Source organism: Lagopus leucura, unplaced genomic scaffold (assembly GCF_019238085.1).
Source record: "Lagopus leucura isolate 7727_CA_CO unplaced genomic scaffold, USGS_WTPT01 Super-Scaffold_806, whole genome shotgun sequence".
Taxonomy (NCBI): Eukaryota; Metazoa; Chordata; class Aves; order Galliformes; family Phasianidae; genus Lagopus; species Lagopus leucura.
Window position 1 is genome coordinate 997,923 of NW_024962260.1, and position 71,646 is coordinate 1,069,568.

The 71,646-nt window shown below is 41.4% G+C and overlaps 2 protein-coding genes across 2 annotated transcripts in view; both read left to right on the forward strand.

Annotated features, from left to right (window-relative positions):
* Positions 1-10,638: 10,638 nt before the first annotated feature.
* On the forward strand, positions 10,639-18,696 carry YWHAH (tyrosine 3-monooxygenase/tryptophan 5-monooxygenase activation protein eta). The gene is made up of 2 exons (XM_042865916.1): positions 10,639-10,813; positions 17,259-18,696. Exons 1-2 carry the CDS (start codon positions 10,727-10,729, stop codon positions 17,913-17,915), a joined length of 744 nt encoding a protein of 247 aa, XP_042721850.1. The 5' UTR covers positions 10,639-10,726; the 3' UTR covers positions 17,916-18,696.
* A 28,731-nt stretch (positions 18,697-47,427) lies between these two features.
* SLC5A1 (solute carrier family 5 member 1) overlaps positions 47,428-71,646 on the forward strand; it is a 26,852-nt gene continuing 2,633 nt past the window's right edge. Inside the window, exons 1-14 of the mRNA XM_042865982.1 lie at positions 47,428-47,900; positions 50,177-50,248; positions 56,739-56,843; positions 59,139-59,198; positions 59,570-59,674; positions 64,946-65,051; positions 65,274-65,354; positions 65,885-66,105; positions 67,100-67,235; positions 67,703-67,810; positions 68,844-68,994; positions 69,561-69,729; positions 70,834-71,049; positions 71,308-71,410. Coding sequence (XP_042721916.1) covers positions 47,814-47,900; positions 50,177-50,248; positions 56,739-56,843; positions 59,139-59,198; positions 59,570-59,674; positions 64,946-65,051; positions 65,274-65,354; positions 65,885-66,105; positions 67,100-67,235; positions 67,703-67,810; positions 68,844-68,994; positions 69,561-69,729; positions 70,834-71,049; positions 71,308-71,410 — 1,720 coding nt within the window. The 5' untranslated portion in view covers positions 47,428-47,813. The remainder of the gene's footprint in view (positions 47,901-50,176; positions 50,249-56,738; positions 56,844-59,138; positions 59,199-59,569; positions 59,675-64,945; positions 65,052-65,273; positions 65,355-65,884; positions 66,106-67,099; positions 67,236-67,702; positions 67,811-68,843; positions 68,995-69,560; positions 69,730-70,833; positions 71,050-71,307; positions 71,411-71,646) is intronic.

A 71,646-nucleotide genomic window follows, 5' to 3' on the forward strand; every position in this document is an offset into this window, starting at 1 on the left:
TAGCTCTCCTGTGCCTCACATTTCAAGCAGAAAAGCACACTGAACTCCGTGGAGTAAGACAAATTGCATTTATGATCCAGCATATTGATTTAGAAAATACTGGTGCCAGCATGTTGATTGCAGCTTACCGCTTCTTCCTGTGCTTCTGGGATGTCAGCTCAGAGCACAGGAATCCTGCCATTAGGCCCTTCCCTCCAACAGCCCTGTGCCCATGATACTGGCAGGCAGCAAGTCTCAAATCTGCTAAAGCAGGCTACTTTTTGCTATAATTAAGCTATAGGACTTGTTGCTGAGGGTACTGCGCATGTTAAAATGTAAGCAAGCAATAAAAAAGAATGAGACAAATTGATGAGGGTAGGGGCTGAGTCCATTTGTCACTAGTAAATGTAATTGCAGCATGATGAAAATGAGCTAAATGAATGCAGCCTCCAGCAGAGCAGTCCCAAGGCTGACTGCTGAAACTTGGGAGCTTGGCAGAAACTTCTGTTAACTGACACTTTTGGTCTGGTCTGTACAGCTGAGGTATGGGCAGCATTGTTGGAGTACGGATACCTTTGGTGATGAATGGAGAGAGCACCCCATCATGGAGTACCTTGTGTCTCCTACGTGGCCTGGTGCCTGTGTGCTGTGACCTTTTTCCAGGTTGGATGGGGAAGCCACGTCCCCAGACTTTGACAGCCTTGAAAGGCTGTAGTGGAATTGCAGCTAATGTTGTGGCTGTGTTTAAAGCTACTTTTGTGTGTTTTGACTATGAAGATCTCTGTTTTCAAAATATCTTCCAAGAGAGAGACATTTGTTAGACATCTCTTTGTTTATGGAGAGTGTTCTGGGGGCATAAGGCAAGTTGCAAATGGAGATGTAGTCCTACGTACTGCCCCTGGTTAGGCTAGTCCTCCCTGTGCAGAATATGTTTTTTCAGCCTTTAACAATTTGAATAAATGACAAAGTTTCTAGTCAACAGAACTCTCAGCAGCCCCTCTTGTCCTGCTGCAAGACTACAATAAACGGCATAAATACAAATGCATTTGTACATCATCACATTTTCTTCCAGTTCCAGACAGACTGTGGTTGGCAGTCCTCAGTGCCCACCTGTTTCTTCAACCCTGCGTAGAAGAAAGCCAAGCCCTGGGACAGAGCCAGGTAAGAGAACACACCTAATGTTCCTAGAAGGGAGCTCAGACACACACGCCATCCAGCTGTAGCACTCTCACAGGAGATGTGAAATCTCACGTTGTGTGTTGTGTGACTCATATAAAATCTAAGCATATCTTTGGCACCCAGCTCACTGCATTCTCACAGTAGCATCGAGCAGATGCTAGGACAGTTTTTTGTTGGTTTTGATACTTGGATTGCTTATCAGATCCTGATATTACTAAAAATATCATAGGAACAATGGCCTGCGTAGATCCAAAGTACCGTTTACATTTTGAGCAGCAGAGGATTCACCTTGCACCGTGCAAAGAAGATGACAGTAAGGTGGCTGCTTGACGGCCCTCCCCTTCTGAAAGGTTCTGCAGAATTTAACTCAGCTCTCTGAAACCTGTTCAAATCTTTCACGTCATTTTCATTTCCAAACTTGGTGTTGCTGAGGAGATTTTGCTGTGTTCTGAGATGGCCGAGAGAACTTTACAGAATAGTGGTATTATAGGAAATGATAAAAGAATTGACTTCCCTTCCATGATCTGAACTCAGTCTGTACGCTTTCTTTTGCTTTTAAGGAGGTAGAGAATTAAACTCAGAAATTTACTGCTTTCAAGGGGATGGGAGCACATCCGTGAATGAAATGTTACTTAAAAATAGGACCCAAGAAGGCCCTATCTAAACTGTAGAGTGAGCTGTTTGTCAAGTTTATTTTCTGGCTTCAAGTGTATTTTTTTGCTTCAACCAGTGAGTTAGCATGCATTTCCATTTCTCTTGCAATGTAAGCTGCCAGAGAAAACCTTTTTGAAAGAGATTTTTGAAAAGCAGGAGACTTGTATCTGCTGGCCTCATTATGGGAAGTGGCTGCATTTCTGAGGGCAGTAACAGAACCTCTTTAGAGCCTTTGAAAGCATCAATATAAAGATCTGTATCTTGGAAAGTGGCCTTTTTACTGGCCATTATGGGAGCCAGATGAGAAGGAAAGCTTTGGGCATTAATAATGAATGAGCCTTTTCTAAGATGAGTATGCAGTCTCTGTAGCCAAAGTTTTCCTCTTGCTATTTTGGATTTTTGCACTGATTTTACAGAAACATGACACTCAGTGCAATATGGGCTGGGGAACAAGATACCATGGGATGTCTGCAGATGTCAAAAGGGGACACCTCCAAGTCTTTGTAATAATAAGCCAGTTTGGGAATTCAGAAGAGCAGCTTTTGCATATATATTTTTTAAATGTGTGCTGTAAGAAAATGAAGAGCCTGAATGGGTAAATGATTTTACAGCATTTGATTGGCTTCCTGGGTGCCCTGTGTCTGTAGGATAAACTTCCCCTAGACTTGCTGTGGGGTTATGCAGATGTTTATTTCCTGTGTCTGAACCACAGAGGTGCAGATGTAGGCACCCCGTAGCACACACAACTTTCAGTTTGTTCTTTGTAGGTCACGTGAGAGTAGAACAAAAACCAGCTAACTCATTTTGGAAATGTTTCTTTCCCTTCCTGAACAGAGCTCCCTCATCCAAGTAATCGTTCCCATCTTCATTAATTACTTTATGCTGGTTTTACCCTCCGCTGTTAACTTATTTTTATACTGAGCCGGTGCCTTGGGCAAAAAGAAGGGGATTGCTCTTCTTTGAATTAAGAACTGCACACAGATCGCGCTTGCCATTTTTACCCCCACACCTTGTACAGGTGGATTACTCTACCTGAACTCAGAGGAGAACAAAGACTTCGTCCCTTCACACACACTGACATTCCCTCCCATCCCGCAGTCCTGTGCCTCTGTACATCTGCCCAAAGCTCTTCATCAGTGAGAAACTGCACTTAAGATCCTATGTAGTGGAGCTTTGATTCCCTCCTGTCTTTCAGGTCCTGGAGGGGCTGGCTGGTGACCCATGCAGCAGTGACACGTTCCAGGCAGCATGGCTGTGCTCTGAATACTGAGCAGGGACAAATGTGCCCCGCCTGCAGAGTGGGACTGCACTTCTCCAGCAGAAACCTCATTCTTTCTTGGTTTTCTTAATACTTTAAATGAATGAGGAGTTTGATATGGAGATGAGGAACAGAAAGATTGGGGCAGAAGGATGAGGGCCTTTTCAAACAGTAAAGCTTACTAAAATGGGCTTTGTAGGTAAGAATTTTGCAAAGGATGTAAGAAAGGGAAGGTAGATTGTGGATTGTACGTTTTCACTGGAGCAGTCTGAAGCTTTTCTGAAGATGTCAAAAATACCAAGTTACTGATTCAGTGGCAGTGCCTGGTCAGGTCTCAGTCCATTATATCGTGAAGGCAGGTGAAACCCAGCTGAAAAGGAGGAAAACCTGTTATTTGCACGTGGCCTTTCGGAGCCCACACCTGGGCACATGAGGCTGTGTCCCTGGTGCACCCAGTGCTCACTCCCTGGCTCTCCCTTGGGATGCCGTTTTCCCGTTGGCTGCTTTGTGCTCGCAGCCCGCCGACTGAAGGGCCGTGTGTGCCTTCACACAGTCTCCTTTAACAGGGGGGCGCTGGGTGAACCGGCGCTGCTATGCAGGGAGGGAGAGGCGGGACGCGCTGTCCATGAGCCGCTCCGCACCCTTTAGCCGCTCTCTCTCCCGTCTCCAACGGGTCTTTCTGCCCTGAACCGCCCTGCAGGACCGCTAAGCAGAGGCGGTCCTCCCGCCGTCCAGCGCCATGGCGGCCGCGAGCCGCCTTCCTATTGGCCGTCCGACCCTCAGCGCCGGTAGCAACAGCGACAAATATATCTCCCCGCCTCCTGATTGGCTGCCGCCTCCCGCCGAGCCGTGGCAACAGCGGGATGGGCGGGGGGGCGTGCGGCGACCGTTGGCGGGTGGGGCGGCGGAGGGTGGGTGGGCAGTTGTCCCGTCCGTGCTGTTTGAGCCCCGTTGGTCGAGTATTTGTGCTGTGGCGGGAAGGGTCTGAGCCCTGCCTGTTGTGGAAAGAGGATAAAACAATGGGGTGGCTTTAATGCAGAAGCCACCCGTTAGCAAAATTCTCTCTGGGTCTTGATAGTCCTTTGAATGAGATACCAATAAGATGCTTTATTTCTCAGAGCTCATGAGACAGCGCATCACTGCTGTGATGTAGTTGGCAGTGCTGCACATCTGTACAGCTGAACGGAGCCTGGGCATGCCTTTCCCTGCTGCTGGAGATACGTATTATCTGCAGCAATACCTCTGTTACAGTGAAAAGCATTTCCCTTTGCTCTCAGATGTTGGCACCACTGCCTGCCAAAGAGATGATACAGATCAGATGAACGTTACTACACCTGTATAGGTGTGGGCACTGTCAGCGTTTTAAGCAGTTGAAGAATGTGGTTATTATGACTGATGTAAAATGGCAGCTCCGGTCAGCAGAACTGCTGTGGAGTGCTGGGAACGAATCCTCACCAAACTGCATCTGGAAGAGGCTTTGCAGCTGAAGCAGAATCAAAGTATTTTCTCTTGCACTTCATTTAATGAATTTCATCTCCAGATTTGGCACAGTTGCTCTCTGGAGGACCATTGCATTTTCTAGGTCATTTCCCAGATGAAATAACTTATTACTTCTCCATAAACTTACTTTAGGTGATTCAAAGTTTGATATGTGAAACCTAGCAAATTAGAAGTACACCTTTTTAAGAGACATGAAGTCCAGCGGCTGAAGTACAGTATATCCCAGCCTGCCAGCAGCTCTGCTTCACACCACCTGGATGCTGCATCTGCATGAAACACATCAGAGGAGCTCATTGCATTGCAGTGAGAAGTTGCAAGCAGTGCCTGCCGATCTCAGTGCTTCCATCAGCACACAGGCTGGAGGCACTGCTGTGCAGCAGAGGAAGAGATCAAGTGAACCTGAAGCCCGGTGGCACCTGGCCTCCTGCCTGCGGTGCTGGGTGGAGCTGGTCTTCCCCATATGGACAGTGCCGTGGAGTTCTGTGTGCTGTGCTCACACGTTTGAGTTGTTCCCTTTGTGTATTGCCTTGTTGCTGTTTCCTAGATGTGATTTACATCCTCATTGTGATCTGCATTCCCTGTCCTGCCATTTGTAGCGAGCTCTGGATGTGTTCATGTTCTTCTTCTGTGGAGCTGTAATTAGAAATGCTCTGAGCATGTGACTGACCTTCCCTGAACTGAATGTACTGTACCTGCTGTTGTCATTCCTCCTCCTCAACATGGTGTGCCCTAGCAAAGAGAGGAGCTTGCCCTAGATAGAAAACAGCTGTTTTTATCTTAAAATGCATATAAGAGCCCAAAGAACAGTATTTATGTTAACAGGTCCCAGAAGAGCGATGGAAATCTGGTTGTGTTTTCAAACTGTAGTTCCTTAGCTGCTATAGAGGCAAGGATGCTTTCCCAATAGGCAGGCACACTTGTTTCCCAGCGCTGCTGCTGAGGTCAGACCAAGTGTTACCTACCAGCCTTCTTGGTTGGAAGTGTGGCAGGGAAATGGCAGCAGCGAGGTTCTGTGTGGCAGCTGCCCATGAATAGCTTCTCTGAAGTAATCCTCTACAGTACGAAAGATGATTAATGACGTGAGGTGCTGCTCTCCCTGCTTTCATGTGCCATAGAATCATAGAATCATAGAATCATAGAATCACTAAGGTTGGAAAAGACCTAAAAGATCACCCAGTCCAATCGTTCACCTATTCCCAATAGCTCCTACTAAACCATGTCCCTCAACGCAACATCCAGTCTTTCCTTGAACACCCCCAGGCTCGCTGACTCCACCACCTCCCTGGGCATCCATTCCAGTGCCTGACCACCCTTTCTGAAAAGTAATACTTCCTCATGTCCAGCCTGAATCTCCCCTGCCGTAGCTTGAAGCCATTCCCTCTGGTCCTATCACTAATGACACGAGAGAAGAGGCCGACCTCCAGCTCACTACAACCTCCCTTCAGGAAGTTATAGAGAGCAATGAGGTCTCCCCTGAGCCTCCTCTTCTCCAGGCTGAACATTCCCAGCTCCTTCAGCCTCTCCTCATATGGCCTGTGTTCCAGACCCCTCACCAGCTTTGTTGCCCTCCTTTGAACACGTTCCAGGGCCTCAATATCTTTCTTGCAGTGAGGGGCCCAAAACTGGACACAGTACTCGAGGTGCGGCCTCACAAGTGCTGAATATAGGGGAACAATCACCTCTCTGCTCCTGCTTGCAACACTGTTTCTGATGCAAGCCAGGATGCCATTGGCCTTCTTGGCCACCTGGGCACACTGTCGGCTCATGTTCAGCCGAGCATCAATGACAGCTACAAGCCATGACAGCTACAAGCTAGCGTTACTGAATGGGCTCACCTGAGGCCCACAATGGACAAACATCAGGAGAGACAACTTCAAGGCCCATCTTTTCAGGAAGCTTCTTGTTCTGGGTGCTGGGCTCAACTTGCTTAGGGCCTCATTTTCAGAAGAAATGAGCACTTATAGAGGCTTGAGTAGGGCACCTGGAATAAGGGTCCGCTTTTGGAAATGTTGGCAAAGGCATTTTATCTCTGTGCTTCGTTAGTCTGATCCCCAAAGTCTTTCATCCTATGTTCTGCAGTGAAAGGTCATTGTTTCAGATCAACCATTTTCAGTGGGATTTAATCCAGTTCTGAGTAAGGCTAATCCTCTTTGGTGTAGTTTGAAGAGCAGTAAAAATTGATTTGTCAAGAAAGATCTGGGCATATTTCTTAAATGTTTGCTGGTACTGAGTCCATAATTGGGTAGCCCTGAATGAGATGTTTTGGGGGTAGTTCCAGAAGTGCTAGACATGGAAATTCTGACATTATCCATAGGTTGCAAATGCTCAGCACCTCTGACAAGCCCTGAGGTGGAGTAGGGTTGTTGGGGCTTCTTCATGTGGATGTGTGTGTGTTTGTGACTTTCACTATTCACTTAGCATAGACGTCTTTTATACATAGAGGCTTTTAGCAATAGGATGCTCAGGTGCGAGTTCCTGATAAGCAAGCTTTTTTATTTTTTCCTATTTATGCTTGTAAATTCTGGTTGTATCCCTTTGATTACATAAAGAATGAAAACACATTCTTGTATCTGGACCAAGCATTGTGGTTTGAAGCAGCTCTTGAAGGGTTAAAGCTGCTTTCAATTAGGTGCTGTGTTCTTGCCACTGAGAGAAACCCCCACAACTGAGCATGCTTCACAGCCTCCTGTGCATATCCCTGAATCATTCTGGCACCTAAAAACACTGCCATAATCTTTTATTCAGACATAGCACTCATTCTTCACTGGACACCAAAATGAGCAAGTGCTCCAAAACAGCACATTTTGCAGAGAGCTCTGAGGATCAGCTCCTGTCTGCATGGGGTTTTGAACATGCAGCTGCTGTGTCTGAATGCAGAGCAATAGTGCACACACTGCAGTGATCCCCAGTGGGGTTGGTATATGTGTCTGCTCCCCTGAGGGAGGAAGGGCTTCACAGATGTGCAAATCACTGCCCTTTTCTCTATCAATCTCCTGTTGGTGCAGATGTGCACTATGCACAGCTCACAGCGTGCGCCCTGCTGCTTCTGAGCAGCACTCCCCCACTGCCATCTTCCTCCCTTCACTCTAGCTTTTACCTTTGAGTTACGAGGGAGGTTCTGTGAGAGTGATTGAAGATTAATAAAACTTGAAATATGGCAAGTAGTAGAATATTTTCACGCACACTGTGACAGCCTAAAGAGTTCTGTTGCTTGTTAAACTCTGCTGTACGGTTTGGCCAGAAATATATCACTGAAATTACAGTCCCTTGAGGTTTGGGAAAGAATCATCACACTTCAGCTACACCCACTCCTATCTTCTGCTCTGATCTTGTCATTGGTTACAGCACCTTCCCTCCCTGATGTGCACTTATCTCACTTTGTTGTGGGGATGTGCTGCCAGGATTGTGCCCCACAGTTGCAGCATTTCCAGGATCAGATGCCCACAGACTCTCCACCTCTTTGTCTCCCCGCCCATCTCTATTTCCTGCCATGCGGTTCAGATGCTGGTTAACCTGCACTGCTCACTCCTTGCTTCTGTTCTGTTTTTCACTGCTTTGTCCCCAAGCCTGTATCATTTAGCAGCTCCCTATGTAAAACACTTCCATGCTGCAGCTCCAGGAATGAGGCAGATGGTAGCAGGGATGTTACCTTGCCTTGGTGCTGTGAGTCTCAGGAGCAGTGCTGCAGGTGCGTGTGCTGCCAGAGCAACCAAACAGGTTGCCCAGGAGGCTGGGCAGGCTCCAGTATGCCATGTGGCCATTTCCCCATTGCTTTTCCTTGTTGTCAGCGTGCCCTGTGGCTTGTGCCCTCAGCTGAACATCAGCATTGGGCTGCTCCGTGTGGCTGCCGCGCTGTCCCCAGCGCCTCACACAGCGAGCTGGCTCGGCCTTCCAGCAGGGAGCTATTTGTGGAGCAGCAGGGCTGGCCAGCACACTTAGATGTGCCTATGGAGCAGAGCCACTGCCTGAGATCATGGGGCAATTATCAGAACCATGAGTTTCTCCATCTACAGATTCTCTCTGGGTGTGGTCACTGTGCCAGCAGCTCTAAATCCTGCCTTGTGAGCTCTGCTGGGAACGTGGAGCTCTAGGACATGAGGGCTGATGCCTGGCATCTGAACTTTAGCAGGAGGACAAGTTAGGTGCTTTGACAGCATGTTCAGCACTCCAGTAAAAGATCTGCTGACCTCTCCTCTCCTCTCTTCTCCTTTCCTTTCCCAGCTTACAATTACTGTAGCAGATTAAGACTGCACAAGCTCTGATTTTTTTCCTCCTTGTTCCTTATGGATTCTGGGAGCCGCACTGCTGTTGTAGCTGAAGGTTGGAGCACTAGATGCTGTATATGAGGGCTGCTCCAAAAGTAATGCCTTCTATTTTATCATGTTGGCCCACTGGTGGTACAGCAGTAGAAGTTGAACCTCCCCATCTCCCTCCCTATTGCATCCTGTTGCTGAGTGACAGATGGCTGCAGAGGGGCACTCTGACAGAATGGTGTCTGACATGAAGGTGCATTTGAAGCAAAAATATGTCATTGAATTCCTCCACGTGGAAAAAATGGCACCCATTGACACTTGCTGGATGGTTCTGGTGTGCAAACAGTGCGTGTGAGCACTGTGATGCAGTGAGTGTTGCATTTCAGCAGTGATGACAGTGATGTGTCAGACAAGCCATGTTCTGGACAGTCGTGCACAGCTGTCCCACCGTGAAATGAAGTGCATCTCCATCAGCTTATCCGTGTGAATCAGCACATTACAACCAGGGAACTGTGTGTGGCTTCAGTGCGTTGGAATATCACAAAGCTTGCATTAGGTGCGTCCTACAAATGCTCACGTAGGAACAGAAGGAAAACTGTATGCAATCTTAGTAGGACCCATTGAACCAGTACAAGGCTGAAGGTGCCGGTTTCCTGGATTGTATCATTCCTGGTGATGAGACATGGTTCCACCACTGCAAGCCAGAGTCTGAACAGCAGCCCATGGAGTGGTGATGGGTAAACTCCCCATAAAGAAAAGGTTCACAATGAGCCCTCAGCAAGTAAGGTTTTGTGCAGTGCCTGCTGGCAGAGCAAACCGGCCAAACCATCAGCTCTGAGTGCTTCACTGCCTGCTGGCCGGGCTGAGGGCTCCAACTTCCACCTGGCTGCCGTGAGGTCAGTGATGTTACGTGTCACCGTGCACACTCAGAGCTGGGAATCTCTGAGGCGCTTTAGACTGGTAAATAGCCATTATACAGAAGCTTCGATTAAAGAGAAAAACAAGGGAAGAAGAAAAAGCACTTTGAGAATGTTTTCGTGGACATACCCACATATATTTGCTGGATTAACGCACGTTCTGTGGCTCAGTGGGTGAGTGAGTGGTTCTAGAAACGCTGCGATCTGCTTTCTATGGAGCTGCAGCACGGCAGCAGGCAGGGCAGGCACGGAGCGCTGAGTGCTGCGCGGAGCCTCGGGCGCGCACCGCGCACCGCCAGCCCTGCACACAGCAGCGCGTTGCGCGGCGCTGTTCCTTAGCGACGGTCTTGACGTACGGCCGCTCGATCTCTTAAAGAGCTCAACTATTAAAAAGCAAGACGCTGGTAAAGCCCCGAAAACGGGGACCAGAGCCGAGCAGCCGCGCCCGGGGCCGCACCGCCCGGCTCCGCAATGCCCACCGCCCACCTCCACCTTTGCAGCAGTAAAATGCAGCACTCGCAGCGCGCATGCGCCTCCCCCCGGCCGGCGCCCCGGGATGGCTATTTATAGCAAGTGACGTCATCTAGAAATAGAACGCGAGGGAGCAGCGCCCCCCTCCCCTCCCCTGCAGTCCCCTCGGCTCCGCCCCCTCGTTGCCTTCCTAGCGCGCAGGCGCAGGCGGCGGCAGCAGCGCGAGGCTCCGAGCCGGGCGGAGAGGCGCGAGCCGCACGCGGCGCCGAGGGGAAGCAGCGAGCGCGCGGCTGCAGCCCGTGAGCGCGAGGCGCCGACCGCCACTCGGCGCGTGAGGCGCGGCGAGCCTAACGGTCGCCCGGCGAGCGGGCGGGAGGCGGCGGCGGCCGCGCTGCGCTCTCCACGCGCGCTCGTATCCTCGCACCGCCCTCGCGTCCCGAGGCGCGGACCCCCGCCCCTCTCCTCACCGTCTGAGGGGCTCAGCGCCCGGCCCGGCAGCCACCACGGAAGCGGCCATGGGGGACCGAGAGCAGCTGCTGCAACGAGCCCGCCTGGCCGAGCAGGCGGAGAGATACGACGACATGGCCTCGGCCATGAAGTCGGTGAGTGGTGCGGGCGGCGTGGCGGCGGGGCCGGGGGAAGGGGGAGGTGAGGAAGGACGTCCGGGCCGGAGCGGGGTGGGTCCGGGCAGGATGCGGCCAGCCTGTGGCGGTGAGGAAAGGAGGGGGGGTTGGGCGGGAGCGGGGCCGCCCGCCGGGGAATGCGCCCAATGTTCCCAGTGCTCCCGCCCTGCGGAGCCCCGCAGCTCCCGTCCCTTCGGAGCTGGTTTTCTCCCTCCCTCGTTTCTCTCTCCCCCTCGTAACGACGCCCGCGCCTCCCGCTCCGTCCCTGCCCGGGGGTGTGGCCGGCCCTACGCCGCCAATCGGGCGCGGTGCGGAGCGGCCGTTTGAACGCCGCCCGCCTCGGGGCGGAGGGAGCATGCTGAGCCGACCCGCCACCCCGCGCCTGGAGCTGAGAGCGGGCGGTGCGACCCATCCGGGGCTGAAGGGGCGCGGGGCGGGGTGGAATGGCCGCGGGGGGGCGGGGGGCTGAGCAGCGCGCGGCAGGAGGAGCCCCTTCCTTTTCTAGAGGGTTCTGCCGTAGAGGCTCCGAACAGGGGCCTCCCACGGGCGTGAGCGCTGCGATTCGAAGATGGAACTGTGGTCGCATCCGGGTATGCGAGCTGCTCACTGCACCCAGAATCTGTTTCCTAAGCTTTAACGTTGCCTTCTTGCCTCTTTTTGTAGGGTAACGTTCTCAGTGTGTTCTTACACAGTTGAATACTGATATGTGTTTTAACACTAAGCTACAGCTGCGATGAAAATGAAGTGTACTGACCCGTTTGTACTGGTACATAATAAAACTGGAGAATGACCAAACTTCATGTCTAGTGTCTCTTTTCAAAAAACAAAGCATATCTGAATTCTGAAGCCCGTGTAAATGCTGGTAAATGTTTAGCAAAGACCATTACAGTCTTTGTATTAATTGCAACTGATTTACTCTTATTGATCTCTTTTTTTTGTGAGCGCCAGGAGGCCTCAAGGGGACCCTGGTTTCTCTTGAGAAATAATGCTGCATGGTTTGAAAGAACAGCTACAAATCAAGTTCAGTCATGGATTGATTCTTGCAAAAAGTCTCCTTCAGGGACTGTATGATGTATGTTACATCTCTTAAATGAGGGCAGGAATCAGATGTTTATCTTTTTTATGCCACTGTAAACAGTTAGACATTATAAACACCAGCATCAATCTAGTTCTAAAGCACAAATACTTCTGAGTATCTCAATATTAAATGCAGTTGATGTAAGCTGTCTTTCAGTGATATTATTAGAATTCCTGATACCTACCATGAAGTAGTAACAGCTTCATTCACCTGGAGAACACTTCTCATCACTATTTCTGAAGGATGCAACCAAGAAATCACTAAAATCCACTGCTGCTCTGGAAGACACCATTTCTAGCTGTAGCTGGTAGCTTTTTTTCCCCCAGGCATTGCTGATCTGCAGGATATATATGGCTCCCTGAACGTGGGAAGCAAGAAGAACATGGTTGCTGTGTGTCAGGAGATATGTAAAGTAGAAGTAACTGGTGTGTGTGTCCTGTTGGCATCTTAAACTGAACTACTGCTCAGTTTTCACTCATTGAGTTTCGGTATTCTGTAATGCCATTTTGCTCTGCAAGAAGTTGTATAATGATGAGCTTCTGTAATTTGGAGCTTGCTAACACTGTAGATGAGCTGTCTTTAGCATGTATGAAATGTTACAAGTACTGAAATACAAAAAAATTTAGCTGAATTTAAAGGGCAACGGTTGACTCTTATTAGGCTGTTCAAGTAATCTTTCATCTTAAGATTTGAGTTGATTTTATAGGTGTGAGCTGAAGCACATTGTGTGCTCAGATGTTAGACTTCCTCCAGCAGGAAGCCAGTGTTGTAAATCGGATATCTAGTCTCAATGCAGGATATTTTGATTTGAAAAGATTCTTAAAAATATTCACATAACATACTTGATTCTTTTTGTAATGGTGCTGTGTGAAAATGCGGTATTTCCAGTGTAATGGAAATGCAAATGGTTCATTTCAGCTCCAGGTATTTATCAGCGTGTTTCTACAGCACACAATACTGCCAGCAGCCTGGCAGTGGCTCCTAACGCACAAAGCAATAAAGATTATTGTAGCAAAAGCATATTTGTACAATATTTGGGATTTCCAGTGAAGAAAGAACATGAAGAGGCTCTTATCAGCTGTTGATATAAAGTTGGAGGAATACTCATTGTTCAGTCCTGTCTGTTCAGCCTTCTATAGAAAATATATAAATCTATAGATAATACAGCTGTTGTAGCTTAAATAAGGAACCTGCTGTTAAAGAGTACAATTTTTCTTGCTGTTTGTTCTTAGAATTTTGCTATTTCTGCTTGTATTTGTACTTACAATAGAAGTATACTTCTATTAGTACCTATTTATCTATGTAATTAAGTTGCTGTTATAAATCAATGGGTGTAGTCAATATTATTTTCATAGAAAGTACATGCATATGTGAAAGTGCCTCTAACCAAATTACATCCTTCCAAGGACAGTGGCAATCTCACTGCATTAAGTGCCACTTTAATGTTCCAACTGTTTGGAGTAATACATGTGGTAGGTAAAACCTGTCTTCCAAGCACACTGGGGAAAAACGTGCTGTTATTGTAAGAGTGTTAAAGGTGCTCATTTGTTGGAATAAATATTGTTCCAACAAATTACTGAGCAGATTGGGAGCATGAATGCTTTCGGTATTAGACTGTTCCAGAAATTGATTTTAAATGTTGATTATAAATACTAAATAGCTGAACAGTTTTGCTTTGTAAACTCAGTCAGTCTATTAATTCCAATATATAGTAGTGTGTAGTAGTTTTTTTTTAATCTGCATTGCTTTTCTAGTACAGGTACGTAGCAGGTATTGGAGATTGAGATGAATCTCAGTTATGTGAGATGTGTAATTTTGATGTGAGGCATGTGAAGGAGATTTACTTCACCCTGAGAATACTGAGTCTTGGTATTATTGAATATGTGAATAACTATAATGTGAACAATATCCTTTCCTGCTGTGAGATGATTTTCACTGTGGTTTTATACTGTGAAAGTATCTGTCACAAAAAAAAAACAAAACTAGAAGCCACACTGATGCAAGGTATTGCTCTGGTTTAAATGATTTCATCTGGTTTGTACAGAAATAATGAACAGTATTCATTATGAACCTTCTCAGGATAGTTTTATTGATTAAAAGTGGCTTTCCTGCTCAGGTACAGTCTTTTGCTACAGCAGCTCATTAAGGACTTGTCGAGCTCTGACAACAGTGTTCTTGCTAACAGAACAAGTGCAGTCACACACGTGCAGTTCACCTGGACCAGACTGATGCCATTAGGTAACCTGACAGTGCATTCATCTGCTGTCAATTACAGAACCATTGCTTTGGTGAGTGTTCAGTGTAAGATGAACTTGGCTTGATGTGGCCCATGTAGGATCACACCATTGGAAGTCAGTTCTGCTCTAGGAAGCCCAGTGTTGTGGCCAGGATTCCTTTTATGTACTTCTGCTTCTTTCTCAGTTAACCGTGAGAGCTCTTGGACAAAGAGCTGAGGAGATACCTCGAAGTACTACAGAACCAACATTTTGTGGTTTTTTAACACTTGTGAACTGCTAGTAGATCATAGCCTGTATATTCAGCTGGCTTTATCTTGCAGTCCTTAGCAAGATGATGCAGACTTTGATGTCAGAAGAATGTTTGCATAAGAAAAGTAGAGTTATACATCACAAAGTTAGTACTACTTTGAAGTCGTACTACAAACTTTTTTCTCTTAAGTGCTCTTTTTCCTGATAGCCACTATAAAAAACACTCGGTCAGAAAAGTAGAAGTGCATTTCTTAAGCAATCAACTCCATTTAACGCTATAGGGAGAATGGAAAACAAGAAACATTTCCTTTAGCACTTCAGGTTTTCTTTTCTACATCATCCCAACAGGAAGAGAAACATGTCTGTTTTTATGTAATTTGCTGATGTATCTGAAATTGATAAAGCTGCTGATAAGCACTGCTTTCCTTTCATTCTAGCTTCTGGTAATATAGATGTTTGTGTTGGGGCTGTAGGTGTGATTTTTATGTATGCCTGCACAAAGGACCAGCGTTGTTTTGGCTAGGATGGAGGCTAGTTTGCTGTTTCTCCTCCAGAAGTCACCTTTGAGTTGAGACGGAAAGGATTCAGCATTAATGAAGTAAAAGTGGGGAGGTGGGGTGAAAATGGCGCTGACATCCTGAAGGTTGTTGAAAGATGACACTGGAAAGAAGAGTTCCACTGCAAGCATTGGAAACTTCTGCTATGGCAAGAATCACTGGTGGGAAACAGCTCCTGTTATGCTGAGCTCCTGCACTCCTGCTAGGTGCTGCTCACGTGAAAAATAATTGTCAGTTTTTACATTAAGTTAACAGCATCTGCCAAGGGGAATGAATGCACTGCTGAGTGTAGTGATACTGACACTTCAGCTGTACTGTATCTGAAAAGTAATTCACTTAAAACTTCAGTTATGGAGAAGGAAAGAAAGGTGGAAAGGCATTTAGGGGTCAGTCTTTACAAGTGCTGTATCCTGTGCACGTGCAGCTCATGAGTCAGTATTTTTAAGATGGATGTTGTGATACATTTTCTGCAATTGAAAATGAGTAACGTCTGAAGAGAGAAAATAGGCTAGGAAAAAATCTAGACTACTCTTCCGAGGCTAATGATACTGCTGTGGGATTGCACTTTGTGTTGTGACAAATAGGATGAAACTTTGGAAACTGATAGCTTCCATCTCCATACGTAAATGCACCAGCTGTAGCGTAGTAAACATGTAGGTTTGCATTGTGTTTTTTTGATGGTTCTTATGGCATTTGTTAGGTGCTGCAGAGTGCTATTTAGATATCCACCACTGGAATGACCAAGTAATTATTAATCTCTGGTTTTGATTTTTTTTTAATATTATTTTTGTAAAAGCAAATGCTGTCCTAACAGACTGGGGGAATAGAAAGGCCTAAGCTAAGCCTTCACATCCTGAGGGAATTGATCTTTACTAGAGATAATGATAGAAGTGGGTCTGACTAGAGATTGTGTTTGGGAAAATGGGGTGTGGAAGCTGTGAAGAAGCTTGTGACAATTACATCGAGTTGATTCCTGTGCATTTACCATGGGTAGGTTGTCTGTCATTGTATCAGGGTGGACACAGCAGTGTCTTTTGTGCTCCCAGAGCTGTGGGGAAAAGGAATTTTGGAGGTAACTCAATTCAAAGTAATTTCCCTTTCTGAGAAAGTTAATTTTTATAATTATTTTTCAGGCTTGGCAGGATCCATGTTTACTGGAGAGTACACTGCTTACACAGAGTGTAAATATTTGTGACAGTTACTTGTAGATTGCAAATTTGGCTGCAGACACTGTGTGTCATGGAAATATGCACTTTTTTGGGAAGTAGTTAATTTTAGCAATGCGTGAGCAATGGTAGTTTTATCTTCAGTTGGAAGTGCACATCCTTACAATTCTAGTGACTTCCAATGCAACTAATGAAGTATGCGTAAAGTAGCGGAGCTGTGATTTTCAATTTAATTCCTATTAACTTAATTTCACATTTGTAAACTTGAAAATCTGAACAAATTCAGGTGGGTGTAAGTCTGAAAGGCCTTTTTTCTAATCAGCACAAAGTGAAACAGGGCTAGGCATAGTCTTGGATGTTCTACCCTTCCCTTACTGCAGCTTTAGTAGTAGGAACTTAGTTTTTTTTTTTGTAAATAAAAAATAAAGAATAAAAAAAAAAAGCAAACAAAAAACCCAAAGAAAACAGCCCTCATTTGTTCCACCTATGCAATTTCCTTTATATCCTATCCTTCGAACTTGCCTGCAGCCACCAGTCAACAGAAATCAGGCTAACTTCTGTGTTACTCTGTGTAATGGCTCACTCAGTGAATGAAAGACAGTATGAAGCACTAATTCCATTTGTACTATGCAGAGCATAATCCTAATGGCTGCAGCGCTTCCATCTCTGCTGTTGAATGAAAAAAAAAAAAAAAGCAGCAAAGGAAAGAAATGCAAGAACTGCAGCAGTTTCCAGTGTCTGTGCTGTGTTCCAGATTCATAAAACTGATATTCTAGGTACATTTAAATTCATTGTGAAGTTTGTAGTCTGCATAATTATAGCTCAGACTTGTAGGAGTTAAATCCTCCAAATGCTTCTTTGTTGCACCAGCCTGACTCACTCTTTTGGTGAATGTGCTTCGTAATGGGTTTTAAATTCCAGATCTATTACAGCCAAACTGGGGGGAGTTTCATTCTTTTGTGTCTTGACTGCAGCAACAGCTTTCAAGCTTAAATGTTACAAACTGTTTTCTGGCTAGAAGGAATTTTGAGATCCAGAAGGAATTTTGAATGTCGGGTTTCATGATGGAGGTGCTGAAGGAAACTTGTTATTTCTGAAGATAAACCGTTTGAATTTGATCTTTGTGTGTATTTTCAGGTAACTGAGCTGAATGAGCCTCTCTCAAATGAGGACAGAAACCTGCTGTCTGTAGCCTACAAGAACGTAGTTGGAGCTAGGCGATCCTCCTGGCGTGTCATCAGCAGCATAGAGCAGAAGACTATGGCTGATGGCAATGAGAAGAAGCTGGAGAAGGTTAAAGCCTACAGGGAGAAGATAGAAAAGGAACTTGAGACAGTCTGCAATGATGTTTTGGCTCTCCTCGATAAGTACTTGATCAAGAACTGCAATGACTTCCAGTATGAGAGCAAGGTTTTTTATCTGAAAATGAAAGGAGATTATTACCGCTATTTGGCAGAAGTTGCTGCTGGAGAGAAGAAAAACAGTGTTGTGGAAGCCTCAGAAGCTGCCTATAAGGAGGCCTTTGAAATCAGCAAAGAGCACATGCAGCCTACTCACCCAATTAGGCTTGGGCTGGCACTCAATTTCTCGGTGTTCTACTATGAAATCCAGAATGCTCCTGAGCAAGCCTGCCTTTTAGCCAAACAAGCCTTTGATGATGCCATAGCAGAGCTGGACACACTAAATGAGGATTCCTACAAGGACTCCACTCTCATCATGCAGTTACTTCGAGATAACCTCACTCTGTGGACGAGTGACCAGCAAGATGAAGAAGCAGGAGAAGGCAATAATTAAAAAGCTTTCCTCTGATCTGTCTTTCATCCACTTCACAATCCCTGTCATCACCGATATTACCTTGCCACAGTCACACTAAATATCTAGTGCTAAGCATATCTGTATTGTACAGCTGTTCAGATTTGCTGTCCACTTTATCAAGAAGCAGTTTCAGATGAGCCTTCATGGGTGTTGATGGATTGATTGGTTTATTGGCCCTAGTTATCTTAGTTGCACTTCAACAGTGCAGAAAGATATATGTATTTAATGAGGCATTTTTAGTTTGCCTGTTGATTAGAACAGATGGGAAAGAATAATGGAAAACGACTGAAGATGATTAGATTCCAGTTTCAATTTTTGCCATTTGAAATGAGCTGCCTGTTCTGTTAAGCAGTACATTTTGTGCATGCAAAGTAAACTAGCCACCTCAATTTTTTTTCAGTCAATGCAAACAGTTAAGCTGATGTGAAATGACAACCCTGTTCATCAGTTTACAATAAACTGTTTGAAATGTGAAGTTTTGGTAGCAAATTTTTTTTTGCCTCTTAACTTATGTGCACAGTTTATTTTAATGCAGTGCATCTACCTAAGAGTTTTGATACTTGTAACCTTTTGCAATTGTTTTGAAGAATCATGAATTTATTTTTTGTAAACTCTTTGGCTGTTTAGTTGTCTGTGTATTCTGACAACACTATGTCAATATTAGCCCATGTTAAGATGGATGACCGAGATGCCAGACTTCTAAATTAAATGTTTTGGAATTAAATAAAATAAAATGCTGCTTCGGGGAATATTATCTCTACATAAGCTGTCCTGTCTTTTGTTCAGAGCAAAGACTGAGTTACTTAGTACATCACTGCTAAGTTAAAACATGTCATTAATGAGAAGACGTCTCGTACACTAAAAACAAATGAGCAAATAACAGTGTGCTAAAAAGAAGAAAGAAGCCCACAGCAATCTAGAATGGTACTTCTTACCTGAGGTAAAATGGAGTTTCCTAAGGTACGTGTTAGTTGGTTTACTGGGTACAGCAACTGTAGAGCAGTTCTGCTCAGAAGCTAAAAAGTAGCATAGAATATTACTTCTTTACACCAATGTAGAGACTTACATTATTTTCTTCTGTCTACAGTAACTTCTAAGGTGTTTTTTTTTTTTTTCCAGAAGTGCTAACCACCACATTATATTTGCGCATTAAAATTCCAGTAGTGTTACTTTGTATTTACCTAATTCTAGCAGAAGCAGTATTTATTCTTGGAGAATGCCTCTCTGTTCTAGCAAACTTAAATCTAGTCCCCAGACTTACATTTTGCTTCTTTCTCCCCAGCAGTTAGAATATATTTATTGGTTCCATCCATACTTCTGTACTGATGTATTACAGAAGCAGGAAAAGTTAGCTGTTGTGTTACGTGTGGCTGTATCCAGACTGCTGCTGGCACCTGGGCTAGCTCAAAAATCATGTAAGTTCTCAATTTATCTAAATCCATTTTTGTATGACTTATTAAAACACTAGTGGCCTAAATGCCCACAGCAAGAACTTCTCATGCTTTTTAAAAACAGTGAGCTGCTTTCTTTTAAATATCTGGAGAATGAGATTTTTTAAGGATAGATTTGTTCATATATTTTCTAGTCTCCTAGGTAATTCTAGATGTATTATATTAGTTACGTTTGTGATAATCAGAGGGCTTGTACAACATCTGAAAAAGGTGTAAGTTCATCTTGATGTGCTGTTGTATGATCTGGACATGCTTGATTCCTACTAAAATAAAGCACCTTGAATTATGTCCTTCATACCAATTGCTGTTGTGTGCCCATGGCCTACTCTAGAAGTTATTTTTTCCTGTATGCTCTTTGCTCAAACAGTGCACAAATGTTTGGCTTCCCCCCACCCCTAATTACTTATTAGAGCCTTCTGGCCAATAGTACTCTTTTTGGACTTTACCTGTCTCAGATATGGTGCTTCTACATTTTTTCTTCCTTGCTTTCCTCTCAAATATACATATCTGCGAAATGGAACCAAAATGAAACTTGGACAATAAAGCTCCCTTTTTATATTGAAACACTGTAGCTAGTTAATCATTGTTGGTAATTGCTAAATTTATTTTTTTCATGTTTTTTTGTAGGCACTAATATGTATATATACATACATACGTATATATCTATACATATATATGTGTGTATATATATATAGTTAATTAAGGGCTAAGGAGTCTTTTCTCATTCTAGTTATTGCCTTACACAGCTCCTTTGTCAGTGGGTCTCTGACTTCTGCAGGCTAACCTGTTGAAGGTTGACTACTGAGCTGTTGCCTAGGGTCCCAAATGGAAATGAAAAGCATTCTGTGAAATGTTAGGATTTCTGGGTGTATTTTCATGAATTGCCATTAACCTGGATAAATCTTTTCTGACTATCATGAAATATAAAGGTCCATTTTGAAATGGTTTAATTTGCTTGAAGGATGGATTCCCTTCTCCTTAGCGGTGTAAATTTCAACAAATTAATCAGTTATAGTCATAAATGCAAGCAGATGAGAAGATGGTTGGAAGATGTTAGGAAGATAGGTGTAAAACTGAAGTTATAATTATTTCTTGATGAACCACTGTATTCTTACAGTGTTTTGTGCAGTTGGCTGGAAACTGTCAAGGTTTTGTACTAGGTGTCAGGTTCTATAGTGTATGTAAACATGGCTGGAAAGAAGAAACTGCCTTCTAAGAATTTCTTGTGCTAGAATCTCTAGAGGAACTCTCCAGAAGAGCTAGGAATAGCAAGAGCTTCCTTATCACAAGATAACCTGAAGTTTGGTAGTGAACTGACAAGTGCAGGTAATTTATTGCCAAGTGAACCCAAAAGGTGGAATTCAGTGACCAGGACATTATCCCAAGTTGGGCTTCAATTAGAATATCTTCATCTGAATGTGAAAGTTAAAGTTCAGTAATGAGCAGCAGCTGGTAGGTTGTAGTCCTCTAAATGAGTGGCATGCAGTTATGCTGGGCCACATGTGGGCTTGTAACGTAATTCAAGCCACCATCTCTATATCTGGAAGAGATCTCAGTAATGACCAAGCTTTTTTGAGGAGGATGAGCTTCACGGCAGGTAAGTGAAATTATGTGGGTGTATTGCTGTGAATCCACAGGCACAATATCACGGTCCCAGAAGGAGGAAAACCAATATATGTTATCTTCCATCAGTGTGAGACCCACCGAAATCTCTTGGCAAACGTGTAGCAGGAATGCTCTTCAGCCAGTCACCTTTTGGATGAGGTGCTCTGTCTTTTTTCTCGTATTTCATTGCTTTTTGATAACTTTAAATTGCAGAATTGGATCAGCACACTTAGTAGCCTTTGACCTTAAATCTGTTCAATTTACACGGTAACATGATAATCTGTTTTAGACAATACAGCCATCCCTTTAGTATCCTCAAAAAGAGAAAAAAAAAATTCTTTTTGCTTTTAGCAAAGCTTGTTCCAGAGCTGAAATGAGCAGCCCTTAGAATCTATACCTGAACTTCAAGTAATGATATTCCATACCACATGCCAGCTTAATGTCTCATTGAAATTTATCTTTGCATGTCTTTAAGCAAGGGCAGAGGTGTTTTAAAATACATATGTGGTGTGAATTCCTTCTGGAAAGCGAGTGGACGCGTTCCTGATGGAGAGAAACACTCTTAATTATTTTATAATTGGACAATGTACATATGATTTTTAAAAATTGCCAGGGATCGGCATGTGTGATTACATAATTGAAGTGCAATTACATACTTACTTTTAATAAAATATTCTCTGTTACTTATATATTAAGTGATAGTGCTAAAAGTAGAAAATAAACGTATATTTATTTATCTTATATTTCCTTGAGTTCTATTGTATCATCATCATCTTTTTTCTCATTTGCTCGCAGTGCTGTTCTCCAAAGTAGTGCTTAGATTGTCAGTGTACACAAATTCTGGTTGGTTTTGGTTGGCTTTTGGCCTGGTAACTCTGAGCTCCAGTGACTGCAGAAATTGTTAGTGGTGGATTTTGGTTTTGAGGTTAACATGCATAGTAGCCTTGGGAGCCTGTAATTAGCTGGAATCTCTGTGCTGTCATTTATTTGAGTATTGCAAATCAGTTTGATCTGCTCTACCTCAAGCATTGGAGCCAGATGAATTGCTCTCATTGCACTGGGTATTTTTCTGCAAATCCCAGAATACGTTAAGGCAAAGCACTGTGAACTTTCTGACAAGTAATTATCAAGAAATCACTTACCTATGATTATGCAGTTAATATGAGCTTTTTTCTCTCATGTTTTCACATCAGTTTGATAATCCAATAAATGTGATTAATTCCATTTTAGAACTTAATTTGTTAGTAGTTGAATCCATCCATCTTTAAAAAATCATCTAGTTTAACAATACATTTAAGGAGAGGAACAAATGAAATCACACCATCCATGTGCCTTCCAGCAATGTACCTGAAACCAAGTAATACCTGCAGTAATACTATATGCCATCTATTGTATTTGGAGAGCTGTATCCTCAGTTACAATCATTAGTCAGTGTTCTCTCAAACAGAAGCTACTGAAAGAATAAAGCACAGATTTCCATCTTGAACACGCAGTATGGAAAGAGGCAGAACTGCTGGGGATTGTCAAGGAAAGCATTCTGCTCACAGGTGTTTTTGGCTGTTGGTGTGACCTTGGGTTTGGGAAAGAAGGTCTGACTTTTGCAAGGAGCAGAAGCTAGTGGAAGTGTTAGTAACATTGTAATCAACCAGCTGGTTTTTGTGGTGAGTAAATAGAAGAAGGAGAATATTTTCTCTGGGGGAAAAAAAAAAAAGGGGGAGCAAAAAAATAACTGCTATTTGTCCCATGTTTGTTTTACTGAAAAACCAAATTGTTATTTTTTAAGTACAATCCAGGTACTTCAGAGAGAAACCTGCATAGGGAAGTCGAGTTAGAGGTGCTGGAACTTTAAAACTTGACCCAGAATAAAATCATTTTTGCTGTATGTTGTGGAGTCTGTGCTACAAAGGGAAAATCCAGTGCAATTGGGCACCATCTGTAGCAGCTTCCTGCCCCTGTGGCAGAGCTGTCCTGGAGCAGTGATCCCCATTACTGTCCCTGCCATCCAAATCCACAGATGGGAGCAGACAGCCCGAGCCTGTTGTTGGCAGGAGGTGGCACAGCTCTCTCCAAGTGCCCGCTGGCTGGCCATCGTGTTGGGTCACTGCTACAATGCCAGCATGTCCTTTAAGGGCAGGATCGAATCCCTTGATTCTCTTGTGTCACCTCAAGCTTTTTAAGGACTGCTATTTGCCTCTTCTGAAACAAGTCCTGTTAAGCTTCTCTGGCTGTCAAATGTCATGGGAGGACTGTGGAGCTGTTTACTGTCATCAGCATCATCAGTGTGATGCTTTTAATACATAAGAATGCTCTGGTGCTGTTGCTGATTCATTCCCCTGGTTTTCACAGCTGAGACTTTCTTGCTTTCAGATAATTCCTGCACTTTTCTGTGTTAATAACGTTCATTTTTTGAATGTGGCAAGGAGCAAAACATTGCATTGAACATCATTAATTACAGAAAATAAATCGTGCAGTGAATTTGAAAATATCTCATTTACAAGTTGTTGGAGCTACTGGAATGGAATCTGTAGGAATTCCTGGCTAGGCTGATTTGGAAAGCATTTTCACTTTTTGAGTACAAGATATATATAAGTAGTATAAGAGTATAAGATTTATTGATACAATTTTAGTATAGCTACCTGTTACAATAATTTTGAGTTTGTGTTTTACATTGCTAAGAAACAAATGTGTAAATTCCATAAACTGCTCATCTGAATTTCACCCTGAAAGTTATATTTCTTCTTCTTTGTCAGCTGAGTGTTGTTTCATTGGAGAGGAAAGTTAAAATCCTAAGAGTGAGATTGAAACAGCACTTTCTAATGGCTGTGGATCTCTGGGTAAAGGTGTTAGGAATTATTTATCCTTTTATCCTAATTCAATCACAGTAACATCTTGGTGTCAATTAGCAGGTGCATAGGAAACAGAAAGTGAAGAACACCTATGAAATAATTTGTTGAAGTTGTTCTTAGTGGTAAATATATTTTCTGTTCTTTTCGTTTGTTCCTTTTTTTGTTTGGATTAAAGTGGAACATAAGCTTGAAAAAGCTGTCTGCAGGTTTTATTGCTGTGTCTCAGTAAATGACTTTGCACTGGTGAACTGCGTTTTCTTACAGGTTGTTTTTCTTCTGTTACCTGTGAGCTTTATTGTGTGACATTAGTAGGAGCTGAATTTCTTATTCTTAATGTAGAACATCTCTTTGTGGAACTGTAAGGCATAGTGTTTACTGTGTTAGTGAAGACACTATTGTGCATTGCTGTTCATGATTTACGGGAATGCATTTTAAATGGCTAATTGATTTTTGTGTTAGTTACATTTTTTCAACTTGGCCTTTGCTCATTTCACATTTTTCCCCCTTTTTTCTGTTCAGTCAGCTCTCAACATTGTTTCTGTTGTTGGTACACATGCTAGTGTGTGTCAGGGTTTGTCCAGAGGCTTTATCAGAGCTCAAACTGAAGGATCAATTCCCCTTACCTGTATTTTACCACTGTTCCTTAAAAACAGCTGGATCTTGAAATAAAACTGCAGCCTGAGACATACCTTAATGCAGATATTTCAGTCTCATAGCTCAGCTTCTTAAGAAAAATTAAAATAAGTCCCACCATACCCTACTTGTTCTGTTCTCTAGCACCTTTTCATTACATGTTCTTCATGCCATGATTTCCTTCCTCCCCCACTCTCCCTGAATAAATATCTTTTGGTGACTACATGAAGATGTAACTGGTGGATGGGGCCTCTCAATTGTGTGAGAATACCCAACATAGCCTGAATTTTGCTTCTGATGTTCACAGTTAGCTGTTCTCTGAATATCTTTTAGCTTAAGGAGCGTGAGGGCTGAAGAATAACTTTGTGGAACCGATGCTGGCCTTGCTTTATGCCTTTCTTTGGTGTTTGTGCCTCTGTCCAGCAGCAGCATGAGATATTTTTCTCCCTTTCAACTCCTCCTCCCTTTTTCCTGTTTCTGTCCCTCAGTCATCACATCCTTCCTATTGCTGCTTATCGCTGAGATTTTTCTTCTCTCTGCTGCCTGTGATTAAACGCCTGGAACGTTGCCAGCCTGATGACTGCACAGTTTTGCAATGAAACTCCTTTGAGATTTACTGCAGCGAGGCTGTTTCTTGAAATGCATTGCTCTGAAGGAGTCAGACTTCATGTGCTCTCAATTCTTTGTATAGGTTTTGAGGATGCTTACCACAGTAAATGCGTTACTACTAACAGAATAGCAGCAACAATCTGCTTGAGGTCCCCTGGTAGAAAAATTCTTGTTACAAACTGTATAAAATCTTCATCACGAAAGCTATTTTTCTTCCAGCTGAAAAATGCACACAACTGAGCTGGTTGGTGTTCTGCTACTACTGAATTTTGAGATTCTGCTCTTGAGGGTTAGCCTGAAATGAGTTGCATTGAGTGCTATGCACCAATTAGGCAAGTTCTATACTCTGATATTTGCAATTAGCTCTGAATCGTGTAACTGAGGTTCATCTTAGCTTCAGCTGTAAAAAAAAAAAAAAAAAAACAAAAAACCACAGAAAAATCCCTTTTGATAGACGTCACAGCTACATTACTTTGCTGAATTGCTGTTCAGTCACAATTGCTACATCTGACCCTGCATTAACTCCTGTGATGAATGGTGGAGGGCAGTGATCTGTGTGAATTAAGCTAAACATTCTGCTTAAGAAAGAATATGTGAATATGCCTTGCTGGATGGAAAGTACTGCATGATATACAGACTGAAGCTTCTTCAATTATGTTGTCATAAGTTTTAGACTGCAAGTTGTCCTCTGGAGGCTCTTTTTTTTGTTACTTATCCTCCACACAAGGCTGTGTACCCTGATAAAGCACCATGTATCAGTCATGTCAGTTTCATTGCCACCAGGCTCGTCTTCCAGAGTTTGAGAGCCATTTAGCACAGAGCTGCTGGTGACGTGGCTCACCGGCTGGGGCTGGGTGGAATTCAAACACAGTTCAGCAAATGCTCTTCCATCTTGGTGAGGGTTTGGAGAAGCTTTCAATCAATGGAAAGCAAATTTTCATTTGTAAGTTAGGCAAGTTGTTGTTGTTTTAAATTCAAGTGCCAGAAAGCACCACCAAAACCAGAAAGAAGAGAGCGAAAGAATCTTCTGAAGCCCTGTAAGACGTGACGATAACAGGAGGTTATTGGCAGTGCTGTGACAGAGCCCTGAGGAAATGGAAACACGTTAGAAAAATACCTTGTGTCAGAACAAGTAGCCAGTATATTCCACATAGTATGCTTTCATTAGTGTGCCTCTCTGGAAATCTGGCAGTTTCTTACAGATTATCAGATGTCTCTCCATCTAATTTAGCATGTAGACTATAGCTTAACTTAAAGTGACCATGAATGCTGTGATTCAGCAAATCTAGCCTAAATAAGGTATTATCAAAGGAGAGAATGGATGTAAGATTTTTAAAAAACAAATAGTGAAGTGGTTTCTTTATTTGTTTATTTTTATCCCTTCTGTACGTTTTTCAGTCTCTTGTCTTTGTACTCTGTCCCTCTTTATTTTCCCTTGCCTTTGTTCTTCTCACAGGGCTCGTACTTTCACTTCTGTTATCTTTTACCCTGCTCGTTCCCGAGCCCTCTTGTCCTCCCTGACCTATCTTCCCACTTAAAATACTTTCTTCCTGGCCTCATGGAGCATCGCCATGGTGACTGCGTGATGTCACTGCATGGGGAGCTGTTGCCCAGGAAACTGTATGATGTCATTGCACTAGAGACAGTCGCCATGGTTACTGAGTTGATTGAGGTAACTGGGAATAAAGGAGTTGTTATCAGACCAGAGCCAGGAAATGCTCCCTTTAATGGGAATAATAATAATAAAAAAAGACACTTCTTATGTCTTTACGTTCCAGGGCAGTCTGCCTGTGATTCAAAGTCCCCAGTTCTTTTTCTGATGCAGTGTGCTCAATTTGGGCTTCTTTCAGTTGGACTGAGTTATCTTGCTCATCTGTTTCTAGTCTTGAATGTTATTGTGGACATCACGCCACAATAAAATGGAAAAAAGAACTGTGTTGTCCCGTGCTTCTGTGTAATTAGTGTTTCCATCTGTTGTTGCTGTTTGCTTTTTCCTGTTTGGTTTCTTTTTTTTTTTCTGTGATGAATAGGCCAGTCCAGTTATTATCCCAGCTGATGTCAGAGATACGCTAACAGTGAATATTACATGTCTGAGCTTGCTTCATCTGCCCCAGGCTCTGTCTCTAATAGGCAAGCTATCATTTGTTTTCCACTTATTTTCTGCCTTTTACCTGCTTTTTGTTTCTCATTGTAGTCATTGCATGAGTTCCAGGAAAAGTCCAATGTGAAAGGTGAAGCAGAAATTAAATAAAAAGTAGGAGGCAGCTATTAGAGATGAAGAAAGACATGCAAGATTGCACTTCACTGAGAGCAGTGTGGAAACGTGTGGCTGATCATGTTTCTTGTGAGGATGCAGGAATGTGAACAGTGGTAACCATTTGTCTTAGTAAGTCTGTGCATGTGATGTGCTGATCAGTAGCTCTTGCAAAATGTTGTCTGTGTATAAATATATGTGTTTATGTATTTACTGTTTACTTTTAATATATATATTTATATTTTTCAGATGTTCTGCAGTGTGGGTGAATTACATGTGTAAGATAAAGTGTGCTCGTGTAAGAGTGATTGCCCCTACACATAAAGGAGGGTCTCTGCTCTCAGTACCTGTGCAGATGCTCAAGCATTCACTAGAAACTGTTGTCACAAACTTGCCATTAGTTAACCAGGAGACACCCTTTGTGATGCTGCTGTTTTTGTTGAGCCTGAAGTTGAAAACTCTGACATGGGTTACCTTACAGTTAGTGTGGATCTGAAAACAAGAACTCTATCAAAGAGGTATGGAGTGTAGTGCTGGCATGCCAAATATCTGAGGACTGAAATTTTGAGTTGCTGAAATGTTGACTGAAATCCAGGGCTCCTGAAATGTTGGGAGGAGACTAAAATCAAGATAGCATCTAAGGTACGGCGAAACTGGGTGAAGAGTAGGGAACAGAGAATATAATTGAATTGGGTAAAGAGCAGAATTTTTCAGGCTTAGTTATGAGGGAAACAAAGGAGTGACAGTTGGGAATTCTGAGGGGTGAAGTAGTAAAAAGCTTTTATTAATGTTCATCTTTTTATTCCCTTCCTCATTCAAGTACTATTTGTATAACTGTTTATTTGCTCACTGTAGTGCACAAAGTAATATAAACCTCTCTGCCAAAGTAACTGTAAAATAAAATTGTGTTTCACACCTGTATCTAGGTAGGCCAGCAGGAAACAGCAGTTATAAGAGATCAGATGGCAACAAGATTAAACAGCTAATGGAGGTGAAAAGTAGCAGTCAGTCGGCACTGAGGCTCATAATGGTCAGGTGAGAGGTGTGGGCAATCGCTAAGCCTGGGTTTCAGACGTGTGTGTAAATTCTTAATTTCTAACCTGATAAATGTTTAGTTAATCAACATGCAATGGTGCTATTTGCAATTCTTTTGAGCTAGAGGACTTGCATCACTGTGAAATGTGGGTCAGTAATCGTGGAACTTCCTGGAGTCACAATTCTGTGGTTGCTAGAATGGAATATTGTTGAATCTGATATTGAAATGATATTTGATTCCTGCCATGAATGGTCACCAGAGTTACTTTTCCTGTTGAATAAGGCTCAGAATGACCCCTGAATTTGTTGTTGTTTACTACAATACAATATGGGTTTATTATATTTAAATACATTTTAAACATTTATGTTTAAATCACCCCTATTGGTAAAGAATGTGAAAGAAAGCAAGAGGGTGGAGTGTGTTGAACTGTCAGGAAGGTCAGTAAATGTATTCAGTGGTATAGCAAAACTAGAGATCTGATAAAGAATTACAGGTTTGTTTTCTACTGTCTGCTGCTTGGGATATCTGCGTGTGAAAATCTGTGTGTAGGAGCGGGAGGCACCATCCACTGTCAGAGGATGGGCAGTCCTACCAGCAACGTGATCTCAGCTTTTGCTGAGCAATGCTTCCATCTACTGGAGAACTCTCTTCTCACAGTATTCGCTCTACTGTATTCTGAGACCTAAACTCTTGATAGTTAAAACCCCAAATATTTATTGCTTATGAATTATTCTGATAACAAAGGTAGTTCCTCTGTTCTATCAAGGAGCTAACACAAAGTGCTTTTTCTTCTTTGCATTTGAAAGATGTATAGTTATCTACTTATATTTTTGAGTTAGTACTCTGTTTTGTTGGTTTTTTTTTCTGAAATGCAGTTCTTAAGGTGGCAGTAATATAAATTAAAGTACAAAATGTAAAAATATCTTGCTAGAGAGTGATTGTGTGATTTGTGTGATTCATTTGTGACATGAAATAATGATTTCAGGAAGAAACTTCAGAGGCTGCAGGATTACACCCCTACTCTTTGTGAGCAAACAGGATCAAGGTAGATATCCACTGAGACAGAGCACATATTACTGTCAGCATTAGAGAATTAGACTCAGTGTTATTTGCTCTGCTGCTGTACATCAGAGTTTGTGTGTGCTTTGCAAGGGTCACTGCAAGAGGCAATCAACACTACTGTAATCAATACTGATTTGCCATTTAGGGAAGTGAAAGGTTTTTTTTCTAGTGGCTGAGAAGAAACACTAGAAATAGTGGCTTCTTGTTTTCTTACTAGAATCTCCCCGATTCCTTAAGTGTGTTAAAGTGTCTGATTAGAAAATTTAGGAATAATCTTGTAAAGTGTACAAAGATTAAATAGCAATAGCATCAAAGTACCTTTGGACTTGATACGGTGCTATTATGAGACACACAATGGCTTGGGTTGGAAGGGACTTCAAAGCCCATCCAGTTGCAAGCCGTGCCACAGGCAGGGACATCTCCCACCACAGCAGGCTGCCCAAAGCCTGGCCTTGGGCCATGCCAGGGATGGGGCAGCCTCTGAGTAGAGCTTCTTCCTAATCTAAACTTACCCTCTTCTAGTTTCAAACCAATGCAGCTTATCCTGTTGCTACACGATGTAGATATAACAAATAAAAGCGATATCTTTATATGGAATTATACATGCAATTTACAACGAGTTTATAGACAGGACTGTGTATATCAGTTTTATAGGTATGCATATACAACTACATAAATGTGTGTGTATGCAACATACTCACATATGGATATAACACAGCAAATAAATGAACAGTACGTAGCTCATTGCTTCTATGAGAAGAATGCAATGTCCGTGCACCTTGTCCCTGCCTCCGTGCAATCTATGTGGTTCTGTGCCCTTTGGGATCATTAATACAATCAGATAAGTATCTTCATTCGTTCACGTGAAATCTTGATGAACTTCTATGATGGCCTTCAGTAAATAACTTTGTAGAATGCATCAGCTTTCACATTTCATGTTACCTTTAAGCTACTTGAAATACCTCTGCTTTTTAAGGTGCTTTGTTTTTCAATACAGTAGCCATTCCAGGTACTCCTTGGTTTATGGCAGAGCTCGAAAGATGTGCCAAAGCACAGGAATGGATTTTAGAGGTTTAAGTATGTTCTATATTCTGTTAAGTTTTTTGAATACTGAAATGGTAGGAAGCACAGACTTCAGATTGGCACTGGTTGTTCTTCCATTGTTAAGGACAAATAGTTCAGGATACTTTGCATTCACGTTTTATATGTAAACTGGACAGGGTGGGAATGTTTCTGTGTGTTGGGAAAGTAAGCAGCTCAGTATTTCTTAGTAGTGTGCATGCTGTCTTGAGTGTTTAGAAATTAATCTATAAATGCTACGAACACTACAGCCTATGTCCAAAATTAATGATTTCTGTGGATAAATAATTACTGTTCACCTTTGCAGCCGTCAGAAGCTGAGTAGAAGTAACTGGGCTGGATGTGCAGTTAAAGAAATTACGTGAAGGCCTGATGCAGAATCTTGGATATTTGTAGTTTTCCCTCTGTGATTACTTCATTTGCAGCAGCAGTATTATTTCAGTTATTTAATAAGGAGGATTTACTTGGAGGTCAAAAAACAAATGAACAAAAAAAAACCCAACTGTCATTCCATCATCTACGTGCAATATACTTACAATTAGAGATGGCAGAAGTGCTTTTCTCTGAGTGTGCAGGAACACATTCTGCTGCTGATGTACATGCTTTTGTCCAGGAGTGTTTTGGCTGCCAGTATCGTTGTGGTTTGCCTGCTGTGCAGAGCCTTAGCAGACTGTTACTCACACAGGCTGGTCTGTGCATTGTGGGCTGAACTTTTGTTTCTTGTTGCTGCCTTTGAACTCAGATGGAGCTGCTCACTCTCAGTGTCAGTGGGTGCACATGCTCTCGCTGCTTCACATAGTTTTCTCAGAAAGTAAGAATTGAGCATGCAGTCAGTTGACATTCATTAGGAATCTACTCAGATTGGCCACAGTTGCCCCTTATGTGACGTGGCTGTAATTACAGACAGTGGTGTATCCTGGGAAAGAGTTCCCTTTTGTGTTCTTCATCTCCTAGGACTGCACACGTAGGGAGATTGTGATGTTGATTTGGTTAATGTGATTGAAATAATAAATAAGCATCATTTTTTAATTAGAATCAGCCCTCTAGGCCATTAAGAACAGGAACACGGGCTTGTTGCACTGTGGTTGCCTGTGCCAAATTCACAAAAACTCAGAAGAATGTTTTTCATTCGGAAAGTTAGTAGGCAGAAACTGTTTGAAGGTATTCCCCTGAAGAGCATATTTCTACAATATTAGGCGCAGCGTGGTGCTCCTTAAATATGAAGATAATATTGGTTATTTCAAAGGAATAAAAACGTCTCTGTATGTAGAGGAAGAAGGGAGAGTAAATATTGATCTGAGCAGTTGAGTTGCATGGAAATCAATTAACTTTTCAGTTCCTGGGAAATGAGCATTGCAGCTGATTATTTATGGCTGCTGTAAAACTTTGTGATTGACGCATCATATTACAAGCTTTAGAGAGGTTGCTGCCTTCTGTGCTTTTGTGGTGCTGTGTTGTATGATGGCAGCATTAGTTTTGAATATCATTCTAAGTCTTATGGAGTAGCAGCAGAATTGAATTCATTGTAATGCTCCTGATGTTCAGTTATGCTCAGCTTGGCATGATAGCTGTTATGAAGTCCTAATTGCAGTGATCTATCCTGATGTGATCTGGCTGAACAAATGAAAGAAATTAAGCAGAGATGTCCATCTTCACAAGCTTATGTGACAGTTTTGCTCTCTTTTTCCCTGTGCCACCTGTAGTGGTTGAGACATCTTAACTACTCACTTCTATTCTATTCTGTAGGCTTTCTAGAGAGATCTTTCACACTAATTGTTCCATTATACATTTTGGTACTATGTCCACCTTCCTTTCTTCTTTCTGTTTATCAGATCTTGTTTCCTTGTGTTTATTCATACTTTTACTGTATTTCTTGTGTTCAGAAGGAACAGTGAAGAACTTTGTGTTTGGAGTCATTTCTTTCTGAAGGTTTTGTTTGCTTTAGCTTAACAAGCCAGGCAGACAAACACCAACTGAAACAATGGGAAGAGGAGGGGGGACTTTCTGGAACGTACTGACTGAACCCTCAGTTAAAAATAAAAAATAATAATAATAATAAAAAAAAGTGTATGAAGGGGAAAGGAAATAAGAATGTATCTGTGGTGTCCTCTCTGAGGAGTGTTCCAGGACTGTCACTGAGATGTGTTTGGCATCACCCAGAGAACCTCTTTTATAATCTGCAGTTTTACAGTGCCAAAATTAACTCCCTTTTTGTTCTACTGAGTCTCTCCAGGTTGTGTGAGTGTCTGTAGAACTGCATCTGTGTTTCTCTTCTCACAGTGTAGATTTTTAAGCATTTCTTAAAAGGGAAATTTTCATCTGGTTTGTTTCAGTTGAAGCTCTAGGGTCAACACTTGCAGAATAAACGTGACTCTCGTGTCACCATGCAGTGTATCATTAGCACCTGTCTGTTTCTCTCTTCTATCCCTGATCCGCAATCATAGTGGCCCAGGAGTGTCTGTTGTTGTCTTTATAGTGCTATGGAGTCTGCTTGGATTTACATGATACTAATTAGGTTGCTTATTTCCAAGGAAGTGACCAAAAATACATTACCTTTTCCACATCCATTCCCACCTCCAGTCCATGTTAAAGGCTGGTGCTGATATAAAGTTTGTTTGCTGTTTTTTCCATCTTTGTAATTGTATGCTAAGGTTTTGGGGAAGGCAGGCAGTTCTTTCATGCTAAGAATGCTTGTCCAAATGCATGTCTTGTTCCACAAAAATACATTTATATATATGTGTGTGTGCTGAACAAATGGTGGTTGTGTGAATGTTTGCAGTTGAGATGAACCACTTGTAGAAACAGCTTTTGAAAAATACTTGTAGCTTTTCTGCAGTGCATAAAAAAATCAGGAGGTACTGCACTGTGATGATAGTAGAGTTCCCTGCCTTTCGCTTTCTTCTGATTTAGTTGCAAGCACTAGAAAGATATGAAGTCATTACCCAATCAGAGAAGTGATTGGTTTATCAGTATTTTGTAAACAATGCGTGTAATGATTGAGTAATTTCTAGTGAGTGCCTGATAAAGAGGTAGGCATCCACATCCCTTCAGGACCAACAACTTTCAACTCCCATCAGTGAGACCATCTCATTTCAAGTCTTCCTGAGGCTATCAAATCCTGCAAACTGAGTTTTCTCCTCTCTGCCTCTATTGGAACCATCCAGAGTAGCAGAGGGTTTGAAGCCATTCATGGCAGTGGAAGGAAAAAGCAGTAATTCCTTATGTATTTGAAAATAGGACTGCTTTTTAAAACTAAGGGGTGTTTACCTTTCCCAGTGTTGAATGCACAATAAGGATATGGAAAATCTTAATAAGAAATCCATAGGGCATGATTTTTTATGAAGAGAAAAGCCTGAAAGTATGTACAATTGCTGTCAAGATAACGTTAAGGGACAATGCAAAATCTTACCAGTAAGCAGAATTTTTTGAACTATTTTCTCCCAGTCCATTTTTTTTCTTTACTTTGCAAGTGGAGCTTTTGTATTTGTTGTGAAATAGAATGTAAAGGCACTTAAGATTTAGTTGTGCCTTTGCATTGGGAATGTACAAGTTAGTTATGCCTTTGCATACTCATCAAAGGGGTGATTTTTCTTTGGTATGGTTTATGTAGTTTAGAATTTGTTTTTTGAGATGTGAGATACTTTCTTGTGATCTGTAGAAGATTTGGCACACTGATGTTCTGAAAGAAAAACAGCTGATTTTATGTAATAAGTTGTTCTATAGAAAAATATGAAACAGAATCAGCAGGTGATTTTTTTTTCTTCAAGAATAACCAAAGTGCAGACTTTAATTCCAGGAATATAATCCCACTTTTTCTCTATTTAGGTGGATAACCAGGAACTTAATACAACCACACTCATAAAATAAGTGAGGTTAGTCCCAGGATTCTTTTTGTTGGAATAAGTGTCACCAACTTAGGAGCACTGTGAACCTTACAGATACTGAAAGCAAGTGGCTGCAGTCTGACCAATTTTATAAACATTGGGGAATGCTCAGTATTCTCCAAATCACTGCTGTGGTCCTTGCTTTGCCAAATGGTAGTTCACTGTGTTTTTAAACCTTGTCAGCTGGGATCTCTGGCATGGCTCTGTACACAGCACACATGTAGGCCTTATTAAAAAGCTCTGGATGTGTTTGTTGCCAGGGAAACTTGAGCAATTAAGCTCTGGAAACACAATTCATAGGAAGCAAACATTAGCTATTAACATCTACTTTTTCCATTAGTGCCATGAAACCTATATGAAGTAGCCTTGCAGTTTCTTAGCTAATGGAAATGACATAACTAGGGAATGAAAAGGTATAATGTGAAGTTGTCATCCACTGAACTCTAAGCATGGGCAGAGTAACGGCAGTGTGGGACTGGGTATGTTCTATATTCTCACACTGATGATTTAGTGAGCACCTGAATAACACTGAGGGTTGACAAGGAAAGGAAGATGAGGTCTGCATTTTCCAGGAGGTCTGTTTGGAACATGAAGATAAAAGCCAGGAGTGGGGAAAAGAACGGGGAAGTATTTCTATTGTTTTAATACCTACGTTGTTTTAAATTTGACTTCTGGATTTAAAGTCCTCTTTAATATATAATGTCCATCATATAGTTCATAATTAACTAACACAGAATGTGGTTATAGGTAACTTCAAAAAAATAATAATTTTGTCTTTTGATCAATCTCAGTATTGTCTTAAAACCTAGAAGCTGGTTTCTTTTTAGTAATTACACTGGATTCATTACTTACTGCACATGAACTCTGCCAAGCCCTTAGTAATTTCTTGTGAACAATTCATTGCAGCAACACGTGCATTCTGTGCCAAACTTCCACTGAGTACAGATATTCCTAGCAAAAAAATAAGGGCTCAATTTTTGACTGGTCTGCACAGCAGCCACTCCTGAAATGCCATCCAGCACCATGGGCAGTCAGAAGCCCAGGCCGGCCCGTGCTGTTCTGTGTCGTGGTTGGCAAACGTGTGTTTGTTCTGCTCGAACATCAGGAAGCCAAAAGGAATTCAAAGGCACTGTTTTCCTTTCAGCTGTTCCATTGATTTTGAACCGCCCATTCTGTATTTGAGAGGAGAATTGATGTTGCTCTCTAGGCAGGGGAAGGGAGTGGAACTGTCATTTTACCATATTGAGGTAGCAAAAATCTGGGATATTTAAGCTCAGACTCCAAGTCATCCACAGTCTAATATTAGAAATCAGTTGCAATCAGTTGATGTAGTCCTCTGCTGGCTTTGTTCACACTTCATTCAGCCACCATACCTGCAGCTTCAAAGAGAGATCTATATGAGAACTGTGCAAATAGCGACTAGGAGCTTCCAGACTTTGCCCCCACAGCCCTAATGTGGTTTCAATTAGCTCACATGCAGTTTCTGTTCCGATAAGTCACAATGAAATAGTGACACTGCAGTAAGCGTTGCCTTCTCAAGGTTTTATGGGACTTTGCCTGATAGCAACCTCAAGAATTGGGCAGTGAGCAAGTATTAAGAAGCGAGCGTATGACACCCTTGGCTTTTTTTAGTGGTGTAGTTGTGACAACGTGCGTCAAGGTTCTGATTTGAATGCCTCTGATGACCTATCCGAGTGCAGGAGCAGGCCTGCAAAACAGCTTCATGTAGCAAGGTGGTCTTTGAAGAACAGGAAACACTGTATCAGAGATCTCCACGCAGTGTAGTTTGAAATGAGCTTCCAGAGGTCATGAAGGACGGGCTGAACTTTGAAGTCAGATTGCTCGGGGCTTTGTCCAAGTAGGTTTTGAAAATCTTCAAGAACGGATTTCTCAGTCTTTCTAGAAAACCTCTTTCAGAGCTTAGCCAATTACACCATTTTTTCTCCTTATATCAAATCATAATTTCTCTTGCTACAATCTGTGACCTGTGCCGTTTGTCCTTTCACTGTGTGCCTCTAAGAAACTTGGCTCTGTCTTCCCTTTCCTTAAATGCCCTTTCATTATTTGATGGCAGCAATCCAGTTCATCTTCCAAAGCTTCCCTCTGGAGGCTGAACAAATTCAGGGCACTCAGCCTCTCCACAAGTGTCCCGTGATCCAGGCTCTTAAATATTTTAGTGAATCAGTATCTTTTTGGTACTGAAAGGTTCCAAACTGGATGCAGTGCTCAGGGTGCCACCTCCCAAGTCTAAAGTAGGGTTTGCTTTCCATCACTCTGCTTGCTGTGCTCTTGCTAATGCAGCTCTACGTGCTTAACCTCACCCTTGCCGAGAAATGTTGTGTTTGCAGACTGGTGTTAATTTAGCCTTCCACGGTGAACCTCTGTTGTGTCTCATGGTGTTTGTTGTATCCCGGATGCAGAACCAGTGTCTTTGGTGTGCTTGAGGAGAGTTGTATCCTGTTCTGTTCATTGAGGTCAGACCATTGATGATCTTAAACAGCACTGATCCTGATACAGGTTGTAACCAGCTTAGTTAGACTTAGAACCATTGATCTTTGGGCCTGATGGTGCAGCCAGTTTCTCACCTGCCATTCAGCTCAATCATCTAGTCCATACACTCCCAGTTTGGCTACAATCATATCAAAAGCTTGCTACTCCATGCTCACAGAAACAGTTATTTTATTGTGGAAGATGGTCAGGTTTATTGGGCATGATTTTCTCTTCATAAATCTGCAATAGCTGTTCCCAGTCATGATTTTTTCACTCATGTGCCTGGAAGCAGCTTGTAGGAGGATACGTTCCTCTCCAAATACAGAGCATTCCTAAGATACACAGTGTGCATCCCATCAGTTTTGGTAGCAGAACTTAACTGTTGCAGTAGCAAGTTGGCCAAACAGCATAGGAAATCCTTCCTTAGTATCCAAAGAAAACATTGCCTTGTGAGTTGGATCTGGGAGAAAGCGGGATAGCTAGCAGCTTATGTCTGATGTAGTGCATGCCTATAAACATGATATCATACCTGTACGTACCTGGCAGGGCATTGGTGCAGTATGCTAGCTAATAACATGGAAAGAATATCTCCAAATGTGCTGCATCCCTCTATAAAGTAAAGAATTTGGAGATTTGTGGGGAAATTTGTTCTCTGAGATCAGCGTCTTCCAAACTGAATGTCAGGAAAAAAACTGGAATACTGTGAGGACATTTGTGCTTCATGAGTGCCTGGATGCTCTGTCATTTTTTATCTACCACTCCCAAACACCATTTGCCAGACTGTAGCAAAAATCAGCTTGGAACTGCCTAGATGTCCTACAAGCTGATCTTTTCCTTTGAAATCGAGCAGTAGAGATGCATACAGACTTTGCTGAGAGCACAAGTTCCTGCTCATCATGGAATAAGTCTAGTTTTAAAAAAAGGCAGAAATGGAGGTGCAGTGGATGGAAAAGGCTGTACAACTTGACCTTTTCTCAGAGGCTGATGAGATAAGCATCAAACTTGTCAGTGTACACAGTGTCTTGGTCTGGCAGAAAAGTCCAGAGTACAAGATTACGCTGCAAATGTATAGAACCTCTGATTAAAAAGAGGATTTTGGAGTGGGAGGGACATCGTGTTATTGGGTACTTTAGCATGGTAGCAGCTCACGTAGGGCAGGCACTGAGTGATCAGGAGGGGAGCCTTGGAACCTGTGACTGCTGCTGTTCTATTTTCAGAGAGTTTGGGGCTTAAAACCTGCCATCACTCATTGGAATTTGACAGCAGCCACATGGAATTTTCTCGGCCCATTCGTGTGGGTGCATGCACGAGTGTTGTAACAGCCATTACTGTGGGCCATAGCTCTGCTTGGTTCCCACTGATGGGAGTGATAGCTTTTCTTCTAAACTGCTGAGCGCTGTGGGTCATTGCGTTACTGTTGCCACCTCTGACAATGGCAGTTGTCCTGTTATATCCCCAACATATTGAACAAGCTTGTCCTGATGAGTTCTATTTTAACAGTGATTTTGCTCATAAGGGCCACCTTAGTTTTGTCATGGTCTTAAGTAACCCATGTTCAGATTCACTGAAGTATCTGATCACGATGGGTGAGTCTTACACGGTAAAAGGAGTTGCTCTTCTATTATTGCTGGTTGTTCTGGGCTTCTAATGAATCATTAACAAGTAGTAAAATAATAGCCACTCTTAATCAGTTAGGTGTCCTCTGATTGTTCATAATAATTAGTGCTCCCTACCTCTTGTGATCTCTGAGAGCAAGGGTGTGTAAAAGTACTATTCAAATCAAGTAAGGTAATTTGTAATGAACAAACATGAAAATATCTTGTTATGCTTGGAGACAGCTTTCTTAGAGAATCTCCTCTTACTGATATGCAGGAAATCTGTTAGTAAGTGGCAACAGAGCACATAAATTAATGTTGGATAACATTATATAATGTTATAATTATATATTTATTATATATATAATATGTAATAATATATAAATACAATATATATATTTATATATATTTATATATATATCATTATAGCATGTTACAATGATAGCAAAAGAATTCCAATACCTTACAGATCTGCAGTCTTCCAGCACAAAATCTTCAAAATCTTTAAAATATAAATTTGTGGTTTGCTTACTCTCTGTAGTATTCAGATTAAATTTTACCCGTGAGCACAAATGGAAACTCAAGCTTTAATTGTCCCTCAGGGCTACACCCAAAACGTCCTGGAATGTAATCTCACTCCATCAGTGATCCTTGCATGGTGTTCCTAAAACATTTGCACTTCTTTAGCATGAGCAAAAGTAGTTTTGCATGAATAGATTGTGAGCTTGTATTCCAAAGTAATGTATTCCCTCTAGATTTGATCTATTTGGATGGCAATGGAAGCTGCATTCCTATCTGGGGTGACTTCGCTACTCAACCTGAGCTACATAAACAAGTCTTTCAGTCCTCAGCAAGGTATCCAGTAAACAGGATCCTGAAGATATGGAACTTCATAACTAACAATTAAAAATATGTTCCAAATTTTACACACACCCTTCTTAAACACAGTGTACTGCAGCACCGGAAATATTGTGAAAGTGAAGAGTGATTTAAAGTGAACAAACATCTTTCCCTCAGCACGCATAGAGGACCTGTCATCAATACTTTGCTTCCTTGCCCAGTTACCACACTAATAATTTTTACTGTGTACTATCCAGAAATTTATTCAATGATCCTTATTTCTGAGGGATTTTCACACATGGATTTTACATTGTGCATTGGTGGCAAGCTTGTTGGAGCAAGATTGCTGACACGAATGATGCTGTTAAATGCATGATAATTGCTATCAATAAGTAACAGAATAATAGAATGAATGGTTGCTGAATAAGTTGGATTTCGTTACAGCCTATTCTGGTCTATTTAGGGATGATACTGAGCCCTGATGTTTCTGAAATCTAAAGGGGCTCAGGAGCTATTGAAGCCCATGCGATTTTTTGTTTTTTGGTTTTTTTTTTTTTTTTCCCAACAGCTTGGAAAATAACAGCAGTTGATATGTCTTGATGCTAAAGTCTTACAGTGCTCTGGATTTCCCTCTATGTTTCCATCTCTGGCTACAAAGAGGAGAACTGGAAGTGTTGCATCCTTGCCAAACTCAACATTAGGGGGAAAAAATCGTTCTCAGGAGTCTGTTCCACTTCCTTCAGTATTGGCATAACTCTTCTGTATCTGGATATATTTATTTTTCCCTTTAACATAATTGAACTGAAAAAAATTGATACATGATACAAAAAATGTATTCTAGATTTCAGCTACAGATCACAATCTGCAGTTAACTGGATGAATGAAAATATTACTGCAATGGCCACTTTTGGTAAAACACATTCCTTTTTTAGCAAGTACAGACGTCTCAGAGCAAGAGCCCAACACGGGTGGAGAAAACAAAAGGAGTTCAATGCTGATTTTGTATTTCTGTGTGCTAATCATGGGAGGTTTGGTTCAGAAAGGTGCAGGACAGCTTCAGGAGCTTTTTTTTCTTTTGATGGAGAACATCCATAACTGGGGATCACTTCCACTGCCCGCATTCTGTAGCGGTTTGGGGAATACCAGCTCATCCTGTTAATCAGGCTGTCTGGTGTTTCGAGTTGTCAGATAACAGGTAAGATATGGCTTTTGAAGCTGGCATATTCCTAAATCTTTTCTTTCTTGTGCCTGAGTAGTAATGCATTCTTTAGCTGGTAATCAGCATCTGTGTTCCCTTCCCTTTAACAAAGACAAGTGTCAGTAACCTTGAGAATGCTTAACTATTGCCTTTACTTTAAGCACGGTTTCAAAATGAAAGTTTTCTCAGCACTATTTTGACTATGATGTCTAAAATATCCACAGTAAGTCTACCCAATAGGCATACTGTGTAGTAGTGCCAAAATTAGAGCTGATTTGTTTCTGCAAGGTTTGAAGAGGTTGAGTAGTTTAACACAATTATCGCTTTGTCCTTCTAGTTCATCTTCTCTCAGTACAATGTGAGGAAACAAACTGTACAGCACCTGCGAAGGTGAAGCATTTTTTTAATATGCTGGTATCATCAACACACATAAAAATGTAGGTGACCAACCCATGCCTAAGTTCCCAGAAATATCCACACCCATTAATATGTCATCATTCTATCATGCCCTGTCACTCTGATATGCACAGCAAAATCCCCACATAAATACAGATGTTATATGTACTGGTAGGCATGTATGCCATGGGCTGAAATAATACCTGTATAGATGTAATCAATGAAACTGTTAAACTCTCAGGTGCTCTAAAATCCCTTCTAGAAATGTTCAGCATTCTTCAAAGTGTTGATTAAAATCTATCCAAAGGCTGCATTGTATTGATCTTCCATATCAGGGTGAACATTTAAATGGTGAATATGATTAATTTAGCAAATCTTTACATCTATTGTGGCAGTGCAGACAAGATTATAAAATTGATTTATAGTGTACTGTCACAAATGGAAACAGCTACACTATATACCTCACTCAAAAGAGAGAGGCAGGAATATATACACTGCTATCACGTAGCTATAATGTTGTGATTTAATAGAAAAAAACAAGAGTTTAGATGGCTGGATACACTTGATTATTTACTGCATAAGAGGGTATGTTTAAACACACAAACACAGGAGACCCTTCTGTTCAGAAGCTCAGAGCAGACCCCCTTGCTTTCTAAGCTTCTTGAACTACCTGTAAGAGTGGATCCACTCTTAGTCTCAGAGCTGGTCAATGGTTTATGTCCAAGGGATGATATGTGTACAGTCAATCTAAGCTGTCATCTCAGTGAAGCTAACAAAGCTTAAAAGAAGCTATTAGTTGTTTACTAAAGGTCTGTATTGTGAAGGTGTCTTAACATCAAGATCTCTGTGCAGGTGTAACCTTGAGAGGTGTCCCTGCTCAAGGGAAGATCCTGTTCTGCAGCCCACTGCCATGCAGGAGAAATTGTGGGGCTATTGGGCAGCTCACTATTTATGGGGTAAGATGATTGACTCACAGTCGTATTTTGTTTTCAGCTGCATGCTCAATTGGCCCACAGCTGTTGAACCGGGTGTTTGCTGTCAGTTCTTTCAGCCCCTCAGCTGAGTCAGGTTTGTGGCTGTTAATCTGCTTTAGGAGGCTGTTTTCAGTGCCACTGCTGGTTGTCTTCCTGTCCAGGCCAGGCTGAAGGAGGAAGTTGGGGAAAGAAGTCTGTGGAGTGGGAAGCACGCTGTCAGAAGCAGACACAAACTATTGCTGTTGCTGACACTTAGCATAGTAACAGGAGGATTCGTGAAATATTCTGAGCAGATTTTATGTAGCTACTTGAATTTGATCGCTCACCAGACTACCTGTAAAGCTCCAGCAGTTCCTCTAGTCAGAGATGTAGAGTTGTTAAAATTATGATTGGAATAAAAAGAAAATGCTAGTAAAAATATAGATTATGAGGCAATAATCATCATAATAATCCAAATCATAAGTGTGAGTGTGGGTTGATTACTTTGAGCTATTTAACTTGCTTATTCATAAGCCTCTTGTGTCATTTTGGATTGTAGTTTAATTAGCACTGTAAAACCTACCTTCCTCAGAACTTAGAAATGGAGAGAAAAGCTGTCCTCCTCTTGTCTCCAGTCTGCTGGGACTCAGTCTGACCAGGAGGTATTTGCACAGATGTGTCAAGCCATTTACCAATATCTTGTTGGTTTGAGAGTCCATTACTGTATGTTTTTAATACTCTGCATGTTCGTTATTTCCATTTCTCATTTTTTCAACTGTACTTTTTGTTTTGTATGATGTGTTTTATTTTTCTTTTCTTTCATAACAGAGAACAGTTTTCAGGCAATTGTTCAGCTTTTATGCTGACCAGGGATTCCCACTTCTTACTATTCCCTGCTTCAGATAATTTTCTGCTGTTGGAACAGTCAATAGGTTTGTTTAAATGTTTGTTGAAATGCTGTATCTTTCCTTATTTCCTAAAATAATGTTTCCTTTGTTTCCTTTGAGTTCTCTCCAACCACGTTTTCTGCTTTTACCAGTTTTCTGTAAGCGTCGTGTTGTATTTTGTACAGTGGAAACGTAACAGCGTTATTCAGGTTTCTTTTCCTGGTGAAAAACTGTGCAAATGAGGCTACTGTGCAACAGGAGCACCAGGGGCCCTGCAGAGCAAGTGGTGTGTGGTGCATCCTGGGCTGCTATACTGGTACACTGTCATCTTTTTCTTCCCCCGCTTGAATTTCTTTTATCAAATGAATCTGTTAAACACAAAAATAATGATGTATTTGTTGCTCTTTCGTGCTCAACTGTAAACAAAACATGTCCACAAGGCCTGAAGCCATCCATTGTTCAAGAGTGATTGTTTCAGGTAAAATGAAGGATGAGTGGCTGGGGTTTTCCTCAGGTCACTTGAGCAACTAGAGAATATTTCAATGGAACAGGCCTCAGCAGCTCATCTCTTGCTCGTTTCCTTCCCGTATTTTGTGGAATGAAGGTATTATTTTTCCTAAAGCAGAGTGAGTTGTGGTCATGGTTTGTGCAGGTATCCTATGTAATTTCTTCTGCTATTTAATTTTAGCTACAGTAGGCAGGTCAGTGTGTCTCAAAATTAATAAGTAATAATGTTGTTTTAGGGACAGGTAAGAAGCTCCCAAGAAGGAAACACGTTCCAAATACAATATTTTGTATCAGGAGAATAACAGATATGTTGTATCACATAGTATTTCAGTTTTAATGAGAGTGCTACTCAATTAAAAGTTGCTGGTGGGAAACTGCCCAGCTGTCAGCTAAATCTGGTGACAGTCTGAATTAGTTTGGGGGAGGATTTTTTAATCTGCCACAGATTTTACTCTGACTTAATAGTTGGAATGGAGATTTGAAATACATCTCTTGCAACTGAAGCATTGCTGGTTACTCTTCTGAATCTATAAGAATGAATAAAACATGACTCAAACCAAAATCAAATTGCTACCTCTTTTATATCTTGTTGGAGTACAGTCCTTGGACTGTGGCTTTGATAATATTGGCAATGCTTAGATACCACTGGGCATATGTAATGATATTACAGAGACAACTTAATCACTTGCTGAAGCACTGAGTGTATTTACTCACTTCAGTTCTCTTGGGCTATCTGCTTATCAACTTACTTTTATATCCTCTGATGTTTCTCCTTAGTAGAAATGCTAATGAGAAATTTTATCTAGAAATGCTGCTGTTTTCTGTTTCCTTGTTGGTTTTTTTTCTGTTGAAAAATTCTTTTTTTTTTTTTTTTCTTTTTTCATGTGAATTGGATTAGAATGACTTTGCTCTTTTTCTGCTGTCCTTTTAGGAAGGAGCTATTTTATTTATTTATTTATTTTCCTTCTTAGCTACGCTTGACTACTGCAGTTTGATGCTTCATATCCTTTTAGTAATGCCTCTTTTATGGATTCTGCCTTTCAGTTTTCTTGGTTAACTCTTCTAATGAGTTAGATCCAAGCTTTACTCACTGAGAGAAAAGGTCTTTTGCATTAAAAATAAGTACTGAATATTCCTCCTGTCCTATATACTCTGCCATATTTTATTTTTAGGACCATCTCAGGAATATTCTTCTGAAACCTTTTGAATTGCCATCTTGTCCACCTGTGAATGTAATCACTTTTCCCTTTATGTTTGCAGGATGTGGCTGGGAAACAGGCGAAGGAGGAGCGACTTTGTTAAAGCAGTAAATGTTTGCCCTTTATCAGTTGCACAGGTTATCTTGTTTATAAACATTTCTAAAGAAATCTGTGTGTTTTATAAGGGACTTGGAGGAATGTCAGAGAGAGTTCTTCAGTGGGAGGCAGTTTGCATGCTAATGCACTGCTCTCTTTGTTTGTGGTTTGTTCATTTAACTTCTTGTTTTATCGTTTGCCATCATCAGGAGGAAGAGTTACATGGGAGGTGGAATTCTGACATTGTGATCAGAAGTTGGCAGCTAATCCTAGCCTTTGTGGTATGGTCTACCCAAGAAACTCACAGCCATAACATTTGTTGCTAGCATGGTGCTATATAGAAACTATATCAGTTTTGAGAGATACAGTAAGTTTTCAGAGGAAGTGACATTTACATAAGATTTCTGCCATTTTTCAGTTCATACATATTAATTTAAACAGTGAAAAAGAAAGGAATTCCACACAGGTTTTTAAGAGATTAGGATAGGTAGCAGCAAGTGCCATAATTCTCCAATTTTGCATGCTACAGCCCCATTTTATGATGACAGCAGAGCAGTTGCAGCCTCTGCAGAGGTCGTGTATCTGCCCTCTGCCCCTGAACACAGTGATGTCTCTGTCAGCTCTTGCAGTTAATATTTGGGTCTGTAAATCTGTAGATTAATTCTGTGCAGGCTCCATCAGCAATCTGATGTGTGATTTTGAACAATTTATTATATCATTCTGTAGCTTTTTGTGCTTTCATCCATTGTCTATTTTGTCTATTCAGGTATGAATGGAGATATTCATGATATGCTAAATGTTGTCAGACTTGATCCAGAGGGGAGCAATCATTGTTGCCTTGCATCACACGCTTGTATCCCTGTGCTGTGCTGCTTAGACTCAGTGTTCTCACTCCAGTTCAGAGCTCACTCACTTCAGCAACTTGTCCTGGCTCACAGAAGGGAGGAGAGACATTTCTACAGTGTATCAAATTATTTGGCTTTTTGTTCAGTACTGGAGCTCTATGTGTATCCATATTTCAGAGTGATGAGAGCAGCCGCTGAAGCACATTGCTAGCAAGGGTGTGAGAAAAGAAATCATTGCATTCTGATGCAAAGGTTGTGCTTTACATCAGGAGATTTACTTGTGCTTATCTTCCAAAGCTTTAATACAAGGCCAGGCTCAGCCTTTTTCAAATCTGGAAAATGGGCTGACCTTTCAGAGACCTTTTATATGCATTCGGTTCCTGACGTGATTCATTTAGTACACCAGAAATCTGCTGAGTACAACACTTCTGAGATTCTCTTTGGACTTCAGATATGAGGATGTAAGATACTAAGAGCCTTGACAGAGCTGCCATCTCTTTTTAGTACTCTTGTAGAGAATGTTTTGTGTATGTTTGTGGTCTTCAGAAAGAAAACATAATTAAGTCAATGGTTCCACTGTATGTGAAGATGGGAATTGTGTGATTATTATTTTTTTATTCATATACTGAATCTCTGTTACTGTTTTAAACGTTGGAGTCTTGTTGATATGGCTACACCAAGATCTATGGACAAGAGACTGTAGTGTTTCTACTCCAATTTTTTTTTTCACCAGAAATTTGGATGAGAATATGAGCTGTGTTGCAATAGATAAGCACCTGTCTAATATTTTATTTGCTTTACCTCTGTCAATTGAGGCAGAAATGAAATTCCTGAAAGCCAAACTTATTGGTTGTGAGGTCCCGTAGGAATCTACGTCAGTATTTGTAAAGAAGAGTCATCTACAGCCTATCTTAGGCAAACTGTTTCCTGATAATTAAGGTCAGTAAATAAGTCTTTTTTTTTTTTCCCCTCTGAAATTCACAGCAGGGTAGTTGCAGCTAATGGGAGTTTTGGATGCTCAGCAACTTCCAGGGTTAATTTTTTTCTCTGTTGGTTTTACAGCTAACATTTCACAGACCTGTAGGACAAACTGAAGAATGTGTTTTGGGAGAGATGCCTAAGCTATCAGAGGACAGAATTGTTTTATAAGTTCCCAAACAATAGTGATATTTAAAATACATTCTTAAAGGACATTACACTTGCAGCTTATTAGACGTTGATGCTCTTTATTACTCACAATTACAGAAGGATAATTTGCCTGAGAAAAACTCATTGCCAACAGCATGCTAGACCTCCATTTCAACTCCTGAGGAAATAACTGTTGCTAGCAGTCCAACCTACTGTGTTTTCTATGCAATGCACTGCTTGTTCTGCTCCGTGTGACTTCAGGTAAAACTGTATTTCCAAAAAGCACCCCAGTCAGCTGTGAATGCATATGGATTCCCCAGTATCAATCAGAGAATAGGATTTCAAATATCCTGAGCCCAAAAACGTGCCTGGCACTTGTGGCTGGCTCTGCATCTAAATACCCCAGATTTTTGCAATCTCTTCTGGCTCCACTGAAGGATCACAGATGCTGTTTGGGGAAAATACCCTGATATGGGCTGTGAAGATCTGTCTATAATCAGTGTGTCCCATATCTTGTAACCAGTTATTTTGCTTAGCTTTATTTTGAAGACAAGAAGAGGAACAAATAAATGAGAGAGCAGACCCAAGCACTGATGAACTTTGAACTTATTTGAATGTGAAGCTGATTAGCCACAATTGAGAGAGCACAAGACCCCAATCTGAACACTCTGAAATTCAACACATGAAGCTCCAGGATCTAAATCCTGTGTTTCACACGCATCTTCACCTGTATCCATCTTTACCTGTGAGAGAGAAAAAAGCGGCTTCAAATCGTTTCCCTCCCAGAAGTGTGGGACTGCTTCTGCACTGTGTAACGCGCTGAGCTGAGAGGTGACGCAGTGTCCCAGCTGCTGGACCCCGGGTTTTCCCCAGGTGTCAGGTCACTCCTCCTCACAGGTGATTGTTTGCCATCATCATCTAAAAGAGCTGCATCTTCCATGACTAGATTTACAGGTACAACCACTTAAAAAAAAAAAAAGTATTCACGGCGAGGTAAATATGCAGGTTTATTGCAGCCAAGCCACTCCTTTCAGTGCTCATTCCTTCTTAGACATCTGCTCACCAATGTTAAAACCCCGAGCACCTTTGGCAAGGGGAGAGATCTGCCGCACCTGTAGCAGGGGAGCAATATTTAGGAAGGAAGTGCTGTCAGAGGAAAAGCAGCAGCTTCAGCTTGTGTCCCAAGACAAGTGAATCTTGATGACAGCAGTTTATCATTAACCTGAACACTGCAAGAGGCATATAAGGAGGGAAAGAAGAAGAAAGCCAGAGAATCATCCAGGATGGAATCCACCATAAGGATCAACAATGCTGCAGACATCTCTGTTATTGTCATCTATTTTGTGATAGTCCTGGCAGTGGGAATATGGGTATGTTGGGCTTTAATTTTCTATTTTTTCTCTTTTCTTTCCTTTTTTTCTTTCTTTCCTTTTTTCTTTCTTTCCTTTTTTTTTTTTTTTTTTTTTTTTTTTTTTGGTGCTTGATGAACAGGTCGTTTTGTAGGTCCTAGGAAAATGGCTCAGTAAATGAAAATGTATAATTATTAAAGACCGTGGTGCTTAATTGAGATTGTTAATAAGTGTATGGTGAGGAAAATATGGGTATTTACTGAAGAAGGGAAGATGAACTGGGGACAGAACTGTTTATATGGATTGAATAGTTAGTGGAGAAGGTGGAGTAATGGGGTTTGTGTGGGGAAGAATCCAACCGTGAGAGGTCAGGTCTGCAAAGCCCAAGCCAAGTCCGGTTGCTGGTAGAAAGCAGGCTAGAAGCTGTGAGAATTGGCTGTGTGAGGTGATGTGTAGGAAACAGCAAGAAGTGAGAGTTGTAGGGAAGCAGTGAAGGTGAGTCAGTGTGCAGGGAGGGCAATATGGGCAATATGGGCTAATGTCTGTGGTGTAAATTTGCTGCTGGACTGTGGGATGGGCTGAGTGCTGCAGGCTGCTCTCAGCAGAAAAGTGATGTGGGCCAAGACTGTAGCTGCCATTTGAATGCAGCATTATTGTGGCTTTTCTTTTTGCCAGAGGGACCTTGGCTATAGAGAGCAGTGCCTTTGTAACTGTGAGGAAGGGACAGTTTCAGAGGTGGAAACAGATGGCTTTGACTTTTTGCTTGTGATCTAAGCAGAACTGTACCTCCTGCCCCCAGGCAGCAACACAGAATATGCTGAGCACTGCAGGGGAAAACTCAGTGCCTAATCCTGAAACAAGGGACAGTGCTTTCACAGCTAATGGGGAAAGGCAGATACTGTCCTGCTGGTGCTGAACTGCTTGGAAGTAATGGGCCCTTATTATGTGTTACAAAGCTGTAAACCATAGAATGTGCCGAATTTCCAAGCTGCTATTCTGAGGCTTGCTCTTTCCTTGGGGCAAGTGCTCCTGGTCACCTGAACACCTGACAATTAGCCAGCTGAGTGGAGGCCTTGTCCTGCTATAATCCTGAGCTTGCCAGGAGCATCCCAGTGGTCCATTTCACAGAACAGAGAAATGTGCTGCAGGAAAAACCCATCCCTACCTAGCAGCCTGAAGAGCACAAAAAATGGGAGGTGAACACAGCATGATCACAGCCCGGTCTTTATCTTTTTGTCATGGTAGTAGATTGAAAAACATAGCAACAAATCTGAAGACCTCAGTGTACCTGAACACCTTGCTGTCTTGTGGGAAGAAACTGGATCTTTGCTGTGGAAGTCTTAACTATTGCTGTAATCAAAGGTCTTTGTCAGAAAAGGGCTGGTCAGATAATGTATTCTGAGTAACTCCTGGAACCCTTTGTCTCCAGCAACAATGTGTTCATTATTGGACAGACGCTTAATTCAGCTACTGTGTGCACTGAAATGGAAATTTATTTCATATTCCCTTTCTTCTGTGTCAGAATAAAATATTTGGCTAATTTTCTTCAAGTCTTCTTCCTGTATTTGCCTATTCAAAGTTCATCAGTGGAGACAATGGGAAGCCAGTATTTGATCAAGGTCGTTAATAAAAGGAGGAAGCTTCCTTCTAAAGGCTGTCCTTTGTTAAAAACAAACTGAGTGCAAGAAAAGGAAAATTTTAGCCTACTTTGTTTGAACTTCAGAGGAAAGTGTGTGCGCTGCTGAAACCACAGCAAGAAAATCAATTTTTGTAGATATCTGCTTGAGCTGGATAATACTGAAGAGAAAAGCTGCATAACTTCTGCCCTGTGAACATACAAAACTCAGTCTTTTTTAGTGCTTAAAATCGAAGAGGTTACTCCCCTAATGAAGTGTTCTTCTGAGTTTGAATTTGTACTGAATTTGTAGTAGGGTGATCAATTGTTTTGTTGCATTCAGTGTTACTTTAATGTTCTGGTTTTATTGTAATGAGATGAAGCCATGAAGCTTGAATGGTTAATATAGACCTAGACACAAGAATCATTGTTTGTAGAATCATGTAATCATTTGAGGTGGAAGGGAGCTTTACAGGTCATCTAGTCCAATTCCTCTGTAATGAACGGGGTCATCTACAGCTGAGTGTTGCTGTTTTCTTTGTCATAAGTTCTTTCTTATGACACTTCTTTTTTCCACTTTGCCCTCCTGTTTTAGCAGTTTGTTTTTAGTCAGTATATGACTTGCCTATGATGATTAAAACACAATTTAATCACTCTTCTTTTCTCTCTTTTTTTCCTCTAGGCCATGTACTCAACCAACCGAGGGACAGTAGGTGGATTCTTTCTGGCCGGACGGAACATGGTTTGGTGGCCGGTCAGTGTTATGAACTCCATGTGTGTATAAAACATATTTATGCTTCTGTATGTGCATCCACTTCTGTATATTTCATCCTTAAATATAAAGTATACCTGCTATAGTGTTAAGACTGCAATGGCTATGCCAGGTAGACATACCTTATTTATCTTCAGACTCCCTCTGTACTCACTGTGGTACAATACTAACTGTACACCAAAAGCCGCCTCACAGACAGGATAAAGTGCTGGGGAAGCTGTGCTGAGCTCTGAGTTGTCTTGATGATGAGACATCAAGAACTTGAACTTAGATACTTTGATATCTGAGTAGATAAATCCAATGCTTTGCCTTTTGGTTCACTGCTTTGTTGTTTTTTTTTTTTTTTTAATGTTTTGAATTTAGTGTTTTCACTGCTCTCAAAGAAGTTGACTTATTTTGAGGTTATCATGGAGAAGAATTAATCTACTGATTCCTTGGTATTGCTCTAGTGTCTCCAACTTTGGTAACAATTTGTGGTCAATGCAAGGAGAAAATCCTGGAAAGATTATGATGAACTATTGTTAAAACAGTTTCAAATTTATTTAATGATTATCCGTGACTTATATTGCTTGTCTTTGGTGCTGTTTTCTCTTCAAAGAGGAAAGCAGTTACAGACATGAAGCAACGTTTCATGGCTATCCAGCAGGCCTCTGGCAGAAGTGCTGTTAGAAGCAATTGTCTGTTTCTTCTAGATGATACAGTATCTGTTCAGCAGGACTTCAGAAAAATCTTCATTGTACTGATATTGTACATGCTTTCATGTGCTTGAACAGAGACCATCAACATTCCTGATTTTGCCTTGTTTCAAAAAATGTCTTTGCACTCTGTAAGCTTTTTGATTCAAGATTCCACTCACATGGAATGTGGTTATGGGTTCCAGATGGATTTGGTTACAGGATCTGGGGGATAAAGGGAGTAAATATTTATTCTCTAAAGGTTTAGTAATTTTCTGGAAGTAGGTCACACAAATACCTACATTATGTTCAGTCTTCTTCACTTCAGGGAGCTCTTGTCTGGCTTTAGAAGGAATCAGAGCTGCCATTTTAATGATATAAAAAGATTAAGGGCTAATGACAGTGAAAGATGTGTTCATTTGGTTGAGTAGATCTGAGAAAATTCAAGTTCCACTGAAAGCCTGAGGAAAGAGAAAGTTTCCTTTATCTCCTTTCCATGTTACTATGAGATAAATTCTATAATTTTAGGGGGAAAAATTGACTTGCTTGACTGACAGTTTAATCTGGACTGGTTTTAACCCTGTGCAATTCTGTCTACTTGTCGACAGTGAATGTTAATATTCTTTGTGCAGACATAAATGAGAATGGAAGTGGTAAGGCAGAAAAGACTCACCATGACAACTTTGTGTGGCTATGGAGGCACAGAGAAGTCCTAATGATCCCCCGAAGACCCAGGGGCAGTCAACTAACACTGAATTCTCTAGCAACACAAAACCAACAGATTCAACTCCCTTACTTGAGCAGAAAGACAAAATAGATGACCCCACGTGCAGCATCTGCTGCCGGACCATCTCTCTTCCCTGCCCAAACTGCACAAGCAGGCATGGATGCAGTGCTGGTCATCAGTGCAGTCTTAAGATCCTCCATTCAGTCCTTCCTTTCTCCATTCTGTGGATCATTTTGTGGCCATGAAGGTTGATTGGTATTTTACAAAACTAAGTCTGTAACTTCTTTTTGACTGTTTAGTTGATTTCAGTTTCTGTGTTATTTCACTGAAATCACTGCCCTTGATGCTGTGGATGAGTCAACTCAGTAACTCCAATAGTTCATTAGCAATCAAGATATGTAGTTATGTTCTCACTGATTGCCAGAACTTTAAGTCTATCATGAGTTAATTGTATGAGTATGAAATGCTGTTCCCTTACAAAGTCTTTTCAGAGAAAAAGAGAGAAGAATCTTCAAGAAACTGATTTTGGCTCCTTATGCTTTGAAGGAAATCTCTTTAGGATAGACCTGTATGACTTTTTAAATATTCATAACCAGCTGTACTTTATCCCAGAGAGTCACAGAAGCTCAGAGAAATTACCAGCTTTTTAACCCTGGGCCTTGCAAACTGAACTTTTCAATTCTTCTGTTCAAATACTTTCTGCTCTTGTAAGAAATTCAGCATCTGTTACTAAAGAACAGTCAGCTTCAGTCATAGCCATTAACGAGCCTTCAGACACCATGAAAATCAACAACAACAACAAAACCTCAATTTTGAAGCTTTTCTGCTTTGAGTTCTGTTCTTCAGGTTCCATGGTTCCGCAGACAGCTGTCTGCACGAAATTGTGAGTTATCTTAGAAGCCTCAGCTCCTGAGGCATAAATGCTAATAGGGCAAAGCAGTATTTGGTGGGCATCTGATGTTCAGATATGGCTGGAAAGATTTACTGCATAGATAGTAAGTGGGGAGCATTTCAAAGTCAAAGACATAATGTACTTCAAACAAATGTCACTCGGTGTATTTGCTGTTATTAAAGCCTTGATCTTTGTGAGCAGGGTAAGAATTAAAGGGAAAAAATACACTTTTTTTCCTCAGTTCTGCATGCCCTCTTTTCAAAGCCCAACAGAACTGATCAGTGGCACAATTTCTGTTATCTCTGCATCCAGTTAAGTTTTACATACTCTCACAATTCTTCCAATTTGATGGATCTGACATTGCTGTGAGAAGCCAGTAGGGACAACCTGGTACATGTAAGATAGTACCTTCCTTCCACAGATGAAGTAAAACAGGAAATTTACTTATTTTGTCAATTTCCGTACCAAAAAAAAAAAAGGTGTGAAACCGAACTGTTTTTAGAGTAAAAATGATGATAAAATATTAAAAGCAAAGCTCTGGTAGAGCAGGGAAAGTGAAGAAGATTTTTGCAGAATCTGTCAGAATGTTTCAGCCAGCCTGGAGGTGCTGTCTGCATCTCAGAGGACAAAGGTGGAAGGTTTCAGATGAGTCTGTTTATGGCTGTGCTGCTCCCACAGCTGTCACACTCACTAAGAGACAGAGACACCTTACCTGACATATATTGTGTCTCCATATCTGTCTGTTTATCAGTGTTGTTTAATTTGGCAATAACACAATACTGAGAGCCTGAAGAATAATCAAGAGAACAGAATAAAACCCAACACTTCTTTCTTTAAGTTTTTTACTATGAGTGGTGAGGTGCTGGAACAGCTGCCCAGAGAGTCTGTGGATGCTCCGTCCCTGGAGGTGTTTGAGGCCAGGCTGGAGGGGCTCTGGGCAGCCTGGGCTGGTATAAAATGGGGAGATTGGTGGCCCTGCATGCGGCAGGGGTTGCAGATTTGTGATCCTTGAGGTTCCTTCCAACCTTGGCCATTCTGTGATTCTGTGTTTTCTTTGGGTCTCTGAGCCTTGGAAAAGTCACAGTAGTATTTTACTGTAAGCATCAAACTGATTTTTCCAAAGTGACTGAAAGTGATCTCATAAAACTCGAGTAGGGAAGCATCTTTCCTACAGGATACAGTCACAGCTGTGAGTTAAAAGAGAAGTATGGAAACTGTTGGAGAGTAGTTCTTAAGCATGGGAATAAGAAATTTGTCAGAGAAGAGGGATTTGAGAAGCATCTTCTGCAGGTGATTCAGAAAGGTGACCTCATGCTGCTGTGAAGGAGCTTCTCTGTTCTCTGTGGAGTGGCTAAGGGCAGGTATTCTCTTTGCCATAGGGAAGGCATGATCAAGGTTGAGGAAAAGTGTTTGATACTGAACTGGTGCTTTCAAACAGGAAAGCAGACATTAGGAATGGAGGATATGTGTGATCCTGAGAGGGAGAAAAGAAAGGCATAAACTGAGAAGTATGCACACTGCCATGGCAGTAGTCACTGATTTGCAAAGAGCACTGTATATAAGGTTTGGAACAGCAAGTGCCAGGATGTCAGTGCATCCTAAAGTTAATGAAAAGTGCCAAGTGAATCAGTTAATGAATAACACGGAAAAAACATAATGATCATCATCTGCCTGCAGGGTGATAGTACTTTTCCTGAACAGAGTGCTCTTGTTAAAACCTGACCCCTTAAAAGATCTGAAAGGAGTTAATGTTCCACATTCCAGGTTAGCTCAGTTTTTTGCCCTCTTTCCATCCTAACAGCTTTTGTTCCTTTCAGTCTACTTTCCTCTTCACTTTTCCTCCTCTATCTGTTGTAAAAATCAATTCACCAACACGTTGCTGAGAATGGCTAACGATTCCAGCTTCAGCCCATCCTCTGGTTTACAGCCATGCACATGGAGGAACTCAAATATAAAGATCTGCTCTCTTAGTAACACACTGCAGAGGAAAGTGGCCAGACACAAACACCCAGCCTGTTCCACCTCGGTGTTCCCTGTGCTCACTACAGCAAAGGCAAAAGGACCATCTAGTCCAGCTCCCTGGGCACAGGCATATTTGGCAGACATTCCTCTCTCTTTAGCCAGCTTTTAGCTGCAGTTCTCATTAATTTACGCTTCCCTGCTATGATGCCACGTTCCACCCTTGGTGATTGTGTTCACTGTTACGTACTGATTTTGTAGTTCTGCTGTACCAGGTGTTCTCTAATTCAGAAAACAACATGTAGAAATTGAAAGTGATACATGCACCGGCATTGCTTCGTCCTAAATGTGTTGGTAGATTTGCTTGGTTTCCCGTTTTTCTTAAAACAAAGCTGTACTCCGTGTGGAGTTTGAACACATTCCCAGTAATTGCTATGCTATGCCCTCTGTTTTTAGGCACTGAGACAAATCCCACTGTAGCTTTCTTTTCTGAGAGTTCTTCATTAGCTGCTTGTATTACTTAGATCTGCATGCAGCACGTTTCAAACTTCTGGAAGAGGAGAGGGAACACATTAAGTAAAATCAGGGATTAATGTGGTTAATCTTTTCTGGTGAGTGCAATTTCTGATAACCTAAATTAAAGTTTAATTCTCCATCTACAGGGAGAACACCAGACAGCAGTTACTAATGTCTAATATTAGTACAGTATCTGTTTCTTCACAATTATTTTTGAGCAAATACTGCTGTTGTGGTTAACAACAAAGTGGTTAAAAGAAGTTTTTTTTTATTACGAGTAATGTCTCTGACTTATTTGCTAATGCCTGTTACAAGACTTGTCATTCCTATGGGAATATATTTAATATGACAAACTGATTACATTTCTGTAGGACACAACTGAGTTCTAGAAAGCTGTAAAAAAAATAAAGAGTAGAACAAAGTGAACTTAGAGACAGAAATTCCTCTAGTCCTGCATAAGGACTAGAAGATAACAGGGAATCCAACAGCAGAAAGGAAGAAAAAAAGCTTGGGAAAGAAGCAGTATAAAGGTGAATGATTTGTTGCATGTAGCAAATGAAGGAGGAGAGTGAGTTCTGTTCTGGCTGTGGTGTGGCTCTAGAGAGTAAACCTGATCTTCACAGTGCATTTCTATGATGAAATCCCTTTTATCCTCCTGAATCTGAGGCAGTCATTCTTGTGCCCTCAGGAAGGTTGCTTTAATTTTTACTGCTACACAAAGGACTCACTGCAGTGATTGCAGACCTGGAGATTTGTGAATACATTCATATATATTTTAGGACCCTACAAATCAATCAGTGAATTGCAGGCAAGGAATATTTCTATCTCTTGTAACTCCAAACATATTGCAAGTGTACTTGGGATCTACATAAGAAGCATGTGCAGGTGCAGATCCTGTATTCGTGGTTGTAAAAGAATGTTTTCAAGGCTTTTAGGTCTTTCAGTTTAGAGGACTACCTCAGACCTTTCCTTTCTGAGTGGCTCCTGCCTTGTCAGCAATCCAGCCTCAACCTTTCTTGGTCTTGCTCTTTCTCTGATCAGCATTTCTTGTGTTTCTCCCCCTATTCTGTCTGCTGGATCATTGCAATGTCTGGAGGTCTTTGCAGCATTCCTTCAATCCAGCTCCTTTATTTGCTTTATTTAGCATCTTCCACAAGCGCTCTCAGCCATGTAGCTTGAAGAATTGAATCAAGTTAATTTAATATCTTTTGACTAAAAGTCAAACAACTGTGAAATCTGTACGACTCTGACTGATTGCACAATTAGTCCCACAGTCTGCAGAACTTCATTATGAAACAGGAGTGCAGGTTTGACACAAGCGCACTTATTGTTTCCTCCTTGAGCAAGGCAGATCTGTGTTCCTGTCTCATTGTTTGTGTATCACCCAAATTCAGTTGGTCAAGTTTTGCAAATATTTGAAAGCCTGTTTTGGGTCATAACCTGTGTGTCAGTTGGAAGAAGAGTTATGCAGTTTTGTATTCATGCTTCATGTTCTAGACATGAGGGCTAACGTTTCAGGTTTGATGGGGGATGGAGAAAAACAACGAGAGTCTTCAAAGTAGTCAAGGAAGTTGGTTGTCATTCGTTCTCATTGTCACCACCTGATGATAGACAGGCCTGAGTTCAAAATGTCAGGTGAACATGGTTTTTTCAAGTTGTCATGAACTGACCTTAAGAATCAAGTCCTGTTCTTTCTGTTTCCAGATCGGTGCTTCACTCTTTGCCAGTAACATTGGCAGTGGACATTTTGTGGGCATAGCAGGAACAGCAGCAGCTGGAGGAATTGCCATTGGAGGGTATGAATGGAATGTAAGTCACATGCATTTGGGTGAGCGTATCTGTGACACCAGAATTATCTGCACGGGTTAATCAAGATGCCATCGCTGAATAATTTTATGCTGTCAAAATTTACTTGGCAATACTTGTTTCTGTACAGGTCTACAAATGCTAGTGTTGTCTCCTAGTTATCTTCCTTGGTCCTTGCACAAGTGACTGGGAGATGATGGCCCTTTTATGTTCAATGAAGGTTTTTAGAAAATGTTTGACCCAAAGAAATCAGTGGATTCTCTTCTTCTTATTCTTATTCTATCGTTTGATTACATTTAATTATTGATAGGGAGCACTCTCAGACTGTAGGATGTCTGGAAGAGGTAGTTGGTTTTATAACCCACAATATTTTATTTTTTACTGCAGTTTGCTATTTATAAATTGTTGAAAAGGCTTTATTTTCTTCACAGGCCATAGGAAATTTGGGACATCCTTCACAGTCACCTGCATTCTAAAAAATCTTTTCCCTTTTAGTTTCTCCTTCTTCTGGCTGTACATGTTCTACATGGCAACCATAAGTGGAACAGAAATATCCAGGCTGACTTAAAATGAACTGCTTGGGGTACCAGCAGCAGTATTAACTGTGACAGCATGAAGATTCACATGAGCTGATTAAATGCATTTCCTCATTCTCAGATATTGTGGGTGTGGATAACAGTGATCTTATGATGCTTGATTCATGTGCATGGAAGGGATTATACCAAAACACAAAAGACTTAATGAGCATTACATAGGTTTCCTTGCATTTAATTCTGTGCAGTGAAAGAAACATACTTCAATGAGGAACTGTATTTTTTCTCCTTAACAAGTAAGTGGTTGCTGCAAAAATTCAGGTGGTTATATAAATATTAAAGGAGAACACTAAAGGCTAACAAGAATTGTGAGACAGTTTATCTGTCATCTTTCTCTATTTGTTTACAATGGTGCTGTAGGCAACCTTATTCTTCTTCTCTTTGCACAAAAACTAAGCAAAAGAAAACAGAACAAACATTACTTGAAATTTCACAGCATTCAAAGCTCAGGGACACGTACTCTCCTTCAAACATACTCATAGCTAACTCTTCGTCTCCTGGGAGGTTCTCCATGGGCTGATGTAAATATACAGAGTGCAACAATTGTTGTTTAGCAAGAAGCACTGATGCATGCATGTGTTTGGAGAGTTACATTACATAGTTCCTTAAATAATTATGACAGAAAGACTCTTGACTGTATAATTCAATTCTCCTCTTGAAAGAAATATTGATTATTATACTGCTTGTATCAGTATTATTCCATGAAATTACTTCTAAATTACATTAATCTGATAGCAGATGCTGAACCACTCTTTCTTGTCCATTTCTCATCTTTGATCTAAAGGCAAAACTCAAAAGATAATGTTACTGAAAACGAAAACAACCTCGTGAGTAGGCAGAAAAAATGTAGAATTTTGAGCAGAATTTTGTTCTTCATTTGTCTATCTAGTTATGTACTACTTCAGTTAGGGAGAATTTACTAGCCATTTCAGTTAGAAAACTGACACCAAAATACAGTAAGATCTATAGTTCACAAAATGCACATGGCCATTCAAAATACACTGAGCAACGATAATGTGGAAATACCAAATCCTGTACTAGATGCTTGTAGTACATATTGTACAGAGTGTGGGATCGCTGTAATACACTGTGCCTTGTAAAACACAGACATCTCACAGAAGCTCAGTGCAGAAAGAAGCTAAAGAGATATCAGAAGTGCTTCTTTACCCCATACCTACGATTGCTGGTGTCACGAGATACCATTGCAGCACAGCTGATTCTGAAAGGTAGTCTGATTGTACCTGGGATGAAGCAACTAGCAAATGGGTCTCAGTCATTAGACTTAATTAATCCTTCTTTAATATTTCCCAGAAATTGTGGACTTATGGGCTGATTGCATTTTAACAGCATGCTTTGAGGACAGCTGGAGTAAGCTAGCATTGCTGGTAGGGTGGCATTATGATACTGAAAGGCAAACATACGAGCAGAAATCAGCAGTTTTTCTCCAAAATGTGTTCTCATATGTGCTTCTTTTGGAAACTGAGCATGCAATTCAGTTTCCACGGTGCATAACAAATCTCTTAGCCAGGATTTCATTCCCAGATTTTCAAGTGTAAGACAAAGGATCGAGCAACACCCATCGCAGCCCCAAAGTGCCCAGGTTTGAGTGGTCTCAGTGGTCTCTATCTGCAGTTTGGTCTGATAAATGGTCTTAGTGCTGTCTAGAGAGAGGAGGCTAATTCAGCTGATCTTGTCTTGACTGCAGGCTCTGATATTTGTGGTTGTTCTAGGATGGCTGTTTGTACCCATCTACATCAAAGCTGGGGTAAGTAAAAACAGTGTTATGTTTTCCTGTGCTGTTTGTTTTAATCATCCTCTCTCTCCTTTTTTGTGGATCAGGTCTGGAGTATTGCAAAGCCATTATAAATGGCAAAGGAGATCTGATCACAGTAGAACCTGTCTAGATTATCCATATGTACATGAGTAATGATGATTCTCAAATTCTGAGACCTGAGATGTGTTTGGTACTCTGCTCTTGTTCTCCTTTGATTCCTGGAGCTGCTGTTCCATGCAACTGCATTTGTAGCTCCCTCCCTTTGCCTTCCACTCCTACAGTATCTGAGTAGCAAAAAGCTTCCTCTAACTCGCTTTGTATCCCTGCCCTGTTGTCTGAGACCTTCTCTTCCCACCCTGCAGGTGGTGACGATGCCAGAGTATCTGAGGAAGCGTTTTGGTGGGAAGCGGATTCAGGTCTACCTGTCAATCCTTTCACTGATCCTGTATATTTTCACAAAGATCTCAGTACGTACAACTTCTGCAACAATTTTTCCATCCAAAGTTGATCTAAATAATAGAAACTGCCATTTACATTATTATGCACACAACTGACTGTTGCTTCTGAAGTCCAGTTGAACTAAGGAGTAAAACGTGTGATACAATATTTACGTGTATTTTCTTCTGTGCAGTGAGATTATGTGTGCAGATCTGTTTTGCAGTCTGAGTTTTGCTGGCTTCCTTGAACATCTCTGGGAAGACCTTCTTGGTGTTTGTTGGGCTTTCTCTCTCTTTTTTTTCTGTTTTAATGTTTCTAAGGTTTACTTTTATAACAGGCAAGAATGGAAGGAACCTTATATTGTATTGCACTCTGTTTAGGGATCGATGAAACATGGGAGGAAATTTCCACAAACATGAGTTTGTACATTTTGATCTACGTGAGTCATCTGAGAAATAATAGCTGCTGCTTGTTTCACCATTAAGTTTTAGAATCTTTTTGCCATCAGTTTGGGCACACAGCATCGCATGCCAACCCTCTGTTCGTTCTGCTAGGAGAATGAGCAATACTTTTTGGAGAAGAGTGCTGTTGGGTTTTCAAGGAACAGGATTTTTCGTCCCTAGGCTTCATATTCATCCTTCACTCTGGTGAACATGCCATCAGCAATACAAACAGCTGAGGGAAAAGAGCAAAAGAACAGTGAAAAAATGAGAATGATAGAAGCTAGAAAACAAGAGAGTGGGAAAATGCAAAGGAAATGGTGACAGCTGAGGTGAAAGGAAGAGAGATTCTTTTAATGGGTAAATGGTTGCTATAAAGTTTAAATTGCTATAAAGTTAATGTTTATTAAGCATGTGGTTGTGCTGCTGTGAAATAGTGAAGGGAGCTGGTGTTTTCCATATGTCTTGAAACTACTAAGCCTTTGAAGAAGTCCACAGTTCAGGTATACCTCAATCTGTTGTTTTTCAGAAGTTGCCATGGCAGATTACTCTTTGCCCTCTGCATGGGAGCTAAGTGATAATAGTGCAATTTAAGCTAAAAGATTGGCCTTTTGCTCTCATTCTCACATCTTCACGATAACTGATCCTTGCAGAGGTTATAAATTAAACAGGTTGGTGCTATGTGACTGGCCCCAACGCTGGATTTCTGTATAGTTCAGAAGGATCAGTTAAATTTACTGTTGTTGCGCTTAACTACCACAATCAGAAATCCCAGGTATGTTGCACATGACACAGAGCTCTGGCAGTCCCAGCAGCTGAGAAACATTTCCAATCAGATGACTCAGTCCCATTCTGCAACACATTTGCAAGAAGCCCATTAAGCAGGTTCTGAATTTAGTCTTTTATTCCCAGCCTTATAATGCCTAAGAGTTTAGTCATGGGATTTCATCCTGTTTCACTAGAGGTGTCTTAATTCCAGGCAAGATGCATTCTCCATTTAAACTTCCCATGTGATCACGCGGCTGAAGCACCTTCTTGTGCACTTGTGGAGCAAAGCAATAGTGAAGAGATGCCTATAGCAGCAGATTACCAGCACCCCACTCTACCTCCCCAACTTCTAGTTATTCCAGATGTATGTGGAGAATTGCCATAGAATTGAGCAGAGGAAAATTTGGTGTAGAATTCTGTAACTATTCTGACACTGTCAATTCCATGTACAAATATGGCTCTGATTTCTGTAGCATCAAACGTTTTCTGCACTGTTGCATTGTGTGACTACATTCAGTAGAGCGGAATTTGCTGTATTTTATTTGCAAAAAGCAGTTTTTGGAGGTTTCAGGTACTGCCAGAGAAGTAATGGTAGGTTTTTCTGTCCCATGCTATGCAAAACCAGGCCCAAATTGTCTTCAAATGAACATCTCCAGGAGCACAAAGGGAAGGGCTGTTCCATCCTGGCCCATAGCTAGTTTATTTGTGCTGTGTAGAGACGTATGCGCTGTGCAGAGCTAGCACAGGTCTCTCTTCACAGAGGCACATTTCATCTCCAGACATACCCATGTGTTGTCAATCTGTGCCCTATCCAACCTGCAGATTTGCATTTTACTTCCTCGACTGCTGCTTTTCCAAACACTCCTTTGTTGTCACCTGGGCTTAGTGAGATTTGGTGTAGAAGGATCTTTCCGCCCTGCCCTTGACAGGCAGTCACACCTAACAGTTTAACTGCCACTTATCCTTCTAGAATAAGAGCAGCACATTTTCAGGGTAGTTATTTCACGTGTTGATTCCTTCATTTGATATCATACTATTGAATGTTCTTAGTAATATTATAATCAGGGTACGTTCCAATGAATAATAAAATACGTCAGGCCATGTGACTCCTGGCTTGCTCTCTCTGGCATGCTGCCCAATGCTGCGTGATGATTAGATTCTCTTTGCATGTATCTGTACAAGATTATTACTGTTTCTGTCTTTTCTTGGACATTTTCTTTCTATTTTTATTGTTCCCTTGTTTTGTGGCTATCAACTGCTTGTCAGGAAAGGCTATGCTGCAAGGATCTTTGGGATCACATGTGATCATTCAGCCCAATTGATTTTCAGCTGGCTGCACAAGCATCTCACATGTGTGTGCTTCCTAAGCATGCAGTACTGTGAGTCCAAAGCCCCTGGCAGCTGTCAAGGCCTTGCTTTATAACTGCATTGCTGATATTGGTCATTGTGCCAAAGAATAAGGTCTAGAGAAAATAAAATCAAGAGTAATTAACTCAATTATGATAAGACCAAAGCAAATTAAATTCTGAAGAAATCATAAATAGATTTATGAGAAATCAGGGCACAGGTTTACCAACATAAGGGGAGGAAGAAAGATAAACTCATCTTAGAACTTCACAGTGTAGAATAAATTATAGAGCACTGGAGTTCATTATGTTGGAGCTGGATCCTCTAGTGATATATAAAGGCTCCAAGTTAGCTATCTTGCATTCTGCCAATTGCTCCTGGAGGATCTGTGCATGGCTTTGGAGAAAGAGCTTGTAATGGGAAGATTTGTCAGAGATGAGATAAGGATTAAATAGTATCATTAAAAGGCTATTTGTGGAGAAATAAGGAAATATTGGAAGGAAATAATCTGATGGGAGGGAGGAGCAGTGAAGCTGGAAGGTAACAGCAATTCAAAGTTGCTGATAAATTGCTTAGGACACGAAATAATTAACTGTATGCTTCTTTGCTAGGGTCTTTTAGGACCATTAATATTTAATGCTATGTAAGCTGAAGTAAAGCCAAGAACAATAAAAGATTTACTTGGACATAAGCAGATCAGTGGTGTGACAAGGTGGGAAAAAATATTTCCATAGAGATAAGGGACAAAGGACACAACCTGGCAGCCATTGGGAGATACAATCTGAAAAGTCCTCATTCCTAATTTCAGCCTAAAACCTGTAAGAAATGTCATCATCTCAAGCTGCTTCAGGGCAGGGTTTGGGGAGTGGAACCCTTGCTGTGGCTCACACCCTGCTTCCTGCTTGTCTTTTGCACATCGGGGCACTGCGTGAGGATCTGCTGCTCTGGTCAGCACTGCCTCATTCTCCAGAGCAAAGCAGTCCTGGCTTCAGCTACCTGCAGTGCTTTGTAGCTCCTGAGCGTGTTTGAGCACTGGAGGACTTGTGCTGTGAAGGGAGGCTGACTCCCTTTATTGTGCCTTTGTATGGGAAGGGTGGGATACAGAAAGCAGGCGTGCAGGTGGGATTGGGTGTGAATCCTTCATCTGGATCCAGGAGATACAGACCTCTAAGGAAAGGAGGACTAATGGCAACTCATTAGAAATGCATTGGGGTAGATCAGTCTTACTGTAAACTTAGGTTGATGCAGAATATTTTTAATTAAGGAGATTATTTAATGTGTTTAAAATCTCAGTAAGAAATAGATTGTTATTCTGAATAGATATAGATAGATCACAGAATCACAGAATTGTAGGGGTTGGAAGGGACCTCCAGAGATCATCGAGTCCAACCCCCCTGCCAAAGCAGTTCCCTACACCAGGTCGCACAGGTCGGCATCCAGGCAGGTCTTGAACATCTCCAGAGAAGGAGACTCCACCACCTCCCTGGGCAGCCTGTTCCAGTGCTCCGTCACCCTCACTGTAAAGAAGTTCTTGCGTATGTTTGTGCGGAACTTCCTATGCTGCAGTTTCCGGCCGTTTCCCCTTGTCCTGTCTCCACTCACCACTGAAAACAGTCCGGCCTCGCCATTCTGCCCCCCACACCTTAGATATTTATAGACCTGGATCAGGTCCCCTCTCAGTCTCCTTTTCTCAAGGCTGAACAGACCCAGTTCACTCAGCCTTTCCTCATAGCAGAGATGCTCCAGGCCCTTCACCATCTTCGTGGCCCTCCGCTGGACTCTTTCCAAGAGATCCCCGTCTTTTTTGTACTGGGGAGCCCAGAACTGGACGCAGTACTCCAGATGAGGTCTTACCAGGGCAGAGTAGAGGGGGAGGATCACCTCCTTTGACCTGCTGGACACGCTCTTTTTAATGCACCCCAGTAAGCCATTGGCCTTTTTGGCCACAAGGGCACACTGCTGGCTCATGGCCAACCTGTCGTCCACCAGGACACCCAGGTCCCTTTCCGCAGAGCTCCCCTCCAGCAGGTCATCCCCCAACCTGTACTGGTGCATGGAATTATTCCTCCCCAGATGCAAGACTCTACACTTGCTTTTGTTAAACCTCATCCAGTTTTTATAGATAGTATATTTAGATATAGATAGATAGTAAGATAGTATATTTAGATATAGATAGATAGTAATATTTTTTACACATGAGCCAAAGGTCTCTTCTGTTAGCCAGCAACTTGTCAATTATTCTGACCTTAGGAACCTTAGATTTGTGATAAATTCTTTGCTTTTAATGCCCACATGTCCTGAACTGGTGAGACTAGCTGTAGCACATGTATGTAAGCAGTGAAGAAAAAGGGAGAGAGTTACAAGCATTAAAGGAGGAGCCCTGCCATATCTTGGAGACATCACAGGTCCCAGCCCTGGGCATCGCAGTGAGTTTTCAACTTTACTGAAGTCCCTCAGAATGGATGCACACAGTAGTGAGGAGGTGACTGCCTCTAGCTAAAATGAGCTGTTGCTAAATATTTGGGAGTTGTTTGAGAAATGCTACGCTGTTCTTATACTGAAAGAACCACAGTTCTGAGAGGAACAACTTCTATTTTCATTTTGCTGGGTTTTTTTTTTGTTGTTTGTTTGTTTGGTGCAGTACTGTAAGGGATTGTGTATTTCAGCATCCAGTCATGAACGTATGATGTGCCATCACATAGAACTTACCCCTTGCCTAATATGTATCATTTCCATCCCTTACAGGCAGACATATTCTCTGGAGCCGTGTTTATACAGTTGGCCATGGGTCTGAATCTGTATGTGGCTATTATTATCCTGCTTGTTATTACTGCTCTTTACACCATCACAGGTGAGTTTGCAGAGCAGCCTGATAAAGTAATTAAATTAGAGAAGCCAGGAAAAGGAAAACAGGGGAAGTGGATGAGAAAAATAAAAACTCGACAGGGGTGTGTTTTACAGTGATCTTTGTTGAAAGAGAGAGGTAGAAAAAATGAATAAAAGAAGAATAAAAAGAAGAAAGATTTTCATTGAGGCATTTGCAGAGGGGCTGACCTGTTTGTTCTGTCATTAGGTGGCCTCGCAGCTGTGATTTACACAGATACCTTGCAGACGTTTATCATGGTTGTGGGATCTTTCATTCTCATGGGATTTGGTAAGTAAATCACAGTGCTGACAGCAATTGATCCTGCAGTGCGGGGCCCTGTTGTCTTAACTAGGAAATTTCAGTTCTTATGCCTGTTATCAGGGAGTGATGTAGGCATGTTGCCTAGCAATCTGGTCATTGAGACAACTCCATTCCAAAGGACAGGTGAATCCATAAGGTACTGTGTAACATCCTATGAGAGAACAGGACTACTGGTGGGTAATGAGGTAGAGGTGGAGTTGCTGATTATGCTCTTCAGAAATTCAGAGAGTAACTTTTTTCCAGAAAATTATAATTTCATAGATTTTCAGATGCTAATGCTTGAAATTTCTGATTCAAAATGAAGAACTGTTGGCCACATTGCATGGTTTTTTTTTTTGGTTTTTTTTTTTTGCATATATATATATGTGTATATATATATATATACTCTCTAGGGTTTTGTTCATCACTGTTACGGTGTTTCTCCTTCACATTGTCTGACTGTACTTGAGATGTCAGTGTTACATCCTTTCTCACTTCTTTTGCTTTTTGTTTTTCAGCATTTAAAGAGGTTGGAGGGTACGATGCATTCATGGAGAAGTATATGAATGCAATTCCATCCAATATCACCTATGGAAATAGCACAATTGATTCAGAATGCTATACTCCTCGAGCGGATGCTTTTCACATCTTCCGAGATGCTGTCACTGGAGATCTGCCATGGCCAGGGCTCACGATTGGTTTGAGCATCCTTACTCTGTGGTACTGGTGCACAGATCAGGTAATGTGGAAGCCATGTGCCTTGGAAATGCAGAACACGAAACTCTGCAGACTTCTAGTATGATCTAAGAGTAATGTTTGCTTCTTCTTTCCCCACAGTTTGGTATTCAAAGCTATGTCACAGGAATGGCAGTTATTTTAGGTCTTGTCAGAGTATTTCCAGCTTCTGGTTTCTAAACTCCTTTAATAAATGGCTCCATTTTGGGGCTGTTGGACCATATGTGTGCAAGAAAATGGAAATGGTGTTCTTTCGGTTCTTCTTATAAACTGCTCAGAAGATACAGTGTTTAATTCCTTTCTCGTGTTTTTTTAATTTATAATTCTGCGTAAGAACAAGGAGAGAGTTTGTAATGTGGACATTTACTTAAGAAACCTCATATCAAATGGTCTTAGTTGGACTGGGATGGTTCCCCATTCAGCGACCTTGGTTTGTTTCCTGTTTGTGTGGCTTCCACCTTTGCATGCACAGTTTTGGGTGGATTTTCTTTATACGTTTGGTCTTTCAGTCTGGAGACTCTCACCGTTTCCTTCTTCCTTCCCCTAAGAGCTATCATCCAGCTTCCCAGAGAGATCACACTGGCATGAAAGTAGAAAAGTGTGCTCCTGCAAAAGTGACATACGCACATGCTCAATCTGAAGAAAGTGATCTCTCTGCTTTCTGAATTGTGAGAAGGACAATTTTTCACAATTTATAAAGCAAGTTAAAAAAGCAATGTAAATATCTATTTTCTTCTTTTTTGTCTCTTGATTTGCTTTATAAATAACTTTTGAGAACAAAAGAGTATTGGCTCTTGAACACGTGCTGAATAAACGTTATTTTCCTTGACTTATTTTAAATGTATTTTCAAGTAGTGTTTATGTTTTCCTGGTGATGGAAATCATAAATGGGCTCTTTCACCATCACACAGGTTAAGGAGCACTTTGTTTCTGGAATGTGGCTTGGTGTGTTCGTGGTACTGATTGAGTCATGCGTGCCTGTTGTGTCTCATTGACAGGTTATTGTCCAAAGATGTCTCTCTGGCAAGAACATGTCCCATGTGAAGGCTGGATGTGTGATGTGTGGGTACCTGAAGCTCTTGCCCATGTTTATCATAGTGATGCCTGGAATGATCAGCCGAATTTTGTATGCAGGTATGCACATATATTTACAGGGATGCAGATGTCCTCCTGCTGCCGATCTTTCATTGGCAATTTCTCTCAATTTCCTTTTCTCTGTCCTAAATACCTGTCAGATTGTTGTCTTGTCATACAGTTGTTCAGGCACATATGTGCACAAATACGGACTGCACTGAGCGAATCCACAAACCCACAGGCAGAGAAGAGGTGTTTAGGTTGAGTGAAAACTGTGTTCCTCTGTTTTTTATTTGACTTGCTTTTCTCGTGTTACTGAGTTCTGGTCTGACAAATTAATTCTGGTGTTTTTGATCTGCAGCAATTTTTAGTATTTTTTTTTAGAGAGGAAAAGGAAAATGGAGGCTTAGAATCACCTTCCATCCTGCTAGCAGACCAAGGATGATATAGAATGTGTCAGTCCAGTGGTTCAGTGCATATTTGTTAATATGACCTTGTCTAACCGTGTCTCATTATCCTCTTCTCAGATGTGGTGGCTTGTGCTGTGCCTGAAGTCTGCCAGCAGGCCTGTGGCACCTCAGTGGGCTGTACAAATATTGCTTATCCAAAAATGGTAGTAGAACTTATGCCAAATGGTAAGACACTATTTTTGTTTGTTGTTTTAGGAAAGGCGAGGCTGCCAGACTGTAAAAATGAGTGAAGGAGAGCCCAAGTCTCACATTTAGCTAAAAAAAAAGTGTTGCTAAAATAGTTACTGTTAGTCTAAGGGGTGAGAAATCCTAATTGATTGTGGCTGTGGGTGCAAAATAGTTGCATGCCAACAATGTCAGCTCTCAGCAGATACTGAGCAATGACATTCTAATTGTTCCCCTTCCCTGCAAAGGTCAAAAGTAACCTACTTTGCCTGTTTTATAAAGGACTGGGGAATTCTGAGTTGCAGGCATACACCTGCAGTCCTTATGCCAGCCCCACTGAGGTGGGAGAAAACATTGTCCTGTAATGCCTGTTCAGTGAGAGAATGAGGCACCAATCTGTAGAAGACTAAGTATAGGGAAAAGAAACAAAAACTGCAGAAAACCGGAGCTGATTCAGAAGGCTAGAAAAAACAGATTATGGTATTATGCAAACCATGGTACTTCCTTGATCTCTTTATAATTCCCCATTGTTTCATAGATGTTGAAGATAGTCTTATTAAAGTACTATCATACTTCCCCATACTATGTTGATTAGATCATGCTGCTTGGAAAAGTGGTTTTTCCCTGATGTTTAATCAGTAAAAGAAACTTTTATCTGATTTACAAATATATCACAGGCAACTGAGCACTGCACTGAATTCAAGAGAAATGATTTTATAATTGTGGGTGAAGTCTGCTTATTAGTTTTTGTTTCAGCATCTAATCTGAAAGCGTTCACAAAGGAAGTACCTACACTCTAAAAGCTCAAGCATTGTCCCCTCACTGCTGTAAATAGCTTTTCCAAAGCTCAGCAGCATCACTCTGCTTGCATTGCAAGAGAGTGGCAGGCAGACATCAGCACATAAACGTGCCAGACGTACACGTAGCTGGCTGACTTGATGGGATCAGACAGTCTCTATGGATGGTGCTGTGTATCGACACGCTTCACTGAATGCCCATCCCACCTAATGTATGGGGTGTCTTTGTTTTCCAGGTCTACGAGGTCTGATGTTATCAGTCATGTTGGCATCCCTTATGAGCTCCTTGACTTCCATTTTTAACAGTGCCAGTACGCTGTTCACTATGGACATTTACACCAAAATTAGAAAACAACCGTCAGAGAAAGAGCTTATGTTGGCTGGAAGGTAAGGCAGAAATGCAGCACGCCTGAGAAGCCTCCAAAAGAGTGCCTGAGTGAAAATCTGTATTTGCAGTGTTCAGGCAGCGCAGCAGTGGCCTCCTGTGGCCAGGCAGGCTGTCCCATGTGTGCTTTCCCTTCTGGATGTTTTATGATAATAATTTCCAGACCTTACGTCCAATGGAATAGACAGTGGCTAAAATAATGCTCAACACTTACTTCCTACTGCTGTTCAAAGGGAACTATTTACAGATACCTTTGTAGGCTTTATGCTACACCATGCTCAGCATCAATCAACTAGTTCTACCTTATTTGCTTTTGGTTCATCTCTAGTCGTAACAAAGGAAAAAAGTAATTTTCTGTGTTTTAATTGCATGTTTAGCTGTATGATGACGGGTGTTTGACAGACATGATGCACAACTTGAATTACTTCTGTTTGTTCAATGGTAATTGGCCATTTCATTGATTTCGCTGGTTGAAATACAAAATAGACATTTAAATTATTGATCAATTGCTGTTTCTGATAGATGCTTCCTAGCAGGTGGCTGATAGAATATCTGGCTATGTTTGCAGGGCATTTATGGTGGTTTTAATTGGCATCAGCATCGCCTGGGTTCCTGTGGTGCAGTCAGCTCAAAGTGGGCAGCTCTTTGATTACATTCAGTCAGTTACCAGCTACCTGGGACCTCCCATTGCTGCTGTCTTCCTGCTTGCCATCTTCTGCAAGCGAGTAAATGAACAGGCAAGTGCAAATCAGGAAATAATGAAGCTGCATGTTGCTTTAGTTATCTTTTTTTTTTTTTTTAACCAAACATATCACTTTTCACCTTTGTTTTGGATGCTCTATTCATTTGTCAGCAAACTTTTCAACAAATGCACTGTTGTTTCCTCCATTATTTCCCATTGCTTTTTGGATCCATTCTAAGAATTGCTGTTTTTTTATTTTTAGAACAGTGAATTGAGAAATATTTAAGTAAGTAACTCGAAGGGATGAGGTCTGGATTATGCTTTTGGGACCATGAGCCAGCTACATTAACTGCTATCTCTCTCAGACATTCTGAAGACTCAATATTCAGGACTTCAGTTTCTTTCCTATAGTGCTAGGAATAATATTTGCTAATGGTTCAGGTTTGCTCCAAGAAGAAATGGTTTCATGAGAAAGCCTACAGAGAAAAAGGCATCTTCCTGTTTTTTAATTTGGCTGAAACTTTTTGTAACTGCTTTCCCTCAAGACCGTTTCAGTGGTTCTCTGTGTGTCTGTCCAAAAGATCCTGCTTTATGCACAAAGGGATGTTCCATGTGCTATCCCAGTATAGACAGATCTCACAGATGAGCTGAATCTGTGTGCCCTTTGTGGAAATCTGCAGTTGATCTGTGATTGCAGCTGGAATTTTGCCAGAGTTAGAATTTAATATAATCCTCATGTGTTTGTGTACGTAGCATTCTTCAAAGCTGGATGAGTAGTACAGATAAGTATCAAAGCTTAAAATACATAAAATGAACTCCAATATTGTAATTGTTTATATGATTTATCAGTATTTCTTGTTCAGAAACATTTTAGCTAGAAATTGAATTAACTATCTTATTATTATTATTGTTGTTGTTGTTATTATTATTATTATTATATAATCTTATTATTAACTATCTATATACCATGAAAACTAGAATATGTTTCCATTGGGATTTCCAGTTTTCTGTTACAGTCGTTAGTTATTTGACTTCATGAACTCATGGAATGGCTGAAATTGCCAAAGTCAACATAATGTGTCAAACCTGCATGTTTCCCCCAGCAGCTCTTCAGGAGTTACAGCGTGCCCTTTTTGCTAACTTCTGTCCCTTTCTGCAGGGTGCCTTCTGGGGCCTGGTAGTTGGGCTGCTGGCCGGGCTTGGTAGAATGATACCAGAGTTTGTCTACGGAACTGGTAGCTGTGTGGCCCCTTCCAACTGCCCGTTCATCATCTGTGGGATTCACTACCTGTATTTTGCAATTATTCTTTTTGGGGTTTCTGCCATCGTTATCCTGGCAGTCTCCTTCATGACTAAGCCAATTCCTGATGTACATGTAAGTATTACTGCACTTCTGCTCCTGGAGAAATGAAGTTTACCACTAGTTTTAAATACTGTTACTTGGCATATTGTCACATTTCATCTGTCTACATCTTACAGTCCTTGTAAGAAAGCAAAGGAGATAGTCTTCATTTATCTGTCACTGAGCTTCAGTGACTCCTAACGATCCAAGGCGCTGATTTAACAGACATTTGGGATGCTGTGGTCTCCGTGCACTCAGGATCTAGTTTTAAACTTCTTTTTTTAATGGCAGCTTTATCGCTTGTGCTGGACTTTGCGGAACAGCAAAGAGGAACGTATTGATCTCGATGCAGATAATGTGGAGGAGAAACCTGATGAGAAAGATAAGGAATCAGGTAACTGATGAATAATTTCTGTTGCAGTATCTGAGATGCCATCAGTATGTTTGAGAATCCCTATTCCATTCCTGAACAAACAGCATGCATAGTTTTCATAAAACAATACACCCCAGCAACAAAACCTCAGCCCAGATTTAAAGGGCTAGTAAGGTGCCCCTTAAATACACGAGTCCTAGTGCAGATCAGAACTGACAGGAGAAATACTTATTCTCTAGGTGGCTAGGTGCCAGTTC

Bases quoted from the DNA above. Each gene is read 5' to 3' on its own strand.
- YWHAH (XM_042865916.1), top strand. From the start codon at position 10,727: ATGGGGGACCGAGAGCAGCTGCTGCAACGAGCCCGCCTGGCCGAGCAG. The intron at 10,814-17,258 runs GTGAGTGGTGCG...GTGTATTTTCAG, and splicing joins TGGCCTCGGCCATGAAGTCG to GTAACTGAGCTGAATGAGCC.